This window comes from Ovis canadensis, chromosome X, assembly GCF_042477335.2.
Source record: "Ovis canadensis isolate MfBH-ARS-UI-01 breed Bighorn chromosome X, ARS-UI_OviCan_v2, whole genome shotgun sequence".
Lineage (NCBI taxonomy): Eukaryota > Metazoa > Chordata > Mammalia > Artiodactyla > Bovidae > Ovis > Ovis canadensis.
In genome coordinates this window covers 75962724-76034812 of record NC_091727.1, presented here as the reverse complement: position 1 = coordinate 76034812, position 72089 = coordinate 75962724, and positions in this window count along the sequence as shown.

Sequence of the window (72089 nt, the reverse complement as noted above, 5' to 3'; positions counted from 1 at the left end):
GTAATAGTTGAATTATGTTAAGCATTTCCTATATTCTAAGCACATGTGAAACATTTTTCATGCTTATACTTAATCTCCCAGAAACTTGCTTGGTGTAGTACATGAATTATGATGTCTTTAACTGCTAGAGCAGAATACCTATGTAAACATAGCTTAAAATATTACGGTTTATTTTTCACACATAGCAAAAAATGTAGAACTAAGGAATTTTCACATTTTAGAAATTTACCAGTTCAATAAAGTCAGGGTTCTGGGTTGATTTCTGTGACTTTTTTGGCTCTCTCCTTATGGATGCAAGAGAGCTGCAAATGTTCCAAAGGTCATGTCCTCACAAAACAGCATTCAAAGATAAGAAAAGAGGAACATGTTGCATTTTTACATTTCTCACTTTTTTATTTATAATGAAAACATTTCCCAGAAGGCCCCAGTAAGCTTCTACTTAAATATAAGACAGATATGGCACGTGTCATTGATCCAGGCTTTTAAAATGTGGATGTGGCATTTTCAATCTTTATAATGGGTAGTACAAAGACTTATTCTGAAAAGAGTAAGATAAGTGGCTGTTGCAAGGATGAGAGACAGAGCATTTCACAGATAGATATTGAACTTGGCCACATAAAAGATATGTCCATTTCCTAATGTTCAGAACATTATTGAATGTGTGTTATTTGGAAAAATTGTCTTTGTATATGCAATTAAGTGTCAAGTTTTAAGGTTAGATCATCATTACTTATCTGAGTGGGCCCTAAATGCAATGACAGGTATCCCTTTAAGAAATAGAAGAGAAGGTACAGGCTCAGAGAGAGGAAAAAACAAAACATGAAAATAGAGGCAGAGATTGTAGTTAAGTAAGTAAGTCAGTGACTCCCTGGATCCACTAGAAGCTGAAAGAACCAGGATTCACCTCTATTTCTTTCCAAGGGAGCATAACTCTGCCAGTTCTTTTGGGATTTCTGAATTGCAGAACTGCTACTTCTAAGTCACTTTAGTTGTGTCCAACTCTGTTTGACCCCATAGACGGCAGCCCACCAGGCTCCCCCGTCCCTGGGATTCTCCAGGCAAGAACACTGGAGTGGATTGCCATTTCCTTCTCCAATGCATGAAAGTGAAAAGTGAAAGAGAATTTGCTCAGTCGTGTCCGACTCTTAGCGACCCCATGGACTGCAGCCTACCAGGCTCCTCCGTACATGAGATTTTCCAGGCAAGAGTGCTGGAGTAGGGTGCCATTGCCTTCTCCGATCTTAGATTAAGGACTATCTTAAGAATTTAAAACATAGTTAAAGTTCAGGCTAGAATTTCTGCAAAAGTTTGAAACTGCATGTGCTAAGTCGCTTCAATCATGTTCAACTTTTTGCAATCCTATGGATTGTAGCCCTCAAGGCTTTTCTGTCCATGGGATTTTCCAGGGAAGAATACTGGAATGGGTTGCCATTTCCCTCTCCAGAATTGCAGAACTAGGAGAGAATAAATTTCTGTTGTTTTAAACTTCCAAGTTGCTGGTATTTATTATGACCATCCTAGGAAACTTACACAGATTTAATTATTCCCCTTTGATAGGTGGAGTAAATGAAGTCTTGAGAGGTTAAATAACTTGTGTGAGATCTCATAGCTGGTAAATAGAGGAAGTAAGACTAGAGTCCAAGATTTCCTTACTCTAAAGTAAGAAAATATTACTTACTCCAAATATGTTTAACCACTATACTAGTTCTATACTTTCTTAAATAATAATAACAAAAGTAGTAACAATAGTAATAATAATACTTATTAAGTTCTTACCATATTTTGGATGCTATACTTCATGTATGATATATACATGCACAATGCCTAATATGTGTATTTCAATATGATTTTATTGTTCTCTCTTAAAATTATTCTTTATTGCATTCAGTAATGTAAACAACATATGAAGGTCACCAGGACAGTCATCTTCCCAGAAAAATTTCTAATAACATGATTTCTTGTCCCAGAATCAAAGAGTTAGTGGGGTTTTTGTGGGGGAGCAGAATAGGTAATGCAGGACAAAACCTTGTATCTGTTAAGTGGTATCTTGCCAAAGTATTGGTTTTAGCTACATAAGCTATAGTCAAAGTGAAACTTACATTCAACTAATTACGCACTTTGTTTTATAAATAATAAGAACAGAACTAGATGAAAGTAGAAAATTCTCCAAAGATTTAGAATTTGAAAATATTTTAGGCAATATCTTGAAAGTGAAAAAATTAATCTATGAATCAACACAAATAATCACCAAGCGGCTTCTATGTGTCTATTCCTATGTGGAACATAACGGAGAATTGTAATAAATTCCTTGGGCCTGTCCTTGTAGAATTTTTTGGTGAGTTTATAGGTATCAACAGTTTAAATTTATGATATGTTTATTTTTCAATTAATACACTACTCTTTACAGAAAAAAATTAACACTAACAAGATTTTGGGAAACAGAGCAATAGTTTCAAGTTGATATACTGAATAACGATAGCTTATGGTGAATGGTGTTGGATTTGTGATCTCCAAAGGAGAAAATTTCACTTCAGGACCAAAGATGTGGCTTCAGTCACTCAGAACTTTGTGTGGCAAGAGTTTTATTAAAGTGAAAAGGGATAGAGAAAGATTCTGACAGAGACATCGGAAGGGGTCAAAAAGAGTGCCCCTCACTCTTCTTAGCAAGGCATTTATGTACTTTTTCAATTGGAATGTCTCAAGGTTGTAAAGGTCTTATCAGACCCATACCCACAACAAACATCTTAAGATAACGAAATTAGCCAGAAGGGAGAAGCATGTCCTTGAGCAAGATACATCCTTGTTATATAATCATTACACAGAGCTTAAGAAAAAAATTAACCCTTGAGCAAGATATATTGTTTTGTTGAATAATCACTAGCACTGGGCTTAAAGAAAGTGAATTCTGACTCTTTGCGATCCCGTGGACTGTAACCCACCAGGTTCCTCCATCCATGGGATTCTCCAGGCAAGAATACTGTAATGGGCTGCCATTTCCTTCTCCAGGGGAATCTTCCCGACCCAGGGATCAAACCCAGGTCTCCGGCATTACAGGCAGACGCTTTAACCTCTGAGCCACAAGGGAAGCTGTGAAGAAGGGCAGAGCACCATACAAATAGTTTCATTTGCATAGATTAGAGGAACAATATCAGAGTATAACATACTGGTTTATCAAGTAGGTTCTGAGCCCAAAAGGCAGAACAGACTTGAAGACAGAGTTTGGGGTAAATGCATAGTATATTAGCATAGCTTAAGATAAACGTTTCCATAAGAAAAAGGCATTGGTTATCTCTAGGTTTGAGAATAGTTAATTTCAGGTGAAACCAGGTGTCATGGCAACAGAGAATTTTAAGAGAAACCTCCTTTTAAATTTGTATAGAGAAGGAAAAAAAATATCGCTAGTTTGTTTCCTCCTGCCGCTTAAGAGAGATAAAAATGTCTGACACTTGCAGGCTATTTCCTCCATTTGGAGACCCCTGGCCTTCCTGCCTGTTACCCTCTCATTCCCCTCTTTTCTTTTAGGAGAATTATATTGCCTAGGAGAAACTGCTTCCGAGCTGAGAATGGGTGTTGTCCCTAATTTGGCGAGGCAAAATATTCTCTTAATCCTCATATTGAGGATATCTGATCCAGGGGCCCCAAATAGTAATTGGAGGCAGCTGCAGCAGTAGCAGGAGTTTGAGCAACCATTTGTAACTTGAAAGCTTTAACACGGCTAGAAACAAATCCAGTTATACAGTTACAGATGTAGGGAGCAAACAGTAAAAACAAAACAATCTGAATTATTGTAATTAAGGTAGTTGTCCACCATGGGGAACTAGTTAACGTCTCCCAAAGTGAGGCAATTGAGGCTTCAGGAGTATCCATGGCCTCAATCATCTTGTTCATGTGTTTAGTAAAATGAGTAACATTCGTGTTCATATCAGGTATATATGTACAGCACTGGGTATGAATACTAGCACATGTTCCTCCTTGCACAGCTGTCAGAATATCTAAAGCCAATCTGTTTTGTAAAACCACCTTTCTAATTTGGGCTTGTTCAGCATTAAGAGCTGAAATAGCCTTTTGAGAATCTTGTAATGCCTGTTGAGTAAAATTAGTCAAAGTATCCACTCATAGCATAACATCTGTAGTTCCCAAAGAGGGAACAAAGACTGCACCCAATAATCATACCAATGAAATACAAACCTTGCCCACCAAGTTTTAAGGTGGGATAAATTAGCAAGCTTTTCTGGGAGCTCTGAAAATATAAAGCCGTGAGTAAGGGCTAAACCCAGGGTGCAGTTAGTATTAAGTGAAATAGATTGTTGCAACTCAATGGCATCCCACTCCAGCACTCTTGCCTGGAAAATCCCATGGACGGAGGGGCCTGGTGGGCTGCAGTCCATGGGGTCACGAAGAGTCGGGCACGACTGAGTGACTTCACTTTCACTTTTCACTTTCATGCATTGGAGAAGGAAATGGCAACCCACTCCAGTGTTATTGCCTGGAGAATCCCAGGGACGGGGGAGCCTCATGGGCTGCCGTCTATGGGGTCTCAAAAAGTTGGACAAGACAAGTGACTTGGCAGTATAGCAACTCAGAGCTTAACAAAAAAGTCTTATGTGACTAAAGGAATGTGGAAAAAAAATTATCCCTTGCTCCTCCTTGAGTGTCCTGGACACCTTATCAGCCTACCTAAGAATTAACTCTTAATATATGATGTAGCTTCCACTCTTAAAATTAACCTTTAAAAATTCAAGAAAGTATATTCAGAAAATTAAGAAAGATATGAGTATATTCAAATATAGGGAAAATAAATCATGGAAAAACCTATGAAGAATCCCTGAGAAAACAAAATCAAATAGAATTTCATCAAAGAAAGAGCCCAGAATTTCACAGAATAGGATGCATCTGAGCTAATGGGAGACTGCTAATGTAAAAAACAAACAAACAAACAAACAAACAAAAAATAGTAAAAGCAACAGCAAGGAAGTTCCATGAAACTAGGATGGAAAGACATTGAGAGAAAAGTAACTGGGGACTCATAGAAACAGAAGAGAAGAGTGCAGCAAGGCTAGCTTATACATGAGAATTCTCTCACTAATTCCTTTATGATTGAGAAAGCTGTGACAAGGGGTTCTATCTCCAGGAGAGAGAAGTGCTTTAGAATGAGAAGGCACAAGGGTTCAGGAAGCTATCTATGCTAAGGAATAATAACATATATATATATATATATATATATATATATATATATATATATATATATATATATATATATATATATAAAATTACTCGGAGAAGGCAATGGCACCCAACTCCAGTACTCTTGCCTGGAAAATCCCATGGACGGATGAGCCTGGTGGGCTGCAGTCCATGGGGTCGCGAAGAGTCGGACACAACTGAGCTACTTCACTTTCATTTTCACTTTCATGCATTGGAGAAGGACATGGCAACCCACTCCAATCTTCTCGCCTGGAGAATCCCAGGGATGGCAGAGCCTGGTGGGCTGCCATCTATGGGGTCGCATGAAGTCAGACACGACTGAAGCGACTTAGCAGCAGCAGCAGAAGCGTGTATAATTACTATATAACATTATATATAATTATATATATATAGTTATTTCAATTATTTTATTATAATTATTAATATTTTATTATTATTATTGGGTTTCCCAGGTGGCACTAGTGGTAAACAACCTGCCTGCCAATGCAGGAGACATAAGAGACACATGTTTGATTCCTGGGTCAGGAAGATACCCTGGAAGAGGAAATCGTAACCCACTCCAATATTCTTGCCTGGAGAATCCCGTGGACAGAGGAGCCTGGCAGGCTACAGTCCATAGGGTCACACAGAGTTGGACACAACTGAAGCGACTTAGCACACATGCAGACAAGATCAATTGTAGTGGAAAAATCTAGTCTATTTATCCCTCTCTTGAAAACTGTCTTCCTTGTGCCTCAGAGCAGACTATATAATCAGAGTCAGTTGATTGTCTTGGAGTGAATCTCACCTACAAGAATTAGTTCACAATAAAATATAGGACAATTGAGACATGTGAACACCACAAAAGGGGGACAATACACGCCAAAGGAAACAGAATTAAAATGGAGCAGGCAGAATAGAACTTAAAAATAAGTATTAAATATACTTAAATATAATTATATTTAGCTATATATACTTATAATTATACTTAAATGTAAAAGAAATAAGAGAGGGTATGGGCTCTGAAGCAAAAACGAATAACCATAAAGTAAGATTAATATACATAATAAAAAAAATTTTTGTGGTTAAAAACCCAATAGATGGTTTGAATACTGGAATAATCACACAAGGCTAGATAATTAATAATCTAAACAATTTGGCTAGACAGTTTTAAAATAGTGTAGCACAAATTAATGAAGAGATGGAAAATATTTATAAAAGTTAAGTTAATGAACACAGAGAATGAAGATATGCCAATTTTTATCTAAAAGTAATTCTAAAAAATAGAGGAATAATTTAATGCAGAGAAAATTTCAATCAACAAAGAATAACTCTTCTTCCAAAGAATATGGAATGTTCTTAAAAATAGTTCACAAGGAAGTTCCAAAAATTTCAAGGAACCAATTTATAAAGATCATTTACTCTCACTAAAATGCATTAAATCAAGCAGGATCCTCTATTACCCACCTCCCAGAGTAATGGAAATAAAAGCAAAAATAAAAAAAATGGGACCTAGTTAAACTTAAAAGCTTTTACACAAAGAAGGAAACTATAAGCAAGGTGAAAGGACAGCCTTCAGAATGGGAGAAAATAATAGCAAATGAAGCAACTGACAAACAACTAATCTCAAAAATATACAAGCAACTCCTGCAGCTCAATTCCAGAAAAATAAACGACCCAATCAAAAAGTGAGACAAAGAACTAAACAGACATTTCTCCAAAGAAGACATACAGATAGCTAACAAACACATGAAAAGATGCTCAACATCACTCATTATCAGAGAAATGCAAATCAAAACCACAATGAGGTACCATTTCATGCCAGTAAGAATGGCTGCAATCCAAAAGTCTACAAGCAACGAATGCTGGAGAGGGTGTGGAGAAAAGGGAACCCTCTTACACTGTTGGTGGGAATGCAGACTGGTACAGCCACTATGGAGAACAGTGTGGAGATTCCTTAAAAAGCTGGCAATATAACTGCCATATGACCCAGCATCCCACTTCTGGGCATACACACCAAGGAAACCAGAATTGAAAGAGACACGTGTACCTCAATGTTCATTGCAGCACTGTTTATAATAGCCAGGACATGGAAGCAACCTAGATATCCATCAGCAGACAAATAGATAAGAAAGCTGTGGTACATATACACAATGGGATATTACTCGGCCATTAAAAAGAATACATTTGAATCAGTTCTAATGAGGTGGATGAAACTGGAGCCTATTATACAGAGTGAAGTAAGCCAGAAGGAAAAACACCAATAGAGTATACTAACGCATATATATGGAATTCAGAAAGATGGTAATGATAACCCTATACGCGAGACAACAAAAGAAACGCCAATGTATAGAACAGACTGTTGGACTCTGTGGGAGACTGCGAGGGTGGAATGATTTGGGAGAATGGCACTGAAACATGTGTATTATCATATGTGAATTGGATCGCCAGTCCAGGTTCGATGCATGGGACAAGATGCTCGGGGCTGGTGCACTGGGATGACCCAGAAGGATGGGATGGGGAGGGAGGTGGGAGGGGGGTTCGGGATAGGAAACACATGTACACCTGTGCCAGATTCATGTCAATGTATGACAAAACCACTACAGTATTCTAAAGTAATTAGCCTTCAATTAAAATGAATATATTTATTAAAAAAAGAAAAAATGCATTAAAACTATAAATCAATAACTTCCCAAACTTTAGAATCTTATGTTTGGGAAATATATGTATGCACTTCTAAAAATTAGTGTGGTTTTTTAAAAGATGCCATAAGAAAAGTTCAGTTCAGTTCAGTTCAGTTGCTCAGTCGTTTCCAACTCTTTGTGACCCCATGAATCACAGCACATCAGAACTCTCTGTCCATCACCAACTCCAGAGTTTACCCAAACTCAGGTCCATCGAGTTGGTGATGCCATCCAGCCATCTCATCCTCTGTTGTCCTTTTCTCCTCCTGCCCTTAATCCCTCCCAGCATCAGGGTCTTTTCCAATGAGTCTAATGAAAGTTATGAGATCTTTAAAATGGAATAGAAAAATACCTTAGAGAGATATTTGTGGGAATTCAGCAAAAAGAGATTGCATCCAAGTATTGCATTTTGGACTCTTTTGTTAACTATGATGGCTACTCCATTTCTTCAAAGGGATTCCTGCCCACAGTAGTAGATAAAATGGACATCTGAGTTAAATTCACCAATTTCAGTCCATTTTAGTTTGCTGATTCCTAGAATGTCAATGTTCACTCTTGCCATCTCCTGTTTAACCACTTCCAGTTTGCCTTCATTCATGGACCTAACATTCCAGATCCCTATGCAATATTGCTCTTTACAGCAACGGATCTTGCTTCTATCACCACTCACATTCACAACCAGGTGTTGGTTTTGCTTTGGCATCATCCCTTCATTCTTTTTGAAATTATTTCTCCACTGAATTCCAGTATCATATTGAGCACCTATCGACCTGGGGAGTTAATCTTTCAATGTCCTATCATTTTGCCTTTTCATACTGTTCATGGGGTTCTCAAGGCCAGAATACTGAAGTGGTTTGCCATTCTCTTCTCCAGTGGACCACATTCTGTCAGGCCTCTCCACCATGACCCATCCATCTTGGGTGGCCCGATACAGCATGGCCTAGTTTCATTAAGTTAGACAAGGCTGTGGTGCATGTGATCAGATTGGCTAGTTTTCTGTGATTGTGGTTTCAGCCTATCTGTCCTCTGATGCCCTCTCTCAGGGCCTACTGTCTTTACTTGGGTTTCTCTTGCCTTAGATGTGGGGGTATATCCTCACAGCTACTCCAGCAAAGCAAAGCCTCTGCTCCTTACCTTCAACGTGGGTTATCTCCTCTCTGAAGCTTCATTCCTGAGCTGTCCAACCACCACTAGCTGCTTCTGCTCCCCAGCTGCCACTGGCTGCTCAGCTGCCATGCCCTCTCTCAGCACCTACCGTCTTACTTGGGTTTCTTTCACATTGGATGTTGGGTTCCACCTCTCTAACATTTGCCACTCTTGCACTGCGCAGCTGCTGCTGGACCAGTAACTCTGAAGAAGCTGAAGTTGAATGGTTCGATGAAGACCTACAAGTCCTTTCAGAACTAACAGCCAAAAAAAGATGTCCTTTTCATTATAAGGGACTGGAATGCAAAAGTAGGAAGTCAAGAAACACCTGGAGTAACAAGCCAATTTGGCCTTGGCGTACAGAATGAAGCAGGGCAAAAGCTAATAGAGTTTTGCCAAGAGAATGCACTGGTCATAGAAAACACCCTTTTCCAGCAACACAACAAAAGACTCTATACATGCACATCACCAGATGGTCAAAACCGAAATCAGATTGATTGTATTCTTTGTAGCCAAAGATGGAGAAGCTCTATACAGTCAGCAAAAACAAGACCAGGAGCCGACTGTGGCTCAGATCATAAATTCCTTATTGCCAAATTCAGACTTAAATTGAAGAAAGTCGAGAAAACCACTAAACCATTCAGGCATGACCTAGATCAAATCACGTATACAGTTCAGTTCAGTTCAGTCACTCAGTCGTCTCTAACTCTTTGTGACCCCATGAATTGCAGCACGCCAGGCCTCCCTGTTCATCACCATCTCCTGGAGTTCAGTCAAACTCACGTCCATGGAATCAGTGATGATATCCAGCCATCTCATCCTCTGTCGTCCTCTTCTCCTGCTGCCCCCAATCCCTCCAAGCATCAGAGTCTTTTCCGATGAGTCAACTCTTCACATGAGGTGGCCAAAGTACTGGAATTTCAGCTTTAGCATCATTCCTTCCAAAGAACACACAGTGCTGATCTCCTTTAAAATGGACTGGTTGGATCTCCTTGCAGTCCAATAGACTCTCAAGAGTCTTCTCCAACACCATAGCTCAAAAGCATCAAGTAAGAAACAGAGTTAATAGCCTAGATCTGAGAGACAGAGTGCCTAATGAACTATGGACAGAGGTTCGTGACATTGTAAAGGAGAGAGGGATCAAGACCATTCCTAGGAAAAAGAAATGCAAAGAAGCAAAATGGCTGTTGGAGGAGGCCTTAGAAATAGCTGTGAAAAGAAGAGAAGTGAAAAACAAAGGAGAAAAGGAAAGATATACCTATTTGAATGTAGAGTTCCAAAGAATAGCAAGGAGAGATAAGAAAGCTTTTTTCAGCAATCAGTGCAAAGAAATAGAAGAAAACATTAGAATGGGAAAGACTAGAGCTCTCTTCAAAAAAAATTAGAGATACCCAGGGAACATTTCATGCAAAGCTGGGCTCTATAATGGACAGAAATGGTATGGACCTAACAGAAGCAGACAATATTAAGAAGAGGTGGCAAGAATACACAGAAGAGCAGTACAAAAAAGACTTCATGACCCAGTTAATTATGATGATGTGATCACTCACTTAGAGCTGGACATCCTAGAATGTGAAGCCAAGTGGGCCTTAGGAAGCATCACTAGAAACAAAACTAGTGGAGGTGATGGAGTCCCAGTTGAGCTATTTCGAATCCTACAAGATGATTCTGTGAAAGCACTGCACTCAATATGCCAACAAATTTGGAAAACTCAGCAGTGGTCACAGGACTGGAAAAGGTCAGTTTTCATTCCAGTTCCAAAGAAAGGCAATGCCAAAGAATGCTCAAACTACTGCACAATTGCACTCATCTCACGTGCTGGTAATGCTCAAAATTCTCCAGGCCAGGTTTCAGCAATACATGAATTGTGAACTTTCAGATATTCAAGTTGGTTTTAGAAAAGGCAGAGGAACCAGAGATCAAATCGTCAACATCTTCTGGATCATCGAAAAAGCAAGAGAGTTCCCAAGAAACATCTATTTCTGCTTTATTGACTATGCCAAAGCCTTCGACTGTGTGGATCACAATAAACTGTGGAAAATTTTGAAAGAGATGGGAATACAAGACCACCTGACCTGCCTCTTGAGAAACCTATATGCAGGTCATGAAGCAACAGTTAGAGCTGAACATGTAACAACAGACTGACTCCAAATAGAAGAAGGCATATATCAAGGCTGTATATTGTCACCCTGCTTATTTAACTTACTTGCAGAGTACATCATGAAAAATGCTGGGCTAGATGAAGCACCTTTATGGCAGAAAGCGGAGAAGAGCTAAAGAGCCTCTTGATGAAAGTGAAAGAGGAGAGTGAAAAAGTTGGCGTAAAGCTCAACATTCAGAAAACTAAGATCATAGCATCTTGTCCCATCACTTCATGACAAATAGATGGGGAAAAAGTTTAAACAGTGGCTGACTTTAATTTTTGGGAAGACTTCAAAATCACTGCAGATGGTGATTGCAGCCATCAAATTAAAAGATGCTTACTCTTTGGAAGGAAAGTTATGACCAACCTAGACAGCATATTAAAAAGCAGAGACTTTAATTAGCCAAAAAAGATCCGTCTAGTCAAAGCTATGGTTTTTCCAGTGGTCATGTATGGTTGTGAGAATTGGAGTGTGAAGAAAGCTGAGTACCGAAGAATTGATGTTTTTGAACTTTGGTTTTGGAGAAGACTCTTGAGAGTCCCTTGGACTGCAAGGAGATTCAATCAGCCCATCCTAAAGGAGATCAGTCCTGGGTGTTCATTGGAATGACTGATGCTGAAGATGAAACTCCAGTAATTTAGCCACCTGATGAAAACAACTGATTCATTTGAAAAGACCCTGATGCTGGGAAAGGTTGATGGCAGGAAGAGAAGGGAATGACAGAGGATGAGATGGTTGGATGGCATCACTGACTCAATTGACATGAGTTTGGGTAGGCTCTGGTAGTTGGTGTTGGACAGGGAGGCCTAGCATGCTGTGGTTCATGGGGTCGCAAAGAGTCAGACCCGATTGAGCAACTGAACTGAACTGAACTGAGAAAAAGAATGAAAAACACACATTTTAAGGCAAGGATCAACAGTACTACTGAATAACTTAAATATTAATTATGAGTGCAATTAGTCAAATGTGACTATGGTCTGAAAGCTACATGTTTTGAAAAAGTGGTGAGCGTTCAGTTTAATAAAGCTGGAAGGAGGAGGTTTGCATGAAGGAAACTAGATTTTGGCAAAAAAAAAATGCAAGATCTAAAGCATAGACTTATGATACTTTGAAAAAGGTGATAGATTTTGTCTTCAGTCTCCAAGTCGTGTTTGACTCTTTGCAACCTCATAGGCTGCAACATGCTGGGCTTCCTTGTCCCTCACCATCTTTCTGAGTTTATCCAAGTTCATGTCCATTGAATCCGTGATGGCATTCAACCATCTTATCCTTTGTCACCCTCTTCTTTTTCTGCCTTCAATCTTTCCCAGCCTCAGGGTCTTTTCCAATGAGCTGGCTGTTTGCATCAGATGGCCAAAGTACTGGAGCTTCAGCATCAGTTCTTCCAATGAGCAACTCAGGGTAGATCTCCTTTAAGATTGACTGGTTTTATCTCCTTTCTGTCCAAGAGACTCTCAAGAGTCTTCTCCAGTACCATAGTTCAAAAGCATCTATTCTTCAGTGCTTTGCCTTCTTTATGGTCCAGCTCTCACAACTGTACATGACTACTGGTAAAGACCATAGCCTTGCCTATTTGTACCTTTGTTGGCAAAAGTGATGCCTTTGTTTTTTAATACACTCTCTCAGTTTGTCATATCTTTCCTGTCAAGAAGCAATCTTCTAATTTCACGGCTACAGTCACAATCTGCAGTGATTCTAGAGCCCAAGAAGAGGAAATCTGTCATTGCTTCCATCCTTTCCTCTTCTATTTGCCATTAAGTGATGGGATTGATTGTCATGATCTTAGCATTTTTTGTTGAATTTCACCACAGCTTTGTCACTCTCATCTCTCCCCCTCATCAAGAGTTTCCTTAGTAGTTGTACTCTGCTCTTCTGCAGTAGCATATTGGACAACTTCTGACCTGGGTGACTCATCTTTCAGTGTCACATCTTTTTGCCTTTTTATGCAGTTCATGCGTTCTCATGGCAAGCAAACTGGAGTGAATTAATGACAGCTCTGAGAGGAAGGTGGCTTCCCAGGTGGCTCAGTGGTAAAGAATTTGGCTGACAATGCAGGAAACACTGGAGATGTGGGTTCAATATCTCAATTAGGAAGAACCCCTGAAGGAGGAAATGGTAACCCATTTCAATATTCTTATCTGGACAATCCCATTGACAGAGGAGCCTGGTGGGCTACAGTCCATGGAGTCTCAAAGAGTGGGACATGACTTAGTGACTGAGCATGCACCAACACTGAGAGGAAGAATATGGAGAAGGGAGAACAAAAAGTCAAAGACTGAAACTTTAGGAGTACCCATAGTTTGGTGATAAAGAGGAAGAGCCCTTTAGCTCTCAAACAGAAATGTTTAAAGAAGTAAAACTGAGATAACGTATGCCATTAAAGCCACAAAAAGGCAGTTTCAAGCAGTAAGAAATGAGCAACTATGCCAAGTATAGTAGAGACACTAATAAAGAAAGATTGGAATAAACCAGAAGCCACTGGATTTAGCAAGATGCTCACTGACAACTTTCAAGAGAGTAATATAATATATATATATAATATAATCATGTCAGATGCCAGATGGAGGTGACTGAGTTAAATAGTTTAAGGAAAAAAAATACAGTAAGTTCTTGAGAGGTTTATTAGTAAAATAGATTTACTAGAATCAATATTCTTTTACTTTTTTTAAAAAATTATTTAATATGAGAGTAGAGATGATTCAAAATGTTGTGTTAGTTTGAAGTGTACAGTAGTGATTCAATGATACCATGTGTCTATTCTTTTCCAAATTATTTTCATATTTAAGTCATCACAGAGTATTGAGCAGCTCCTTGTGCTACACAGTAGGTCCTTCTTTGTTATCTATTTTAAGTATATTAGTGTGTATATATCAATCACAAACTCCCAAACTATCTCTCACACTTACCCTTCTTTCTGGTAACCATAAGTTTTTTCTTTAAGTCTGTTTCTGTTTTGTAAATAAATGTGTTTGCAATATTTTTTAAAGATTCTGCATATAAGCAATATCCTATATTTATTTTTCTCATTTTAACTTACTTCACTTAGTATGATACTCTCCAGGCACATCCAAGTTGCTGCAAATGACATTATATAATTCTTTTTAATGGCTGAGATATTCCATTGTATATCGGTAACACATCTTCTTTATCAATTCAACTGTGACTGTGTATTTAGGCTACTTGGATGTTTTGGTTATTGTCAACAGTGCTACAATGAACATTGGAGTGCATTTATCATTTTAAATCATGTTTTATTATGGACATATGCCCAGTATGGTAGCCCTTTGGAGTGGTTTTGGTCACTGTCTCCTGTACAATGTTACAAATTCCTGTAGATAGTTCTTTAGGTACTCAGTCTACCAGACCTAATCTCTTGAATTTATTCATCACCCTCAATGTATGAATTTGATATAGGTCATAACTGAATGGCCCAGTGGTTTTCCTTACTTTCTTCAATTTAAGCCTAGATTTTGCAATAAGGGGCTCATGATCTGAGTCACAGTCAGCTCTAAGTCTTGTTTTTACTGACTGTATAGAGCTTTTCCATTTTTGGCTACAAAAAATATAATCAATGTGATTTTGGCATTGACCATCTGGTGATGCCCATGTGTAGAGTCATCTTTTGTGTTGTTGGGAAAAGGGTGTTTTCTATTACCAATGCGTTCTTTTGACAAAACTCTGTTAGCCTTTGCCCTGCTTCATTTTGTACTATAAGGTCGAACTTGTTATCCTGGGTACTCTTGAGTTCCTACTTTTAGACTCCTATTCCCTATGGCAAAAAAGGTCATTTTTTGGTGTTAGTTCTAGAAAGTCCTCATAGAACCCATGAACTTCAGCTTCTTCAGCATCAGTCGTTGGTGCATAGATTTCGATTACAATGAAGTTGAATGGTTTGCCTTGGAAATGAACCGAGATGATTCTATAGTGTTTGAGATTGCACACAAGTATTGCATTTCATAATCCTTTGTTCCCTAAGAGGGTTACTCCATTTCTTCTTATGGATTCTTACCCATAGTAGGAGATATAATGATCATCTGAATTAATTTGCCCATTCTCCTCCATTTTACTTCACTGATTCCTAAGATGTTGATGTTTAATCTTGCCATCTCCTACCTTAGCACATGCAATTTACCTAAATTTCGGGAACTAACATTCCAAGTTCCTATGCAATATTGTTCTTTTCAGCATCAGACTTTTTGTTCAACACCAGATGTATTCACAGCTGAGCATCATTCTCGTTTTGGCACAGCCAATTGATTATTACTAGAGCTATTAGTAATTGCTCTCTGCTCTTACTGAGGAGCATATTGGACACGTTCAAATATGCAAGGATCATCTTATGATGAAGAGATCAAATTATCAACATTTGGTTGATCATGGAGAAAGCAATGGAGTTCCAGGAAAGCATCTACTTCTGCTTCATGGCCTTCACTAAAGACTTTGTGTGTACCAAAACAAACTGTGGAAGAATCCAAAAACATGGGAGCATCAGGTCACCTTATCTGTCTCCTGAGAAACCTGTATGTAGGTCAAGAAGCAACAGTTAGAACTGGACATGTAACACCTGACTGGTTCAAAATTGGGAAAGGAATATGACAAAGCTGAATATTGTCACCCTGTTTATTTAACTTATATGCAGAGTACATCATGTGGAATACCAGGTTGTATGAATCACAAGCTGGAATCAACACTTTTGGAAAAAATATCAACAAACTCAGATATACAGATGACACCATTCTAATGCCAGAAACTGAAGAGGAACTAGAGTCTCTTTATTTTTTAATTTATTTATTTTAATTAAAAGGGAAATTACAACATTGTGATTTTTTTTGCCATATATCAACATGAATTGGCCATAGGTATACATGTGTTTCTCCCGTCTTTAATCCCCTCTGACCTCCCCCTTACCCACCCTATCCCTCTAGGTTGTCCCAGAGCACTGGCTTTGGGTGCTCTGCTTCATGCATCAAACTCACACTGGTCATCTATGTTACATATGGTAAAAGTATATATTTTAATGCTGTTCTCTCAAATCATCCCACCCTTGCCTTCTCTGACTGAGTCCAAAAGTCTGTTGTTTATGTCTTTGTCTCCTTTGCTGCCCTCCATATAGGATTATCCATACTATCTTTCCAAATTCCGTATATATATGTCTTAGTATACAGTATTTATCTTTCTCTTTTTGACTTACTTCATTCTGTATAACAGGCTTCAGGTTCATCCACCTTATTAGAACTGACTCAAATGCATTCTTTTTTATAGCTCAGTAATACTCTATTGTGTTTATGTACCACAACTTCCTTAAGCATTCATCTGCTGATGGACAACTGGGTTGCTTCCATGTCCTCAGTTTAGTTCAGTTGTACAGTCGTGTCTGACTCTTTGTAGCCCCACAGACTGCAGCATGCCAGGCTTCCCTGCACATCACCAACTCCTTCAGATTGCTCAAATTCATGTCCATTGAATTGATGATGTCATCCAACCATCTCTTCCTCTGTAATCCCCTTCTCCTCCTGATTTTAATCTTTCCTGGCATCAGGGTCTTTTCTAAAGAGTCAGTTATTCTCATCAGGTTCCATGTCCTAGCTATTTTAAATAGTGATACAATGAACATTGGGGTAATGTGCCTTAAAGATTCTCTTGACGAGGGTGAAAGATGAAAATGATAAAGCTGGCTTGAAACTCAACCTTAAAAAACCTAAGCTCATTGCATCGAGTCCCATCACTTCAAGGCAAATAGAAGGAGAAAAGGTAGAAGCAGTGACAGATTTTATTTTCTTGGGCTCTAAAACCACTGCATACAGTAAATGAACCCATGAAATTAAAAGATGCTTGCTCCTTGCTAGGAAAGCTTTGAACAACATTGACAGTGTATTAAAAAGGAGAGACATTGCAACAAATATCTGTATAGTCAAAGCTTTGGTTTTTCCTGTAGCCATGTTTGGATGTAAATCTGAACCATGAAGAAGGCTGAGCACTTAAGAATTCTTGCTTTCAAATTGTGATACTGGAGAAGACTCTTATTAGTCCTTTGGACTATGAAGAGATCAAACCAGTTAACCCTAAAGGAAATCCACTTTGGATATTCACTTGAAGGGCTGATGCTGAAGTTGAAGCTCCAGTACTTTGGCCACCAGATGTGAAGAGCTGACTCATTGGAAAAGGCCCTGATGCTGGAAAAGATTGAAGGCAAAAGGAGAAGGGGGCGGCAGAGGATGGTTAGATAACCAGAAATGGTTAGATAACAGTACCAGCTCAATGAACATGAATTTGAGCAAACTCTGGGAGATAGTCGGGGACTGAGGAACCTGGCCTACTACAGTCCGTGGGATCACAAATGGTGTGATACGACTTAGTGATTGAACAACAACAAATGGTAGTTCTATTTTTGCTTTGTTAAGGAACCTCCATACAGTTCTCCATAATAGTTGCACAAATTTACATTCCCACCAACAATGTAGGAGGTTTCACTTTTCTCCACACCCTCTTTGCTGCTGCTGCTAAGTCACTTCAGTCATGTCAGACTCTGTGTGATCCCATAGGCGGCAGCCCACCAGGCTCCACTGTCCCTGGGATTCTCCAGGCAAGAACACTGGAATGGGTTGCCATTTCCTTCTCCAATGCATGAAAGTGAAAAGTAAAAGTGAAGTTGCTCAGTCGTGTATGACTCTTCGCGACCCCATGGACTACAGCCTACCAGGCTCCCCTGCCCATGGGATTTTCCAGGCAACAGTATTGGAGTAGGGTGCCATTGGCTTCTCCATACACCCTCTTTAGAATTTAGTATTTGTAGACTTTTTGAAGATGGCCATTCTGACTGGCATGAGATGATACTATATTTAGTTTTGATTTGCATTTCTTTAATAATTACAAATGTTGAGCATCTTTTCATGTATTTTTTGGCCATCTGTCTGTCTTGCTTGAAGAAATGATTACTTAGATCCTTGGCCATTTTTGGATTGGCTGCTTGTTTTTTCAATATTGTGTTGCATGAATTGTTTGAAAATTTTGGTGATTAATCCCTTGCCAGTCACATTAGTTGCAAATATTTTCTCCCATTTTGTGAGTTGCCTTTTCATTCTGTTTTAGTTTCCTTTGTTGTGCAAAAGTTTTTCAATTTCATTGCTCATATGTTTATTTTTTTTTCATTTTTATTACTTTGAGAGACAGTCATGACAAACAGATGGGGAAACAGTGGAAATAGTGACAGACTTTATTTTTCGGGGCTCCAGAATCACTGCAGATGGTGATTGCAGCCATGAAATTAAAAGATACTTACTGCTTGGAAGAAAATTTATGACCAAACTAGACAGCATATTCAAAAGCAGAGACATTACCTTGCCAATAAAGGTCCATCTAGTCAAGGCTATGATTTTGCTAGTAGCCATGTATGGATGTAAGAGTTGGACTATAAGAAAAGCTGAGCACTGAGGAATTGATGCTTTTGAACTGTGGTGTTGGAGAAGACTCTTGAGAGTCCCTTGGACTGCAAGGAGATCCAACCAGTCCATCCTGAAGGAGATTAGCCCTGAATACTCATTGGAAGGGCTGATGTTGAAGCTGAAACTCAAATACTTTGGCCACCTGATGCAAAGAGGTGACTCATTTGAAAAGACCCTGATGCTGGGAAAGATTGAAGACTGAAGGAGAAGGGGATGACAGAGGATGAGATTGCTGGATGGTATCAGCGACTCAATGGACATGAGTTTGAGTAAACTCTGGGAGTTCATGATGGACAAGGAGGCCTGATGTGCTGCAGTCCATGGGGTCCCAAAGAGTCAGATACGACTGAGTGACTGAACCGAACTGAACTGATTGTGGATTCAGCTTGATAGTGTTTTATTGAGTGTTATTGCCTCTATATCATCAGTGATGTTGGCCTGTAATTATCTTTTTTTGTGCTATCTTTGTCTGATTTTAGTATCAGAGTGATGGTGGCTTCATAGAATAAACTGGGGAAGATTCATTCCTATGTAATTTTTTGAAGGGTTTCAGAAGAATAGTATTTGACACTTTACGTGTCTGATAGAATTCACCAGTGAAGCCATCTGGTCCTGGATTTTTGTTTGTTGATATTTTAAAGTTACAATAATCAGAAAAGTGTAGTGCAGGCCAAAAAATCTCAGAAATATAAATCAATGGAATAGTATAGAAAGCTTAGAAATATACTCTAATCAGTTCAGTTCAGTGGCTCAGTCATGTCTGACTCTTTGCGACCCCATGAATCGCAGCACGCTAGGCCTCCCTGTCCATCACCATCTCCCGGAGTACACTCAGGCTCACGTCCATCCAGTCAGTGATGCCATCCAGCCATCTCATCCTCTGTCATCCCCTTCTCCTCCTGCCCCAAATCCCTCCCAGCATCAGAGTCTTTTCTGATGAGTCAACTCTTCGCATGAGGTGGCCAAAGTGCTGGAATTTCAGCTTTAGTATCATTCCTTCCAAAGAAATCCCAGGGCTGATCTCCTTCAGAATGGACTGGTTGGATCTCCTTGCAGTCCAAGGGACTCTCAAGAGTCTTCTCCAACACCACAGTTCAAAAGAATCAATTCTTCAGTGCTCAGCCTTCTTCACAGTCCAAATCTCACATCCATACATGACCACAGGAAAAACCATAGCCTTGACTAGACGCACCCTAGTTGGCAAAGTAATGTTTCTGCTTTTGAATATACTATCTAGGTTGGTCATAAATTTTCTTCCAAGGAGTAAGCGTCTTTTAATTTCATGGCTGCAGTCACCATCTGCAGTGATTTTGGAGCCCCCCCCCAAAATAAAGCCTGAAGCAGTTTCCACTGTTTCCCCATCTATTTCCCATGAAGTGATGGGAACAGATGCCATGGTCTTCGTTTTCTGAATGTTGAGCTTTAAGCCAACTTTTTCACTCTCCACTTTCACTTTCATCAAGAGGCTTTTTAGTTCCTCTTCACTTTCTGCCATAAGGGTGGTGTCATCTGCATATCTGAGTTTATTGATATTTCTCCTGGTAATCTTGATTCCAGCTTGTGTTTCTTCCAGTCCAGCGTTTCTCATGATGTACTCTGCATATCTGTTAAATAAGCAGGGTGACATTATACAGCCTTGACGTACTCCTTTTCCTATTTGGAACCAGTCTGTTGTTCCATGACATGTGTTCAATTAATCTATGACAAGGATTGACAAGAATATACAGAGGAGAAAAGACAGTCTCCTCAACAAAGTCATACTGGAAAACTGGACAGCTGTAAGCAAAGGAATGGAATTAGAACATTATCTTACACCATTCACAAAAAGAAACTCTAAATGGTCAAAGACAAAATTTTAAGGCTAAATAGTATAAATTTGTTAGAGGAGAACATAGGCAGAACACTCTTTGAGATAAATTGTAGTAACATATTTTATGGTCCAGCTCTTAGTACAATAAATATAAAAGCAAAAATAAATAAATGGGACCTAATTAAACTTAAAATTTTTTGAACAGCAAAGGAAACAAACAAACAAACAAACAAACAAAAAACAGAAAGAAAGAAAAAATGAAGCAACCAACAAGGGATTAATCTCCAAAATATACAAGCAGCTCATGTAGCTCAAAACAAACAAACAGAAATCCAATAAAAATGGATAAATAATCTAAAAAGACATTTCCCAAAAGAACACATACAGATGACCAATAGGCACATGAAAAAACAGAACCCTCCAACACTATTGGTGGGAATGTAAAGTAATACAATCATTCTGCAGAACAGTATGGAGGTTGCTTAAAAACTTAATATATAATCCATTAATATTATTAGTATAATATTATATTATATTAATATATTATCCAGAAATCTCACTTTTTGGCATATATACAGAGAAAAAACATAATTTAAAAGGATAGATACATCCCAATATTTATTGTAGCATTATTTTGTAATGCAATATCTAAGACATGGAAGCAACCTAAATGTCTATCAACCAAGGAATGGATATAGAAAATGTGGTAAGTCTATTAAAGTGGAATATTAATGAGCCACAAAATATAATGAAATAATGCCATTTGCAGCAATATCAATGGACCTGAGATTATTTTACTAAATGAAGTTGGTCAGAGGAAGACAAATATCACATAATATCACTCACATGTAGGATATAATTTTTTAAAAACGATAGAAGCAAACTTATTTACAATATAGAAACAGACCTACAGATATCTAAAACAATCTTATGGTTACCAAAGGGCAAATGTTAGTGGGGGGAGGGATAAGTCAGGAACTAAGGATGAATATATCCACATTACCATTTATAAGATAGAGAACCAACAAAGACATGTGCTGGATAGCACAGAGAACTCTACTCAATATTCTGTGATAACCTATATGAGAAAGAAATCTAAAAAGAAAATAATATACATGTGTGTGTATATATATATATATATATACACTGAATTACTGTATATATTATATATATATACAAACTGAATTACTTTGCTGTACACCAGAAACAAACACAGTATTGTAACTCAATTATACTCCAATAAAATTAAAATATTAAAAGTGTTATCTGCAATCCTATGTTAAGTGAAGTATTTTTTATTTCATTTCTACAATAGTCAAGTATATGTGAGATGAGTGAAATTGTACGGCAGTTTGACCATTCTTTGGTATTGCCTTTCTTTGGGATTAGAATGAAAATTGACCTTTTCCAGTCCTGTGGCCACTGCTGAGTTTTCCAGATTTGCTGGCATATTGAGTGCAACTCTTTCACAGCATCATCTTCCAGGATTTGAAATAGCTCAACTGGAATTCCACCACCTCCACTACGTTTGTTTGTAGTGAAGCTTTCTAAGGCCCACTTGATTTCACATTCCAGGATGTCTGGCTCTAGGTGAGTGATCACACGTGAACTTCCAGATGTTCAAGCTGGTTTTAGAAAAGGCAGAGGAACCAGAGATCAAATTGCCAACATGTGCTGGATCATCGATAAAGCAAGAGAGTTCCCAAAAAAACACATCTATTTCTGCTTTATTGACTATGCCAAAGCCTTTGACTGTGTGGATCACAATAAACTGTGAAAAATTCTGAAAGAGATGGGAATACCAGACCACCTGACCTGCTTCTTGAGAAACCTATATGCAGCTCAAGAAGCAACAGTCAGAACTGGACATGGAACAACAGATTGGTTCCAAATAGGAAAAGGAGTACGTCAAGGCTGTATATTGTCACCCTGCTTATTTACCTTATATGCAGAGTACATCATGAGAAACGTTGGACTGGAGGAAGCACAATGCAGAATCAAGATTGCTGGGAGAAATATCAATAACCTCAGATATGCAGATGACACCACTCTTATGGCAGAAAATGAAGAAGAACTAAAGAGCCTCTTGATGAAAGTGAAAGAGGAGAGTGGAAAAGTTGGCTTAAAACTCAACATTCAGAAAACTAAGATCATGGCATCTGGCCCCATAACTTCATGGGAAATAGATGTGGACACAGTGGAAACAGTGGCTGACTTTATTTTGGGAAAGAAAGTGAAATTGAAGTCACTCAGTCATGTCCAACTCTTTGTGACCCCGTGGACTGTAGCCCACCAGGCTCCTCTGTCCATGGGATTCTCCAGGCAAGAATCCTGGAGTGGGTTGCCATTTCCTTCTCCAAGGGAACTTCCCAACCCAGGGATCGAACTCGGGTCTCCTGCATTGCAGGCAGACGCTTTAACCTCTAAGCTACCAGGGAAGCCAGGCTCCAAAATCACTGCAGATGATGATTGCAGCCATGAAATTAAGATGCTTACTCTTGGAAGGAAAATTATGACTAATCTAGATAGCATATTCAAAAGCAGAGAGATTACTTTGCCAACAAAGGTCTGTCTAGTTAAGGCTATGGTTTTTCCAGTGGTCATGTATGGATGTGAAAGCTGGAATGTGAAGAAAGCTGAGTGCCGATGGATTGATGCTTTTGAACTGTGGTGTTGGAGAAGACTCTTGAGAGTCCCTTGGACTGCAGGGAGATCCAACCAGTCCATCCTAAAGAGATCAGTCCTGGGTGTTCTTTGGAAGGACTGATGCTAAAGCTGAAACTCTAATATTTTGACCACCTCATGGGAAGAGTTGACTCATTGGAAAAGACTCTGATGCTGGGAGGGATTGGGGGCAGGAGGAGAAGGGAACGACAGAGGATGAGATGGCTGGATGGTTATCACTGACTGGATGGACGTGAGTCTGAGTGTACTCCGGGAGATGGTGTTGGACAGGGAGACCTGGTGTGCTGCAGTTCATGGGGTCACAAAGAGTCAGACATGACTGAGTGACTGAACTGAAGTATATGTGAAAGTTAAGTGAAAGTGAAGTTGCTCAGACATGTCTGACTCTTTGAGACCCCATAGACTGTAGCCTACCAGGCTCCTGCTTCCATGGGATTTTCCAGGCAAGAATACTGGAGTGGGTTACCATTTCCTTCTCCTGGAGATCTTCCCAACCCAGGGATTGAACCCAGGTCTCCTGCATTGTAGGCAGACACTTTATCTTCTGAGCCACCAGGGAAGTCTCAAGTATATGGAAGCAACCTAAATGTCTATCTACAAATAAATGGACAGAGAAAATGTGATATAAAATTGTATATAAATCAGCCATGATTAAAAAAAATACTTTCATTTGTGATCAGATGGATGAAACTTGAGGGCATTAAAATAAGTGAAATAATTCAGACAGAGAAACATTATGTGGTCTAATTTATTTGCGATAAATAAAAGAAATAATAGAGTCACATAGTAAAATGGTGGTTGTGAAAAGAGCTGCAGAGTGTAGGAAACGTGGTGATGTTAGACAGTACAAACTTCCAATTATAAGATGAATAAGTTCTGGGAATCTAATAGTGCACTAACTGTAGTTAGCAGTACCATCTTATACACTTAAAAGCTGCTAACATAGTAGACCTATAATGTTCTCAGCACAAAAAAGAAAAAGCGATTATATGATGTGATGGAGTTAACTAACATGTCATGATCATTTTGTAATATATATATGTACAACAAACCATCACATTTTACACCTTAAACTTACACAATGTTATATGTAAACTCTTTCAGTGAGACTGGGTACTAAAAAGAAATAAAAATGAGGATACAAAAGAAGAGATAATTATAGGAGGTATACTTTAAGCAGAGAAGACAACCCAGCATCCATTGTTGTGAGTTGACTTGTGTTTCCTATAAAGAAAGCCCTACCATTTGGTACTTCTGTACTTGATCTTATTTGGAAATTATGTCTTTACAGATATAATAAAGATGAGGTTTTTCTAGTTTAGGGTGGGCCCTAATACAATAATTTGAATCCTTATGAGTAAAGCGAAATTTGGACATTTAAGCACCCAGAGAGGAAGAGTTTCCCATGTGTTGATGGGGGCTGAGTTGGTGCCAAGAGCCAGGTCAGTTGGTGAGGAAGAAACCACAAGCAGAAGTACAACGAACAGAAGTGCTGGGAACATTCAGGGTACCAAGAATGTATGCGGAGAATTTTGGTGATAAATAAAGCTGAAAATGGGCAGTAAAATGGAATTTCTCAGTATCCAGTTTACATTTGATTTCTCAAATAAATAATGTTTCCACTTGTTTCAAAATAAGAAAATGTGATCTGGCTGTGAGAACTGCAGAGGGCAGTATAAGACTTGCTACTGGAGATCAGAACCTAAAATGCAAATTCTTTTATTCTAAGTAGGAACACTTCATATATATTACTGGGGCCGTGGTACATATCACAAAAGCAACTAATGCTTTTATGAAATCGTTAACAAAACCTCACCCTCAATGCATACTGAAGCCAGTCACATTCACTGCAAAATACAATTAAAATATTTCTTAATATTTTTGGTCAGTAATCTGAGTATTTTCTGAAATTACAGAGAAAATTGTACATAAGGATATGGCTATAGATATTTTAGTTATTAATAATACGGCCAATGAGGTAAATAAATATAGAGTTTTAGTTGTAGTTCTGAGTTATTTTGTTCACTAATTGCAATATGAAACACTTAGCATTCCCTGTAAATTAAGAGAAGAATGTGTGTCACTAGGAAAAAAAGATTGTTAAGAAGAATGATATTCTTATTGTTGTAAGTTACAATGTTTGCTTTAGTAATTCAGGTTTAGTGCTGAAAATATTGCCCTTGCTAGCACTTTTTAAAAATATTAATGATAGGAATGACAGTTTAGGATGGAGTGGATATAGTTCAATTCAAATTCTTCTCCCTCCAACGATCTCCTTCATTCTGGGAAAGAGTCCAATTCTGAAAATCTCGTGTGTTCTAAGGTGCAAAACCTTTCATTTGAGAAACATCAAAGCAGATCTTAAAACAGGACAGGAGCCTGGAAGGGATATTTTGAAATTTTGGCAAGGAAACAAATAAAATATACTTCAATTTTAAACAAATGCAAAACATTGTGAAACAGTCTTAGAGATTATTCCCAATGTGTAATTTGAAAAACATTACCTTGTGTTCACACAGAAGGGGTCATACTTAGGCATAACCTTCAAATAATAAGTATTCAAAATGTCCTTTTCATGAAGATTCCCATTCATAAATTTAGACAAACAACATTTGAATATCTTGGGGAAAGTGAAAAGCAAAACAGGATTCACATTTCTAAAGAAGCCTATTTGAAACATGAATGTGTAGCTAATAGTTGAGAGTTTACTTTATTCAGAGTAAAAACTAAAGAGAAACATAAAAGCTTTTCCTACTAGCCTAGTTTTCCACTTGTTTTGTTCATCTCATCATGTCTGTAGGATTGTTTTACAAACTAAATAATATGCATTGGTCAAAACTCTTCCTAGTTTATTAGTGATAATATCTCATTGGTCCAGAACGAATATAGCTAGTTATGAAGTGTCTTGTTTCTCTTATCAGTGACTGTGTTACTAGATTTTTCCCTTTAGGGAGTTAGAGCATGATTTAGCAATGTTGATTTTAGCCAGATTCTCATAATTGCAGCGTTCTACAATAAATCTATTCTTCTGAAAGTTTCTGTGGCTATAATCTCATTTATATAAGTGAACTACTGAAATAATGAAATATAATCCTTAAAAAACAAAGCAGAACATGTAATACAAAAAGAACAATGAGTAAATAACAATAAATTTTAAAATAAATCCTAATTTAGAAATGCTGGACATAATAGTGTGGCTGGCTTATTGTTGTTATTGCTGCTTTAATAATACACATTTTTATAAAAAATTCACTCCCTTCCTCTGACATAATTTATTCATTTCATAACTGAATTTGACAGTATGTCAGTCTTCAAGAATCAACAGAAAAAGGAAACAATACATTTCATCAGTTTTAAATACATGGCCAAATAAATGACACATATATAGGATTTAGATAGCACAATGAAAAATTCTTTCAACTAGATTTTCAAAAGAAAACAAAATATTATCCAAAGGGATGATTCTTGCAAGAGTATTTCATAAGAAGTGAGAAAGTTTCCATGAGCAGACTGAAATGAGCTAATTTCAAAATATGCCTCCATGTAGTTAAATGATTTGACATATTGAATGGAATTAAGATTGATCACACAAATATTGGCTGAACACACACCAGGTATAAAACAGTCATTTAAAAGAGGTTATACTTTAATATATTGAAACTGATCAACAGTTTCAAAAATTCTTATGATTGTTCATAGTACAGAAAATACAGCCTGCTGTCTGTATAAAGTTATTAAGGTAAATATTAAAAAGAAATAATGCTAGGATGCGATTGTGGTTAACACTGTGGAAGACTGAATTATCTTTTGACCTAATTTTATAATATTCATGATATTGTGAAAAAGATTCCAAAGAAAAATCTATTCTGCATTATGTGCAATCTGATTTGACCCATACATTTTCTTTGTCTGAAAAGAAAATGATAATAGATGGATCATTGAAAGTATTAATGATTATTTATTAATTTATTGTGTATCAGGATATGTACAAAGTGTTATATACATATTATCTAAATTAATTCCTCCATCAACCCTATGAAGTGAAATTTTCAGTATTGCAATAATATCAATTTGTTGTTAATAACAAGGAAATTAAAGCATATAGAGACAGAGAATAAGAAGCAAATATCTGTTTAGTAAGAAACAGCAAGGAAGAAAAAAACCCAGGTCTGTCTGGTACAAAAATTCTATTTCTTTGAAATAAGCTATATCACATTTTCACCAGTTCTTTATAGAAGACATTAATTTCAAAAATTTAGTTTTGGTTTTTAATAAAAATTGACATGTTTTTAAGGAATCCCTAAAGGAGCTTATTGGTGCCAAACATAAGAGTGAGTGAGTGAGTGAAGTCACTCAGTCACGTACGACTCTTTGTGACCCCATGGACTGTAGTCTATCAGGCTCCTCTGTCCATGGGATTTTCCAGGCAATAATACTGGAGTGAGTTGACATTTCCTTCTCCATGGTATCTTCTCGACCCAGGGATCGAACCTGGATCTCCCTCATTGTAGACAGACGCTTTACCGTCTAAGCCACCAGGGAAGTCCTTAAGAGTAGAAGGAAAATATTTTTTAGGTGTGACATCAGAAAAATGGCAGACTAGGAAACCCCAGGCTTTTTATTACCACATAGAAACATTTTTTTAAGCTAGAAACTAGCTAAAATAATTTAATAGGAGATCTCGAAAATAGTCAAAGTCTAGAATACTCAAGTGAATGTCTAATTAAGAGATACCACATTCAAAACTGTAGGGAATTTTGGGGAAATTTACTTTACCTTTGCATAATGCCTCACTATAAATAAATTCATTTACTATAAAGAAAGCTGAGCACTGAAGAACTGATGCTTTTGAACTGTGGTGTTGGAGAAGACTCTTCAGAGTCCCTTGGACTCCAAGGAGATCCAACCAGTCCATCCTAAAGGAAATTAGTCCTGAAAATTCATTGGAAGGAGTGATGCTGAAGCTGAAACTCCAATACTTTGGCCACCTGATAAGAAGAACTGACTCATTTGAAAATACATTAATGCTGGGAAAGACTGAAGGCAGGAAGAGGAGGGGACAACAGGATGAGATGGTTGGATGGTTGGACATGAGTGAGTGAACTCTGGGAGATGCTGATGGACAGGAGTGTGAGTAAACACCTGGAGTTGGTGTTGGACAGGGAGGCCTGGATTGCTGCAGTACTTGTGGCTGCAAAGAGTCAGACACAACTGAGCAACTGAACTGAACTGAACTGAACACTTCACTGATGCAGTGTGGCCTTGATCTGGAGAAGGCAGCAAGCCAGTTCCAAATTCACTCCCTAAAACACAAGGTATCAGAGAATACCCTAATTTTCAAAGTTCTACTTGATTTGGGTTACTGCTTGGAAACAGCCATTGTATTGACTGAAGAAGGGATCAGGAGATGAAAGTAGGATAACTTAGATTTAAGGTTGTAACAAGTGGGAGAAAGCAGTGGGCACTGCTAATAAAATCTTCAGGGTTGTAAAGACATATATGACTGTGCCAAGATAATATTAACAGAAATGAACAATTTAACATCGAAGATAGCAAGGAAAAATTAGAATGAAACTCTTTGGGAAATTACAAAAAACAAAAACAGTCATGTAATTAATTAGTTAATTTTTATTGAAGTATAATTGCTTTACAGAATTTTGTTGTTTTCTGTTAAACCTCAACATGAATAAGCCACGGGTATACATATATCTCCTCCCTTTTGAAACTCTCTCCCATTTCCCTTCCCATCCCACACCTCTAGGTTGATGCAGAGCCCCTTGTTTGAGTTTCTTGAGCGATACAGCAAATTCCAATTGGCTATCTATTTTACATATGGTAACACACACACAAAAAGATGTCTTTCTCATTATAGGGGACTGGAATGCAAAAGAAGGAAGTCAAGAAACACCTGGAGTAACAGGCAAACTTGGCCTTGGAGTACAGAATGAAACAGGGCAAAGGCTAATAAAGTTTTACCAAGAGAACACACTGGTCATAGCAAACACCCTCTTCCAACAACACAAGAGAAGACTCTACATATGGACATCACCAGATGGTAAACTCTAAAATCAGATTGATTATATCCTTTGCAGCCAAAAATGGAGAAGCTCTATCTGTTCAGTTCAGTTCAGTCGCTCAGCCGTGTCCAACTCTTTGTGACCCCATGAATCGCAGCATGCCAAGCCTCCCTGTCCATCAGCATCTCCCAGAGTTCACTCACTCATGTCCATCAAACTGGTGAAGCTATCTCATCCTCTGTCTTCCCCTTTTCCTCCTGCCCCCAATCCCTCCCAGCATCAGAGTCTTTTCCAATGTGTCAACTCTTCACATGAGGTGGCCAAAGTACTGGAGTTTCAGCTTGAGCATCATTCCTTCCAAAGAACACCCAGGGAGAAGCTCTATATAGTTAGCAAAAATAAGACTGGGAGATGACTGTGGCTCAGATAATGAACTCCTTATTGCCAAATTCAGACTTAAATTGAAGACAATGGGAAAACCACTACACCATTCAGGTATGACCTAAATCAAATCCCTTATTACTATACAGTGGAAGTGAGAAATAGATTTAAGGAACTAGATCTGATAGACAGAGTGCCTGATGAATGGTGGATGGAGGTTCATGACATTGTAAAGGAGACAGGAATAAAGACCATCCCCAAGAAAAAAGAATGCAAAAATGCAAAGTAGCTGTCTGAGGAAGCCTTATAAATAGCTGTGAAAAGAAGAGAAACGAAAAGCAGAGGAGAAAAAGAAAGATATACCCTTTTGAATGCAGAGTTCTAAAGAATAGCAAGGAGAGATAAAAAAAAAAGCCTTCCTCAGCATTCAATGCAAAGAAATAGAGGAAAACAATAGCATGGGAAAGACTAGATATCTCTTCAAGAAAATTAGAGATAGCAATGGAACAATTCATGCAAATAAGGGGTCAAAAAAGAACATAAATGGTAGGGACCTAACAGAAATAGAAGAAGAGGTGGTGAGATAATACAGAAGAAGTGTACAAAAGAGATCTTCATGATCCAGATTATCATGGTGGTGTGATCATTCACACTCACCTAGAGTCAGACATCCTGGAATGTGAAGTCAAGTGGACTTTAGGAAGCATCACTACAAACAAAGCTAGTGGAGGTGATGGAATTCCTGTTGAGCTATTTCAAATCCTAAAATATGATGCTGTGAAAGTGCTGCACTCAATATGCCAGCAAATTTGGAAAACTCAGCAGTGGTCACAGGACTGGAAAATATCAGTTTTCATTCCAATCCCAAAGAAAGGCAATGCCAAAGAATGCTCAAACTACCACACAGTTGCAGTCATTTCACTCACCACTAATGTAACGCTCAAAATTCTCCAAACCAGGCTTCAACATTATGTGAACCGTGAACTTCTAGGTGTTCAAGCTGGTTTTGTGAAAGGCAAAGGAATCAGAGATCAAATTGCCAACATCTGCTGGATCATCGAAAAGGCAAGAGAGTTCCAGAAAAAAAAAAAAAAAAAAAATATATATATATATATATATATATATATATATATATATCTGCGTTATTGACTATGCCAAAGCCTTTGACTGTGTGGATCACAATAAACTGTGAAAAATTCTGAAAGAGAAGGGAATACCAGACCACCTGACCTGCCTCTTGAGAAACCTGTATGCATATCAGGAAGCAACAGTTAGACTGGACATGGAACAACAGACTGGTTCCAAATAGGAAAAGGGGGTACATCAAGGCTGTATATTGCCACCCTGCTTATTTAACATATGCAGAATACATCATGAAAAATGCTGGGCTGGAGGAACCACAAGCTGGAATCAAGACTGCCAGAAGAAATATCAATAACGTCAGATATCCTGATGACAGCATCCTTATGGCAGAAAGTGGAGAAGAATTAAAGAGCCTATTGATGAAAGTGAAAGAGGAAAGCCAAAAAGTTGGCTTAAAGCTCAACATTCAGAAAACTAAGATCATGGCAGCTGGTCCCATCACTTCATGGCAAATAGATGGGGAAACAGTGGAAACAGTGGTTGACTATATTTTGGGGGGCTCCAAAATCACTGCAGATGGTGATTGCACCCATGAAATTAAAAGACACTTACTCCTTGGAAGGAAAGTTATGACCAACCTAGACAGCATATTAAAAAGGAGATATATTACATTGTCAACAAAATTTCGTCTAGTTAAGGCTATTTTTTTTTCTACTAGTCATGCATGGATGTGAGAGTTGGACTATAAAAGAAAGTTGAGCACCAAAGAATTGATGCTTTTGAACTGTGGTGTTGGAGAAGACTTTTGAGTGTCCCTTGGACTGCAAGGAGACCCAACTAGTTCATCCTAAAGGAGATTAGTCCTGGGTGTTCATTGGAAGGACTGATGTTAAAGCTGAAACTCCAGTACTTTGGTCACCTGATACAAAGAGCAGACTCATTTGAAAAGACCCTGATGCTGGGAAAGATTGAGGGCAGGAAAAGAAGGGTATGCTAGAGAACGAGATGGTTGGATGGCATCACAGACTCAATGGACATGTGTTTGGGTAGACTTTGGTAGTTGGTGATGGACAGGCAGGTCTTGTGTGCTGCAGTTCATGGGGTCACAAAGAGTCAGACAAGACTGAGCAACTAAACTGAATGTACTATTCCATATTACTCTTTCCACATATCTCACCCTCTCCTCCTCTCTCCAAATATCCATAAGTTTATATCTGTTTCTCCACTGCTGCCCTGTAAATAAATTCTTTAGTACCATTTTTCTAAATTCCGTTTATATGTTAGAATACAATATTTGTCTTTCTCTGTCTGACTTACTCTATAGTAGGTTATAGATTCATCCACCTCATTAGAACTGACTCAAATGTGTTCCTTTCTATGGCTGAGTAAGATTCCATTTTGTATATGTGCCACAGCTTCTTTATCCATTCATATGTTGATGAACATCTAGGTTGCTTCCATGTTCTAGTGATTGTAAGTAGTGTTGCAGTGAACAATAGGATATATGTGTCTTTTTCAATTTTGGTTTCCTCAGGGTGTATGCCTAGGAGTAGGATTGCTGGGTCATATGGTGCTTTTATTCCTTGTATTTTAAGGAATCTCCATTGCATTTTTCATATTGGATGTATCAACTTACAGTTCCACCAACAGTGCAAGAGCATTCCCTTTTCTCCAAATCCTCTCCGTCACATTCTCTTTTTGATAGACTTTTTGATGATGGCCATTCTGACCGCTGTAAGGTGATATCTCATTGTAGTTTTGATTTGAATTTCTGTATTAAAGAGTAACGTTGAGCATCTTTTCATGTGTTTGTTAGCCATCTGTATCTCTTCTTTGGAGAAACATCTGTTTAGGTATTTTTCCCACTGTTTGTTTGGGTTGTTTGTTTTTCTGATATTGAATTGTATGAGCTGCTTGTATATTTTGGAAATTAATCCTTTGTCAGTTGTTTCATTTGCTATTATTTTCTTCCATCCTGAGGGTTGTCTTTTCATCTTGCTTATACTTTCTTTTGCTGTTCAAAAGCTTTCAAGTTTAATCAGGTCCCACTTGTATACTTTTGTTTTTATTTGCATAACTCTAGGAGGTGAGTCAAAGAGGATCTTGGTTTGATTTGAGTCATTGAGTGTTCTGCCTATGTTTTCCTCTTAGAGTTTTATAGTTTCTAGTCTTACATTTAGGTCTTTAATACATTTTAAATTTATCTTTGTGTATGCAGTTAGAAAGTGTTCTAATTTCATTCTGTTATATGAATCTGTCCAATTTTCCCAGCACCATTTATTGAAGAAGCTGTCTTTGCTGCATTGCATATTCTTGCCTATTCTGTCAAAAATATGATACCCATAGTTGCATGGGTTAATTTCTATCTTGCTCCATTGGTCATATTTCTGTTTTTGTGCCAGTACCATACAGTCTTGATGACTGAAGCTTTGTAGTATAATCTGAAGTCAGGAAGGTGAATTCCTCCAGCTCCATTGTTCTTTCTCAAGACTGTTTTGGCTATTCAGAGTCTTTTGTGTTTCCATATGAATTGTGGAATTTTTTGTTCAATTCTGTGAAAAATGCCATTGGTAAATTTGATAGGTATGACACTGATTCTGTAGATTGCATTTGGTAGTGTAGTCATTTTCACAATATTGTTTCTTCCTACCAAGGAACATGGAATATCTTTTCATCTGTTTATGTCATCTTTGATTTCTTTCATTTGTGTCTTATAATTTTATGTGTACAGTTCTTTGGTCTCCGTAGGTAAGTTTTTTCCTAGATATTTAATTATCTTTGCTGCAATGTGGAATGGGATAGATTCCTTAATTGCTCTTTCTGATTTTTCATTGTTAGTATATAGAAATGCGAGTGAATTCTGTATATTGATTTTGTTATATTTCGCTATATTCAATGATTAGCTCTAATAATTTTCTGATTTTTTTCTTTAGGGTTTTCTATGTACAGTATCATGTTTTCTGCAAACAGGGAGAGCTTTATTTATTCTTGTCTCATCTGAATTCCTTTTATATATTTTTCTTCTCTGATTACTGTATGTAGAACTTCCAGAACTATGTTGAATAATAGTGGTGAAGGTGGACACCCTTGTCTTATTCCTGATCTTAGGGCAAATGCTTTCGGTTTTTCGCCATTGAGAATAATGTTTGCTGTAGGCTTATCATATATGGGCTTTGATATATGGAGGTTCCAAATAGGTTCCGAATAGGAACAGGAGTACGTCAAGGCTGTATATTGTTACCCTGCTTATTTAACTTATATGAAGACTACATCATGAGAAATGCAGGGCTAGATGAAGCACAATGTGGAATCAAGATTGCCTGGAGAAATATCAATAACCTCAGATATGCAGATGACACCACCCTTATGGCAAAAAGTGAAGAGGAACTAAAGAGTCTCTTGATGAAAGTGAAAGAGGAGAGAGAAAAAGTTGGCTTAAAGCTCAGCATTCAGAAAACTAAGATCATGGCATCCGGCCCCATCACTTCATGGCAAATAGATATGCAAACAGTGGAAACACTGGCTGACTTTATTTTTCTCGGCTCCAAAATCACTGCAGATGGTGACTGCAGTCATGAAACTAAAAGACGCTTACTCTTTGGAAGGAAAGTTATGACCAGCATAGACAGCATATTAAAAAGCAGAGACATTACTTTGCACACAAAGGTCTATCTAGTCAAGTCTATTGTTTTCCCAGTAGTCATGTATGGATGTGAGAGTTGGACTATAAGGAAAGCTGAGCGCTGAAGAATTGATGTTTTTGAACTGTGGAGTTGGAGAAGACTCCTGAGAGTCCCTTGGACTGCAAGGAGATCCAACGAGTCCGTCCTAAAGGAGATCAGTCCTGGGTATTCTTTCGAAGGACTGATGCTGAAGCTGAAACTCCAATATTCTGGCCACCTGATGTGAAGAGCTGACTCATTGGAAAAGACCCTGTTGCTGGGAAAGATAGAGGGCAGGAGGAGAAGGGGATGACAGAGGATGGGATGGTTGGATGGCATCACTGACTCGATGGACATGGGTTTGGGTGGACTCCAGGAGTTGGTGATGGACAGGGAGGAATGGTGTGCTGCAGTTCATGGGTTCACAAATAGTCAGACATGACTGTGCGACTGAACTGAACTGAAATGAACTGAAGGTAGTGTCTTTCTTTGCACATTTTTTGAAGAGTTTTAATCATAAATGGGTGCTCAATTTTGTCAAAGGCTTTTTCTGCATATACTGAGATTATCATATGGCTTTTATCTTTTAATTTGTTAGCATCGTGTATCACATTAATTGATTTGTGTATATTGAAGAATCCTTGCATCCCTGGAATAAACTAAACTTGATCATGATTTATGAGCTTTTTGATATGTTGCTGAATACTGTTTGCTAAAATTTTCTTGAGGATTTTTCCATCTATGTTCATCAGTGATATTGGCCTGTAGTTTTCTTCTTTTGTGTTGTCTTTGTCTGGTTTTGGTATAAGGGTGATGGTTACCCCGTAGAATGAGTTTGAAAGTGTTCCTTCCTCTGCAATTTTTTGAAAGTTTTAGAAGGAGAGGCATTAGCTCATTAGCTGTTCTCCAAATGTTTGATAGAATTCATTTTTGAAGCCATCTGGTCCTGGGCTTTTGTTTTTTGGGGGATTTTTCATCACAGCTTTAATTTCAGTGCTTGTAATTGGAATCAAACCTCAGTAAATTTAAGAAAATTGAAATTATATCTAGCATCTTCTCCAGACACAATGCTATGAGTCTAGGTATCAATTAAAAGAAAAAGAAAACTGTAAGAAACACAAACATATGGAGATAAAGCAATTAATTTCTAAATAATCAACAGGTTACTGAAGAAATCAAAAGGGAATAAAAAAATTTCTAGAAATAAGTGACAATGAAAACATGACAACTCAAAATCAATGGGATGCAGCAAAAGTGGCTCTAAGAGGGAATTTTATAGCAATAAAATCCTACCTCAAGAAACAACTAAAACATTGAAAAGACAACCTAAGTTTACACCTAAAACAACTGGAAAAGAATAACAAAATTAGTAGAAGGAAATAAATCATAAAGATCAGACCAGAAATAAATGAAAGATAAATGAAAGAAACAATAGTAAAAATTGATAACACTAAAACTGGTTCTTCGAGAAGATAAACAAAATTGGCAAACATTTAGTCAGATTCATCAAGAATAAAAGAGAGACGAATCAAATCAACAAAATTAGAAATGAAAAAAAAGAGGCTACCACAGACAATGCAGACATACAAAGGACAATAAGAGACTGTGATGAACAATTATATGGAAATGAAATGGATAACCTGGAATAAATGGATCGATTTTTAGAAAAGTTCAATCTTCCAAGACTCAACCAGGAAGAAATAGAAATTATGAACAACCCAACTGCAAGCACTGAAATTAAAGCTCTGATAAAAAATTCTCCCAAAGAACAAAAGCCCAGGATCAGACGGTTTTACAGGAGAATTCTATCAAACATTTAGAGAAGCGCTAATGCCTATCCTTCTATTTATCTTTAATTTTTACAGTTTTAACTATAATCTGTCTTGGAGTGTGTTTCTTTGGGTTCACCTCCTTTGGGAATCTCTGTGCTTCCTGTTCCTGGAAATCTGTTTCTTTCCTCAGCTTTGGGAAGTTTTCAGCCATAATTTAATCAAATACATTTTTTTACCACTTTCTGTTTTCTCCTTCTGGGGCCCTTATAATGAAAATGTTGATATGCTTGATGTTGCCTGGGAGGTCCTTTAAACTATTCTAATTTAGTAAATATCTGTTTTTCTTTTGTCTCTTCTGATTGAGTGATATCCACAATTCTATCTTCCATATGACTTTTTCATTTCTCTGCATCACCTAATTTGCTATTAACTCCTTTTCTATGTTTTTCTTTCATTTATTTGAGCTTTTATCACTGACTGGTCCTTTTTTAAGTTTATAATTAATTGATTTTTGGCTGGATTGGATCTAGTTGCAGCATGCAGGATCTTTTGTTATATCATGCAGGTGCCCTAGTTGAGACATGCTGGCTCAGGATTAGCAGCATGTGAGTTTAGTTGTCCCATGGCATGTGGGATCTTGTTTCCCCAACCAAGGATTGAGCTTACATCCCCTGCATTTGAAAGCAGAATCTTAACCACTGGGTGACCATGGTAGTCTCCCCTGATTGGCTCCTTTTATCTTATTTGTTTTTTTTTATTTCCTTGTTAAAATTTTTACCACATTCATGTATTCTTTCTCTTAGTTTAAGTAGTACTCTTATTCCTTTGAACCCTTTTGCCAGGATCCAGCCCCGGTGGATCCAGGGAATTCGAAGTGGGGATGGCGTTGGCAAGGAAAACGTATTTATTTATTAATATAAAAGATTAGATCAGGACGAAATAGTGTAGTAGGAAAATTAAGTGGAGAAAGAAGGCTGAATAACTTGGTTTACGTGGGAAGCCAATAAAGTTCCAGAGAAGGAGCTTGCACCATCTACGTTAGGCCACCGGAGTCCTCTTCAATATTGGGGGGTGCCCTGCCTTGGGCTCCCCCTTGCGTGGATCTTAAAAGCCGGGACAAGTAAATAGACACGGTGTGCCTCCACTCCCCAGATGGGAGTTCAGCCAGAAATCAGAGAGGAGATACGGGGGAAACCAGTCCAGCGACTGGTCCCATCCTCTATTGTTCAGAAGGCCTTTTATACTTTTTGATTATACATAGAGATCAATGGGTAACACAAAGTTATGCAGCGTTAGCAGCCCAGACTCTTATCAAAACCAGGTTTTTCTCTCTGCATACCTAGTTGTATACACAAGTCTTAGGTAATTTACATCATCTTCCAGCCAAAAGGGCCAATTAACATTTTACAGCCTTTTTTATGATAAGGGTTTGTCAACTAGAAGACTTATTTGTGTTGATCTTCCCAAAGTCTGGTGCCCCTCTCATAAAGCACTAAATAAAGTTACATTCTTACATAGCAAGGACACAAGAGGAGTGCAGTGATATATAACAAAGAGAAAAGTAATTAACTCAAAAATCTAGTGTTGCTAACATCAAAACTACTATATATCTTTTTCCATATCCTGTTTACATTGATTAGCATCCTCCCAGGTGCCTAAAAGATAAAGAATATGGAGGCCTGGCAGCAGTCATTGAGTCAACAGTGAAAACCCTCTACCAATATGATTTTTAACTGTTTATTTTATTTTTTTAATTTTTATTTTTACTTTATTTTACTTTACAATACTGTATTGGTTTTGCCATACATTGACATGAATCCACCATGGGTGTACATGCGTTCCCAAACATGAATCCCCCTCCCACCTCCCTCCCCATAACTTCTCTCTGGGTCATCACTGTGCACCAGCCCCAAACATGCTGTACCCTGCGTCGGACATAGACTGGCGATTCGATTCTTACATGATAGTATACATGTTACAATGTCATTCTCCCAAATCATCCCACCCTCTCCCTCTCCCTCTGAGTCCAAAAGTCCGTTATACACATCTGTGTCTTTTTACTGTCTTGCATACAGGGTCATCATTGCCATCTTTCTAAATTCCATATATATGTGTTAGTATACTGTATTGGTGTTTTTTCTTTCTGGCTTACTTCACTGTGTATAATCAGCTGGATGAAACTGGAGCCAATTTTTAACTCTTTAGAAAAGGCTCTGTATCTTTAAGATGCTTTAAGCTTTGTGCCTCTCATGGTTGGGGGGCTGTAAGCAATTCACAAGCTGTAAGAGGTCCGGGGGAACCTTTTAGGCAAGCCTAGAGAGCTATCAGAGGGGTTTTAACTGAAACATCCCTTTCAAATGCAGAAGACTAAAGCCCTGATTTGACTTTTCCCAGAGAATATTAGAAGAGTGGAAAAGCATGCAGATTCTTAGTTTTTGGGGAGTGGATGCTCAGGAAATTCCAGCTGGCTCCCGGCACCCTTTATCTAGTAAATTAGTAAATTATTTATCTCCATTGTATTAGGTTTTTTTTAAAGGATTTTTTTTAAAAATGAACCCCATTTTGTTCAACCTTATGTCTATGCAATTATATGTTACTGTCACCTATTATGGTCTTGAATAGATGTCTTTCTGTTGGAGCATCCCTATGCTGCATACATTTGTACAGTGCCTTTGGTGGGATAAATGGATCAGAAGTGAGCATGAGTCATGTCTTCCCCAGGGTGTGCTGGCAGTTATTTCCTTGGTGGGAGATGTGGTTAGAGGTGGAAAGGCCAAAGTCAGAGCCAGATGATAGTTGTGCTTTCTCCTATGCTAGGTGGCTTTCACTGTTCTATCAGGGTTGATTAATATTATGAGATGCTGAGGCAAAAGACCTGGTGCCAGGGTCCAGCCCTAGTTGGATCCAGGGTATCTTCAGAGTGACGGCGTTGGCAACTGAGATTTAGAGATATAGAGATAAGGAAAGAATGACACGGGGTGACCAAGCTTCTTCAGTGAGCGAGGCCTTTTACTTTATTTTCAGAGAGGGCTTTTATACCCTGAGTTGTACATAAAGCAAGGTGAAAAATGCAGAGTCAACTCAACATTTCATCAGTATTAACTTTTATCAATACCATGTTCCTTCCTGCAAGAGTCTTATTTTTTGTACATTATCTTCTGGCCCAGAGGCCTGTTGATATTTTATGACCCCTTTTTGATAAAGGTTGGTCAGCCAGAACAATAGTTTTCCCTTAAAGTGTTTCTTCTTAAGTTCCTAGCCTGCATAACCCTTAAAGTACAGAGTTACATTTTTACGGAGCAAAGATTCAGCAGGTTACAGCAAAGAAAGAACTTAACTTAAAGTCTAATGTTGCTAATGCTAAAGCTGCTGCTTATTTTTTCTACATCCTGACTAAATGCACTCCCAGGAACGCAATGGATAAGGGATGAGGGAACTGGGCAGCAAGCATTGGCTCAACAATGTTGCAAAAGTCTGGATAAACCTGCTAAGTAAGCTAAAATGCTAACAGGGGGTTTGAATTGAAACACTCTTATCTTGTCCAGGAGACTTATTAGCTATAACTCTAAGTTGATTTTCTCCAGAGAAAGGGGGGTCAGGGATAGCCCCCTGTTAATGTCAGAGGAGTTGGTGAAAGTCATGAAAAAACAGATTCTTGTTTTGGGGCAGATGCTCAAGAAGGTCCGGGGGGGGGGGTGTCCCTTGAGTCCTGATCTCGCCTTTGCCCATCAGGCCTCTTCCTCATAACCTTTGCCATGGGTGGGATTCTCCACACTGGCTCCTGGCATCTCCCCCTTTTTTTATTTTTTAAGACAGCCATATATAATTCAGTCGCGAGTTTCTGAGTGCTCTGCCAAAGAGTTCTAACAATACAAGGAATAATAATCATGAGAAGCAGAATTAGAGTGGCCACAGCAGCATAGCTAAAAATAGACAGAATGGTTTTTTTTTTTTTTTTTTTTCCTGAAATAAAGTTAGAAAGTGTATGGAAAAAGTTACTTGCTGCTCCTGTGGCAGCAAAATCTAATCAGGAGTGTTTTATGGTCTTTATCTTATTATGAAGTTTCCCTAAATCTAAACTAATGTTGGAACTATTCCATACCCCCAAAACGTGATTCTCAATTCTCTCCTAGCCACAGTCCATCTCGTTTAACCTCAGGGGTGCCACACAAATCCACCGGCAGTCAGCACGACAGGACAGTGCCAACTCCACTTTCAAAGCCTACAATTCAGTCCCAACATGCATCACTGCCTCCTCCAGGGCATCCACCCTCATCTCCAGCTTCCCATTTACAACCTCCTGTGTTGCCAATGCCAAATATTCTCGGACATAGTATCAACATACTGGGCAGTATGCACTTGTTGAGCCAACGACATTGCTGCCACAGCAACAGTAACAGTAACAGTAGTAATTGAAGTAACAGAAGTAATTGCTGTTATTAAAGCTGAATTCTCTAAGATTAGAGAGGATCACAGTCTTTTATGTAAAGCTGTGACATCTGTTTAGTGGGTGGTTCTTTTGAGATCCCCGCTGCCAGTTGTCTTAGAGTCTGCTGGACTCTCCCAGTGGGTGGTGGAGGCAGGGGCAGAGGAGTGTTCTTCCTCTTTTGTGGTCGAGGCGACGGGGGAACCAGGTGCCTGGGGGACTGTGACATGATGAATCAGTCTGTCCAGTATCTAAATAAGAGAATCTGTGTCTTGTGGAAAAATACAAGCATACCTTCTCCCACAAGTTAGCAACACATTTGGCCCTTTTCACTCTCCAGTAAGGAGGTCTTTTCAGGGGCCAAGTCATAGCCCCTTTAGGAATCCATTGTCTCATCATTGTAGTCTGTCCCTGTGTGTCTATGTTTAAATGATTAATTACAGACAAAGCATGTGAGGGTAAATGATGTAGAATTTGACCAAAATAGTTTCCTATAGCAATCTGCCAATTTTTATCAAACATTAGAAGAGCATCAAGCTGTTTCTTGTTATATGGAATCACAATTTCTGATGGCTCTTTACCAAATAATTTGATGTTCTGCTTTCTTCCCTTTAATATCAACATAGCTATCAACCCTGGATTAGAAGCCACTACCTTTTTAGCTTGAGCGGGAAGATAGACCCACTCTAGGGGACCGTTTTGCCATAAAATTCCCGTAGGTATAGTTGGGGTAGCCAGGCAAAGGTATTGCCAGGCAGTTGTCTATTCAATTATTTTTACATAACTATCAGATAAAGCATTTTCCACTTTGTGTAGGGCCTCCTCAGCCTCAACAGTTAACTGCCTTTTTGAAGTTGGATCAAGATCCCCACGCAGAATATTAAAAAGAGGCTTCAGCTCAGCAGTGGTTAGTTTTAAATAAGACCTTATCCAATTAATATCACCTAAAAGTTTTTGATAACCATTTAGAGTAACAAGATGGTTTTTCTTAATTGTAGTGGGGCATGAGTCACTGTTTCTGAATTTATAACCCTTCCTAAATAATTGATAGGTGGATAGGTTTGAATTTTTGGGGAGGCAATTTTTAAGCCTCTAGCTGACAGTGTCTGAGTCAAATCTTGGAGAGTGGTTTGCAAATGAACTCTATTCAGATGAGCCATTAAAATATAATCCATGTAGTGGATCATGTACACTTGTTCATATTTAGCCTTAATATCATTTAAAGTGGCATTGACAAATTTTTGACATAAGGTAGGGCTATTTTTTATTCCCTGAGGTAACAGTTTTTATTGAAACCTCAAATAAGGCTGTTTAAAATTTTCTGATGGCAAACTAAAGGCAAATTGCTTTTTATCTTCAGCAATTAAGGGAATTGTAAAGAAACAGTCTTGTAAATCAATTACAATTATATTATGTCTCTCTGGAATGGCTACTGGAGAAGGGAGCCCAGGCTGTAAAGCCCCTATGTCCTCCATAGTGGCATTAATTGCTCTCAAATCTTGTGAAAGTTGTCACTTGCCAGATTTTTTCTTAATGACAAACATTGGAGTGTTACAGGGGCTATTGGAGGGCTCTATATGTTGTTCCATAACTAAATCCTCAGCTGCCTACAGCATTTTAACTGTTAAAGGCCATTGTTCCACCCATACCAGATCATCAGATTTGCAGGTAATAGGGTCAGCAGCAAGAGCAACAGCCACTAGGATGAATCTGAATATCCCAGACATACTTTATTCTTGCTAGGAACCACCTTTAAAGGAGAAACAATTCCCTGTTGATCTTTACCAAGCCCCTTATCAGGATTATACCTCATTAGCAGCATATGATTTGTAACCTTTTCATCTGGGCTATATAAAAGTATTCCTATCTGAGATAATATATCTCTCCTCCATAAAGAAAAACTCAGTGAAGGAACCACACATGGACAAAAGGTGTCTTGTGTCTCCTTCTCATCTGACTATGCCAAAATTTGTGAGCTTTTAGCAACCCAAGGGCGTTGACCCTATTCCTACCAGGCTGGAACTGGTCAAGTGTGTCAGCCAGAATGAGGACCAATCTTTTCCAGCAATGTAAGAGACGTCTGTTCTAGTATCTAACAGCCCTGACATTTTATTTCCTTAAATTAAAAGATCCTGTAAAGGCCTAGAAGCTGTAATTTCCTGTACCCAAAAAGCTAGATCACTAGATCCAAATCCTCTGGGGCCTCTAGCTTGAGAAGTCAAGGGTTTTCCTGTCTGATAATAAGGTAAAGGCAAAAGCTGTGTTATTTTTTGACCTCTATTAATTTGCACAGTTTTAGTAGGTGGCGAGATCAAAAATTTTAACTTCCTCATTATAATCAGAATCTACTACACCAGGCACCACCGAAATTCCTTGAAAAGAAAGCGAGCTATGCCCTAGCACAAGTCCTACAGTGCCCTCAGGCAGGGGCCCAGACACTCCTGTTGGAATTGGAGTAACCAGTGCATCAGGGGTTAATGTTGTTGCGGTGGTGGAACTGAGGTCGGGGGTTTTCTCCAAGGAGCAGGCTCTGTATATTGTGCATGTGTCTTCTTTAAAAGCTCCTTTGTTTAAAAAAAAAATCTTTTTTTATCTTTTTCAGCCTTAGGCAATGTTTTGGGAAGCTTTGGAGGCAAAGTGGGGAACTCTTGGGCCCTGGGGAGGGCAAGCGGAGGCAGCGATAGTTGCCTCAAATCAGAAAGAGGTGGATAAATTTTTTAAGGTTTGTATAGAGGGGGAGGGGGTCGCCAGGGCACCCGGCTGCAGCTTCCGGTAAGCCCTCTCCTTCCTCAGGAGGTAGAGCACAGTCTCCCTCATTTTCTTTGTCAATGGCAGAAAATATGATCTGTGTAGAAGGTGGAGACTCACCATCATCTACTGCTATAGCCTCCCCATAGGCTATCTAACAGCCTCATGGCGGGGGCCCAGGACATTTCTAATCATATTCCACAGAGCAAAAGCTTTTCTGGCCCATGTAAAGTATAATAAATTTTAAACCGTTTCCCTACCTTTCCCAAGTATCTAAATCAACAGTGTCCTCTTTTGGAAACCAAGGACATTGTTCTTGTACAAATGTAAAAAGGGATTGAACATTGGCTTTCTTAACTTTAATTCCTCTTTTGTTTAACAGTTGCAAAATTACTACTGTAAAGAGTTGTCATTCTTTTGACTCACTGTTACCCATGTCAAAGATTTCTGTAGAGAAAGATTTTTGTCTTGTAAAGAAGGTTTGTTTCAACCTTTGTAAAAGAGGTTTCTTTCAACCTTTCAACTGGGTTTCTTTCAACCCTTAAACTGGGTTTCTTTCAACCCTTCACTACCCACTCCTACTCACCCTACCTATCTTATGCAGGGGGTTCCACGGCACCCTGAGTGGAGTCCTAGTCTTCCCGAAAACTGAACAATGGGGGAGCTTATCTTTGGGTCCCTGTTCCATCGCCACTTGATGGGGTTCAGCCCCGGTTGGATTCAGGGTGATGGCGTCAGCAACTGAGATTTAGAGATATAGAGATAAGGAAAGAATGACACGGGGTGACCAAGCTTCTTCAGTGAGCGAGGCCCTTTACTTTATTTTCAGAGAGGGCTTTTATACCCTGAGTTGTACATACAGCAAGGTGAAAAATGCAGAGTCAACTCAACATTCCATCAGTATTAACTTTTATCGATACCAGGTTCCTTCCTGCAAGAGTCTTATTTTTTGTAAATTATCTTCTGGCCCAGAGGCCTGTTGATATTTTATGACCCCTTTCTGATAAAGGTTGGTCAGCCAGAACAATAGTTTTCCCTTAAAGTGTTTCTTCTTAAGTTCCTAGCCTGTGTCACCCTTAAAGTACAGAGTTACATTTTTACGGAGCAAAGATTCAGCGGGTTACAGCAAAGAAAGAACTTATTAACCCAAAGTCTAATGTTGCTAATGCTAAAGCTGCTGCTTGCTTTTTTTTTTTTTCCCTACATCCTGACTATATACACTCCCAGGAACACAATGGATAAGGGATGTGGGAACTGGGCAGCAAGCATTGGCTCAACAATGTTGCAGGAGTCTGGATAAACCTGCTAAGTAAGCTAAAATGCTAACAGGGGGTTTGAATTGAAACACTCTTATCTTGTCCATGAAACTTATTAGCTATAGCCCTAAGTTGATTTTCTCCAGAGAAAGGGGGTCGGGGATAGCCCCCTGTTAATGTCAGAGGAGTTGGTGAAAGTCATGAAAAAACAGACAGATTCTGGTTTTGGGGTAGATGCTCGAGAAGGTCCAGGGGGTCCCTCGAGTCCTGATCTCACCTTTGCCTATCAGGCCTCTTTCTCATGACATTTGCCATGGGCAGGATTCTCCACACTGGCTCCCGGCAACCTGGATTCAGTCTGAGTTTGTTCCTTTCCTTCTAAGTGCATGCTTGCTCCCCTCTTGGTTTCAGTACATTTATCTCCATGGGGAAAAACACTGAAGCAGTAGGTGCTGGAGTGGGCACCCAGTGCAAAATGTGGTACATGCCAGGACAATCCCAGCATGCTATACAGAGCTCTAGATCCCTCCCAATCTACCTCCCTAGGAAGCACCAGGAGTGATCACACATGTCCCATTAAAATGCAGGGTTAGGTCCAAGCCATCTCTGTCTCCGTCAAGTGTACAATATCCACAGCAATGGCAGCCTCTTCTCAAGGGACAAGTTGTGCCCAAGTAAGAGGGGCTGGAGCAGTTACAGTGCTGGCCAGATTTCATACAAGGGTGGTCATGGAAAACTGGCCAGAGTCCCGGGAATTTTATATCTTCTTCCTGTGCCTTTTCCCCAGTAATGAGCAAACAGATGCACACATTCTTCATGAGTGGAGTTTTGGTTTCTTACATCCCACCTGAAAATCCCACTGGCCTTCAAACTAGCTAATGGTACTCTTCTCCTTGGGATTGGACCTCAGGCCTGGGCTAAAGCAATATGTGTCTGAAACCTCATACTATCAGTGAGGGTCTCTGAGCCACAATAGCTTCCTCATCTTCTGTGTTCCTGCATCAGGTACAGGTTCTAATCTGATCATTTCTCCTCCCTTCCTACTAGACTCATTGTAGATTTTTTTTTCTTATAGTCTTGATTGTAGAAGAGTATTACTGTCACCTGTTTTGTTTTCAGTAAGAGTTGCTCCACATACAGATGTATTTTTGATATTTTCATGGAGAGAAGTATGATAAATGTCCTTCTGCTCCTACATTGTGATCTCCTCAGATTTGCAACTATTTTGTCCCCAAGCCTCTCTCCAGTCTGGCAACCAACTTATTGTTCCCTGTAAAAATGTGCTGATTTTGTTTCTTTAGACTTTTAGATTTCGCATATAAGTGAGATAATAACATGGTATTTATTTTTCTCTGACTTATTTCATTTAACATTATACCTGCTAGATCCATCTGTGTTGTGGAAAACAGCAAGGATTTTTAATGGTAGAGTAATAAACAATACTTCATTTTATTTGCACTTCATTTTTTAATCCATTTATCTGTCAATGGACATTATATTTCCCATAACTTAGCTAAGGTAAACAGTGTTGCAAAAAAAAAAAAAGACTTTATCGTGCTATATTTTCAAAATACTATTTTGGGGACTTCCTTGGTGATTCAGTGGGTAAAACTCTGTGTCCCAAATGCAGGGGGCCTGGGTTTGATCCCTGGTCAGGAAACTAGATTCCACATACCACAATCAAGTGTTTGCATGCTGCAACTAAGATCCAGTGCAGGTAAATAAATGAATACATAAATAAATATAAAGTTCATATTTTTATTTTCTTCAGGTAAATACCAAGAAGTTAAATTGCTGGTTCCATATGGCAGTTTAATTTTTACTCTTACTTTCTTGCTTTCTGTAATTGTTGCACCCATTTACAACACAACCAACAATACACAATGATTCTTTTTTCCCTCATACTTGCCAGCACTTGTAATTTTTTATCTATTTGATGAAAACCATTCTGACAGATGTGAGGTAGTATCTCATTGTGGTTTTGATTTGCATTTTGCTAATGATTAATAACATTGAGCATATTTTTCATTTGTCTGTTGGTGATATGAATATCTTCTTTATAAAAAAAGTCTATTCAGGTCCTCTGTCCATTTTTAAATTGGAATTTTTTGTTTATTTTGGTGTTTAGTTATATGAGTACATTCTATATATTTTAGATACTAAACATGTAGTGGATGCATTATTAAAAATATCGTCACATTTAGCAGACTGCCTTTTCATTTTGTTGACAGTTTTGAGCATTCTTCCTTTGTTGTACAAAACTTTTAAGTTTAAGATGGTCTTATTTTTTAAGTTTCACTTTGGTTTCCTTAGTGTAAGGAGACATATTTAAAAAAAAATTTCTTGGGGAGAACTGTAAAGATGGTGGAGGAATAGGATGGGAAGACCACTTTCTCCCTCACAAATTCCTCAAAAGAACATTTCAACGCAGAGCAAACTCCACAAAACAACTTCTGTAGGCTGGCAGAGGACATCAGGCAACCAGAAAAGCAGACCATTGTCTTCAAAAACAGGTAGGAAAAAATATAAAAGACAAAAAAGGAGACAAAGGAGGTGGGGAGGGAGCTCCGTCCTGGGAAGGGAAGCCCATCCCAGGAAGAGAATTTTAAGAAGAGAGGTTTCCAAACACCAGGAAACACTCTCCCTGCCGAGTCTGTGGCGAGCCTTGGAAACACAGAGGGCAACATAACAGGAAGGAAAAATAAAGAAATAATTAAAACCAAGAGTTTACAAGCCCAACAGTAACTTCCCCAGTGGAAAAGCAGCACAGATGCCTGCATCCGCCATTGGGAAGTGGGGGCAGGGCAGGGACGCGCGGGAGGTGCGGGCTGCAGTGCTTTGTAAGAATCGGGCAGGAACGCCCCACGTGCAACCAGAACGATCTAACTTGGGCTAGCAAACCAGACTGTGGGATAGCTACCACGCGAAAAGCTCGAACATAAGACACCGCCAGGACCGAGCACAGAACAAAGGACGGAACAGAAAAAGCCGGCTGCAGACCATCCCCCGCCAGGGACAGGCAGCCAGAGCCGTAAGGACTGCAAAGGGGCAATTGCAGACCCGGAGAGACTTTATTTACCTAACTGCAAGCAGGCTTCTTTGCTAAGACTTCTGGGGGTGCTGGACAGTCACAATCTGCCTCACGGGGGGCGCCAGCGGTCCACCCAGAAAGCTGAGCAGCAGTGGCAGAAAAGGTGACAAGCCGCGGCAATCGCGCTCGCCAAACTCCTGAGCTACTCGGACCTGGGAAGGGCACAAAGCGCAGTCCCAGCCGAATCTGTGCCTCTGAGGGCTGCCTGAGTGCCGAACCTGAGCGGCTTGGTCCAGGGAAGTGCACACAGCCTAGGGCCGGCCCCAGACGGTTCCCGGCTGAGCATCGTAGAGCCGGAGCGGTTTGTGCACAGCGAGAAGGGACAGGTCAAGCGGGGCTGAGACACTGTGTGCACACGACAGTGCTATTTGTTTGCAGCATCCCTCTCCCCACAGCGCGACTGAACTAGTGAGCCTAAAAAACCAGCAAACAGAAGAAGTTAAACAGAGGGAACCAGCTTGGAAGTGATCCCACATGGCCCATAACATCAGAGAAGGGCCAGAAATATTTTCACTGTTTTTAAAATCGTTCCTTTTTTTTTCTTTTTTTTCTAACTTTTTTTTTAATTGTTAAGTCTTCTATTTCTCCTCTAATTTTTATTTCTATAATCTACTATTACTATTTTAAAAAAAGACTTTTTTTTTTTTTTAAGGCAAACACCATATATAGTCTTTGGATGGCTGTTGGTGGTTTTTCAATTTTATTTATTTATTCTTTCTTTTTTTTTAATAATTCTTTTTTTTTTCTTTCATCCTTTTTCCTTCTGTTTCTTTTCTTTAATAGTGTATTTTTGAAAATCCAACCTCTACTCTAGATTTTTAATCTTTGCTCTTATGTTTTTGTTGTCAATTTTGTACATTTAAAAACCCAAACTTCACTACCCAAGTTTACCTGAGAGCGAGATTACTGGCTTGACCACTCTCTCCTCCTTTTGACTCTCCTTTTTCTCCACCAGGTGGCCTCTGTCTCTTTTCTCCCCCATCTCTTCTCTATCCAACTCTGTGAATCTCTGTGTGTTCCAGACGGTGGAGAACACCTAAGGAACTGGTTACTGGCATGATTTGTCTCTCTCCTTCTCATTCCTCTCTTATCCTGGTCACCTCTGTCTACTTCCTCCCTCTCCTCTTCCCCGTATAACTCCGTAAATACCTCTGAGCGGTCCAGACTATAGAGCGCGCATAAGGAAGTGACTACTGGCTAGCTTGCTCTCTCCTCTTTTGATCTCACCGCATCTCATTCCAGTTACCTCTAACTACCCCTTCCATCTTCTCTTCTCCTTGTAACTCAGTGAACCTCTCTGAGTGTCCCTCAATGTGGAGAAACTTTGCATCTTTAACCTAGATGTTTTATCATCAGTGCTGTATAGATGGAGAAGTCTAGAGGCTTCTGTAAAAATAAAACTGAAAACCAGAAGCAGGAGGCTTAAATCCAAAGCCTGAAAACATTAGAGAACTCTTGAATTCAGGGAACATTAAGCAATAGGAGCTCATCAAATGCCTGCATACCTACACCGAAACCAAGCTCCACCCAAGGGCCAACAAGTTCCAAAACAAGACATACCACTCAAATTCTCCAGCAACACAGGAACACTCCCCTGAGCTTCAATATACAGGCAGCTCAAAATTATTCCAAAACTTTTGATATCTCATAACCCATTACTGGTCACTCCACTGCACTCCAGAGAGAAGAAACCCAGCTCCACCCACCAGAACTCCAACACAAGCCTCCCCAGCCAGGAAACCTTGACAAGCCACTGATACAACCCCACCCACAGTGAGGAAGCTCCATAATAAAGAGAACTCCACAAATTACCAGAATATAAAAAGGCCACCCCAAACGCAGCAATATAACCAAGATGAAGAGACAGAGGAATACTCAGCAGGTAAAGGAACAGGAGAGTTGCCCACCAAACCAAACAAAAGAGGAAGAAGTAGGGAATCTACCTGAGAAGGAATTCCGAATATTGATAGTGAAAATGATCCAAAATCTTGAAATCAAAATGGAATCACAGATAAATAGCCTAGAGACGAGGATTGAGACGATGCAAGAAAGGTATAACAAGGACCTAGAAGAAATAAAAAAGAGTCAAAATATAATGAATAACGCAATAAATGAGATCAGAAACACTCTGGAGGCAACAAATAGTAGAATAACGGAGGCAGAAGATAGGATTAGTGAAATAGAAGATAGAATGGTAGAAATAAATGAATCAGAGAGGAAACAAGAAAAACGAATTAAAAGAAATGAGGGCAATCTCAGAGACCTACAGGACAATATGAAACGCTCCAACATTCGAATTATAGGAGTCCCAGAAGAAGAAGAGAGAAAGAAAGATCATGAGAAAATCCTTGAGGAGATAATAGTTGAAAACTTCCCTAAAATGGGGAAGGAAATAATCACCGAAGCCCAAGAAACACAGAGAGTTCCAAATAGGATAAACCCAAGGCGAAACACCCCAAGACACATATTAATCAAATTAACAAAGATCAAACACAAAGAACAAATATTAAAAGCAGCAAGGGAGAAACAACAAATAACACACAAGGGGATTCCCATAAGGATAACAGCTGATCTTTCAATAGAAACTCTTCAGGCCAGGAGGGAATGGCAAGACATACTTAAAGTGATGAAAGACAATAACCTACAGCCCAGATTACTGTACCCAGCAAGGATCTCATTCAAATACGAAGGAGAAATCAAAAGCTTTACAGACAAGCAAAAGCTGAGAGAATTCAGCACCACCAAACCAGCTCTCCAACAAATTCTAAAGGATATCCTCTAGACAGGAAACACGAAAAGGGTGTATAAACCCAAACCCAAAACAATAAAGTAAATGGTAATGGGATCATACTTATCAATGATTACCTTAAACGTAAACGGTTTGAATGCCCCAACCAAAAGGCAAAGACTGGCCAAATGGATAAAAAAAACAAGACCCCTCTATATGCTGCTTACAAGAGACCCACCTCAAAACAAGGGACACATACAGACTGAAAGTGAAGGGCTGGAAAAAGATATACCACGCAAACAGAGACCAAAAGAAAGCAGGAGTGGCAATACTCATATCCGATAAAATAGACTTTAAAACAAAGGCTGTGAAAAGCGACAAAGAAGGCCATTACATAATGATCAAAGGATCAATCCAAGAAGAAGATATAACAATTATAAATATATATGCACCCAATATAGGAGCACCACAATATGTAAGACAAATGCTAACAAGTATGAAAGGGGAAATCAACAATAACACAATAAGAGTGGGAGATTTTAATACCCCACTCACACCTATGGACAGATCAACTAAACAGAAAATTAACAAAGAAATGCAAACTTTAAATGATACATTAGATCAGTTAGACCTAATTGATATCTATAGGACATTTCACCCCAAAACAATGAATTTCACCTTTTTTTCAAGTGCTCATGGAATCTTCTCCAGGATAGATCACATCCTGAGCCATAAATCTAAACTTGATAGTTTCAAAAAAATCGAAATCATTCCAAGCATCTTTTCTGACCATAATGCATTAGGATTAGATCTCAACGACAGGAGAAAAACTATTAAAAATCCCAACACACTTCTGAGTAACCACCAAATCACAGAAGAAATCAAAAAAGAAATCAAAATATGCATAGAAACTAATGAAAATGAAAACACAACAACCCAAAACCTGTGGGACACTATAAAAGCAGTGCTAAGAGGAAAGTTCATAGCAATACAGGCATACCTCAAGAAACAAGAAAAAAGGCAAATAAATAACCTAACACTACAACTAAAGCAACTAGAAAAGGAAGAGTTGGAGAACCCCAGAGTTAGTAGAAGGAAAGAAATCTTAAAAATTAGGGCAGAAATAAATGCAAAAGAAACAAAAGAGACCATAGCAAAAATCAACAAAGCCAAAAGCTGGTTCTTTGAAAGGATAAATAAAATTGACAAACCATTAGCAAGACACTTCAAGAAACAAAGGGAGAAAAATCAAATCAATAAAATTAGAAATGAAAATGAAGAAGTCACAACAGACAACACAGAAATACAAAGGATCATAAGAGACTACTATCAGCAATTATAAACCAATAAAATGGAAACTTGGAAGAAATGGACAAATTCTTAGAAAAGTACAACTTTCCAAAACTGAACCAGGAAGAAATAGAAAATTTTAACAGACCCATGACAAGCATGGAAATTGAAATTGTAATCAGAAATCTTCCAGCAAACAAAAGCCCAGGTCCAAATGGCTTCACAGCTGATTTCTACCAAAAATTTAGAGAAGAGCTAACACCTATCCTACTCAAGCTCTTCCAGAAAATTGCAGAGGAAGGTAAACTTCCAAACTCATTGTATGAGGCCACCATCACCCTAACACCAAAACCTGACAAAGATGCCACGAATAAAGAAAACTACAGGCCAATATCACTGATGAACATAGATGCAAAAATTCTTAACAAAATTCTAGCAATCAGAATCCAACAACACATTAAAAAGATCATACACCATGACCATGTGGGCTTTATCCCAGTGATGCAAGAATTCATCAATATCCACAAATCAACAATGTAATTCACCACCTTAACAAATTGAAAAATAAAAGCCATATGATTATCTCAATAGATGCAGAGAAGGCCTTTGACAAAATTTAACATCCATTTATGATAAAAACTCTCTAGAAAACAGGAATAGAAGGAACATATCTCAACATAATAAAAGCTATATATGACAAGCCCACAGCAAACATTATCCTCAATGGTGAAAAACTGAAAGCATTTCCCCTAAAGTCAGGAACAAGACAAGGGTCCCACTTTCACTGCTACTATTCAACATAGTTCTGGAAGATTTGGCCACAGCAATCAGAGCAGAAAAAGAAATAAAAGGAATCCAAAATGGAAAAGAAGACGTAAAACTCTCACTGTTTGCAGATGACATGATCCTCTACACAGAAAACCCTAAAGACTCCACCAGAAAATTACTAGAGCTAATCAATGAATATATTAAAGTGGCAGGATATAAAATCAACACACAGAAATCCCTTGCATTCCTATACACTAATAATGAGAAAGTAGAAAAAGAAATTAAGGAAACAATTCCATTCACCATTGCAACAAAAAGAATAGAATACTTAGAAATATATCTATCTAAAGAAACTAAAGACCTATATATAGAAAAATATAAAACACTGGTGAAAGAAATCAAAGAGGACACTAAGAGATGGAGAAATATACCATGGTCATGGATCAGAAGAATCAATATAGTGAAAATGAGTATACTACCCAAAGCAATCTACAGATTCCATGCCATCCTTATCAAGCTACCAGCGGTATTTTTCACAGAGCTAGAACAAATAATCTCACAATTTCTATGGAAATACAAAAAAAAAAAAAAAACCTCAAATAGCAAAAGCAATCTTGAGAAAGAAGAATGGAACTGGAGGAATCAACCTGCCTGACTTCAGGCTCTACTACAAAGCCACAGTCATCAAAACAGTACGGTACTGGCACAAAGACAGAAATATAGATCAATGGAACAAAATAGAAAGCCCAGAAATAAATCCACACATCTATTGACACCTTATCTTCGACAAAGGAGGCAAGAATTAAAGACAATCTCTTTAACAAGTGGTGCTGGGAAAACTGGTCAACAACTTGTAAAAGAATGAAACTAGATCACTTTCTAACACCATACCCCAAAACAAACTCAAAATGGATTAAATATCTAAACGTAAGACCAGAAACTATAAAACTCCTAGAGGAGAACATAGGCAAAACACTCTCCGACATAAATCACAGCAGGATCCTCTATGATCCACCTCCCAGATTTCTGGAAATAAAAGCAAATGTAAACAAATTTGACCTAATTACAATTAAAAGCTTCTGCACAACAAAGGAAAATATAAGCAAGGAGAAAAGACAGCCTTCTGAATGGGAGAAAATAATAGCAAATGAAGCAACTGACAAACAACTAATCTCAAAAATATACGAGCAACTCCTGCAGCTCAATTCCAGAAAAATAAACGACCCAATCAAAAAATGGGCCAAAGAACTAAATAGACATTTCTCCAAAGAAGACATATGGATGGCTAACAATCACATGAAAAGATGCTCAACATCACTCATTATCAGAGAAATGCAAATCAAAACCACAGTGAGGTACCATTTCACACCATTCAGAAAGGCTGTGATCCAAAAGTCTACAAGCAACTGGAGAGGGTGTGGAGAAAAGGGAACACTCCTACACTGTTGGTGGGAATGCAAACTAGTACAGCCACTATTGAGAACAGTGTGGAGATTCCTTAAAAAATTGCAAATAAACTGCCTTATGACCCAGCAATCCCACTTCTGGGCATACACACCAAGGAAACCAGAATTGAAAGAGACAGGTGTACCTCAATGTTCATCACAGCACTGTTTATAATAGCCAGGACATGGAAGCAACCTAGATGTCCATCAGCAGATGAATGGATAAGAAAGCTGTGGTACATATACACAATGGAGTATTACTCAGCCATTAAAAAAATACATTTGAATCAGTTCTAATGAGATGAATGAAACTGGAGCCTATTATACAGAGTGAAGTAAGCCAGAAAGAAAAACACCAATACAGTATACTAACACATATATATGGAATTTAGAAAGATGGTAATGATAACCCTGTATGTGAGACAGCAAAAGAGACACAGATGTATAGAATGGACTTTTGGACTCTGTGGGAGAGGGGGAGGGAGAGGGTGGGATGATTTGGGAGAATGACATTAAAACATGTATAGTAACATGTAAGAAACAAATTGCAAGTCTATGTTCGATGCAGGATACAGGATGCGTGGGGCTTGTGCATGGGGATGATCCAGAGAGATGATATGGGGTGTTAGGTGGGGGGGGGGTTTAGGATTGGGAACTCACGGACATCCATGACAGATTCATGTCAATGTATGGCAAAACTGATACAGTATTGTAAAGCAAAATAAAGTACAAATAAAAATTTAAAATAGAAAAAAAATGTCTACAAACAATAAATGCTAGAGAGGGTTTGGAGAAAAAGAAACCCTCTTACACTGTTGGTGAGAATGCAAAATAGTACAGTCACTATGGATAACAGTGTGGAGATTCCTTAAAAAACTGGAAATGGAACTGCCATATGACCCAGCAATCCCACTGCTGAGAATACATACTGAGGAAACTAGAATTGAAATAGACACGTATACTCCAATGTTCGCTGAAGCACTATTTAAAATAGCCAGGACATGGAAGCAACCTAGATGTCCATTTGCAAGTGAATAGATAAGAAAGTATTGGTACATATATACAATGGAATATTACTCAGCTATTAAAAAGAACACCTTTGAATCAATTCTATTGAGGTGGATGAAACTGGAGCCTTTTATACAGAGTGAAGTAAGTCAGAAACACCAATACTGTATATTAACACGTATATACAGAATTTAGAAAGATGGTAACAATGACCCTATATGTGAGACAGCAAAAAATACACAGATGTAAGTAACAGACTTTTGGACTCTGTGGGAGAAGGTGATGGTGGGATGATTTGAGAGAACAGCATTGAAACATATATATTATCATCTGTGAAACAGAACACCAGTCTGGGTTCGATGCATGAAACAGGGTGTTCAGGGCTGGTGTGCTGGGATGACCCTGAGGGATGGAATGGGGAGGGAGGTGGGAGGGGGTTCAGAATGGGGAACACATGCATACCAATGGCTAATTCATGTGAATGTATAGCAAAAACAACTACAATATTGTAAAGAAATTAGTCTCCAATTAAAAAAAAAAAAGAATAACCAAGAGAGAGCTTCTGGGAAGATTTTCCTTGCAACTTCAGCTATGAGAAGACAGTTTTACTCATTAAGACCTTAATGTGCTCCTACAGCATAATCATGAGACCTGATATCATTAAATCTTAGTTTAGTGTCTTTCTTGTTTCATTGCAAAAAACAAGTAAATTTTTTACTGACCAATTGCATATGAAGGGTTAATGCGGCCACAATAGGGAAAGTGAAGATGTGCTGCTTACAAACAAGATGTTCTGCCAAGGAAACGGACACAGCCTTGAGACTAATGGTCCCTTGAAAACGAGGGAACACTTCCTTCTTGTGATAAGGGCTCTGGACAGACTCTGCAGTAAGCCGGAATTTCACTCCCTCTTGCTGTATGATAACATGTATGCACCTGCACTGTACTGAAAAGGCTTATTCATGCAGTCTGGAATTCTGCCTAGGGGGGCTTTATAATAATAAAGTGCAAATAGTTTGCGCAGTTCTGTTCCTCCAGCCGGAGTGTGTGTATCGTCTGTCTCTTGTGTGTCTGTGTCTTCTTTTGTGTCATTTCACTCGTAATCTCCAACAGCATATATTGATTTTGCACGTGGATTGCTATAAAAATAATTAAATGAAGGGAAAATGAGGATACATCAGTGATATTTGGTCTTACTGCACACACTTTAGTGACACATGAATACTGATTTGCTTAAGACACACAATCCAATGAACTTGATTAGTCTCAGACATCATTGAATTTGCATTTGGCATTTTAGATGTTGTTTTCCATTAAGGCACACAGAGATGGGAAATATCCAAAGAGCAAAAGTGAAGCTTAATGGTATCAATTGTGCAATACTCTTCCAATTATATATACCTGCTTTTACCTGCTCAGTCCATAGCCATTCTGGATGATGATGCTAAAGAATCTTTAGCTAATAGTTTCATGAACTTTAATTCTGCCATTATGAATCTTAACATAAGTTTGTTATTTTTATATCATAAATGATTTAACAATATGTTTCTTTATTTAATGCTTTAAAAAAAGTTCTGAGACATTATAGTAGATATTGATGATTTCATATACAAATTCAGCTTTCCCATTTTCCCTCTCTACTAGAACCCTAATTTTTCTTTAGGTATCACTTTCTTCTTGATGTTTTACACTTAATGGAAGTAAAAGCCTTACCAATCCAGGGGATGAACACGTATGCAAAATTAATGACATCAGTTTTCTCTCCAGTAACTGGTTTAGTTATAAGCATAGGTCAGAATTCTGACCAATGAGATCTGAGAGGAAGTCTATTTGGAAGCACCTAGGACAAACATTCCTTGAAGATATGCAAGGAATAGCGACTATTGTTCTTGTTCTTCTGAATACTTTCAGGCCTTAACCTGATTGCTGAATGCAGAGTTCCAGAGAATAGCAAAGAGAGATAAGAAAGTCTTTTTAAGTAAACAATGCAAAGAAATAGAGGAAAACAATAGAATGGGAAAGACTAGAGATTTCTTCATGAAGATCAGAGATACCAAGAGAACATTTCATGCAAAGATAGGTACAATAAAGGACAGAAAGAGTATGGACCTAAAAGAAGCATAAGATACTAAGAGGTGGCAAGAATACATAGAAGAACTATACAAAAATAAATAAATAAATAAAAAGAGAGATCTTCATGACCCAGATAACCATGATAGTGTGATCACTAACCTAGAGCAAGACATCTTGGAATGCGAAGTCAAGTGGGCTTTAGAAAGCATCACTATGAACAAAGCTAGTGGAAGTGATTGAATTCCAGCTGAGCTATTTCAAATCCTAAAAGATGATGCTGTGAAAGTATTGCACACAATATGCCAGCAAATTTAGAAAACACAACAGTGGCCACAGGACTGGAAAAGGTCAGTTTTCATTCCGTTCGTAAAGATGAGCAATGCCAAAAGATGTTCAAACTACTACACAATTGCATTCATTTCACACACTAGCAAAATAATGTTTAAAATCCTTCAAGCTAGGCTTCAACAGTATGTGAACCTAGAACTTCCAGATGTACTAGCTGGATTTAGAAAAGGCAGGGGAATCAGAGATCAAATTGTCAACTTCCTTTGGATCATAGAAAAAGCTAGAGAATTCCAGAAAAACATACTTCTGCTTCATTGACTCCACTAAAGCCTTCAACTGTGTAGATCACAACAAGCTGTGGAACATTCTTAACATGATGAGAATACCAGACCACCTTACCTTCCTCAAGAGAAACCTGTATGCAGGTGAAGAAGCAACAGTTATAATCAGACATGGAACAACAGACTTGTTCCAAATTGGGAAAGGATTACATCAAGGCTGTATATTGTCACCCTGATTATTTAACTTACTTACAAAGTATGTCATGTGAAATGCCACTCTGTATAAAGCCCAAGCTGGAATCAAGATTGTGGGGAGAAATATCAATAACCTCAGATATGCAGATGAGACGACTCTTATGGCAGGAAGTGAAGAGAAATTAAAGAGCCTCTTGATGAAAGTGAAGCTTCCCTGGTGACTCAGATGATAAAGCATCTGCCTGCAATGTGGGAGACCCGGGTTCAATCCCTGGGTCGGGAAGATCTACTGGAGAAGGAAATGGCAACCCATTCCAGTATTCTTGCCTGGAAAATCCCATGGATGGAGGAACCTGGTAGACTACACTCCATGGGGTCGCAAAGAGTCAGACACGACTGAGCGAATTCACTTGATGAAGGTGAAAGAGAGGAGTCAAAAAGATACGTTAAGACTCGACCTTCAAAAAACTAACATGGCATCCAATCCCATCATTTCCTGGCAAATAGATGGGGAAACAATGGAAACAGTGACAAGCTTTATTTTCTTGGGCTCCAAAATCACTGTGGATGGTGACTGCAGTCATGAAATTAAAAGGCGCTTGCTCTTTGACAGAAAAGCAAAGACACACCTAGACAGCATATTCCTGAAAGTGTCGCAGCTATCTTGCTCCCATTAAGAGACATAAATATTAACAATTGAAATGACAGGCTGAAATTTTACAACAACCTTGGTGTTAAATGGTGTCACTGTGACACTGAATGAACAGGCTAAAACCAGACAGCTGCTGCTGCTGCTAAGTCACTTAAGTCATGTCCAACTCTGTGTGAACCTATGGACAGCATCACACCAGGCTCATCTGACCACGGGATTCTCTAGGCAAGAATCATGGATTGGGTTGCCATTTCCTTCTGCATAAAACTGGACTCAGTTCAGTTCAGTTCAGTCGCTCACTCGTGTCCAACTCTTTGCAACCCCATGAATCACAGCACGCCAGGCCTCCCTGTCCATCACCACCTGGAGTTCATTCAGACTCACCTCCATTGAGTCCGTGATGTCATCCAGCCGTCTCATCCTCGGTCGTCCCCTTCTCCTCCCTCCCAGCATCAGAGTCTTCTCCAATGAGTCTACTCTTCACATGAGGTGGCCAAAGTACTGGAGCTTCAGCTTTAGCACCATTCCTTCCAAAGAAATGCCAGGGCTGATCTCCTTCAGAATGGACTGATTGGATCTCCTTACAGTCCAAGGGACTCTCAAGAGTCTTCTCCACATCACAGTGCAAAAGCATCAATTCTTCGGCTCTCAGCATTCTTCATAGTCCAACTCTCACATCCATACATGACCACCTGAAAAACCATAGCCTTGACTAGACGGACCTCAGTCTGCAATGTAATGTCTCTGCCTTTGAATATACTATCTAGGTTGGTCATAACTTTTCTTCCAAGAAGTAAGCGTCTTTTAATTTCATGGCTGCAGTCACCATCTGCAGTGATTTTGGAGCCCCAAAAAATAAAGTCTGACACTGTTTCCACTGTTTCCCCATCTACTTCCCATGAAGTGATGGGACCGGATGCCATGATCGTCATTTTCTGAATGTTGAGCTTTCAGCCAACTTTTTCGCTCTCCTCTTTCACTTTCATCAAGAGGCTTTTTAGCTCCTCTTCACTTTCTGCCATAAGGGTGGTGTCATCTGCATATCTGAGGTTATTGATATTTCTCCCGGCAATCTTGATTCCAGCTTGTGCTTCTTCTAGTCCTGCGTTTCTCATGATGTACTCTGCATATCTGTTAAATAAGCAGGGTGACATTATACAGCCTTGACGTACTCCTTTTCCTATTTGGAACCAGTCTGTTGTTCCATGTCCAGTTCTAACTGTTGCTTCCTGACCTGCATACAGATTTCTCAAGAGGCAGGTTAGGTGGTCTTGTATTCCCATCTCTTTCATAATTTTCCACAGTTTATTGTGATCCACAAAGTCAAAGGCTTTGGCATAGTCCATAAAGCAGAAATATATGTTTTTCTGGAACTCTCTTGCTTTTTCCATGATCCAGCGGATGTTGGCAATTTGATCTCTTTTTCCTCTGCATTTTCTAAAACCACCTTGAACATCAGGGAGTTCACAGTTCACGTATTGCTGAAGCCTGGCTTGGAGAATTTTGAGCATTAGTTTACTAGCATGTGAGATGAGTGTAATTGTGTGGTAGTTTGAGCATTCTTTGGCATTGCCTTTCTTTGGGATTGGAATGAAAACTGAACTTTTCCAGTCCTGTGGCCACTGCTGCATTTTCCAAATTTGCTGGCATATTGAGTGCAGCATTTTCACAGCATCATCTTTAAGGATTTGAAACAGCTCAACTGGAATTCAATCACCTCCACTAGCTTTCTTCATAGTGATGCTTTCTAAGGCCTACTTGAATTCACATTCCAGGATGTCTGGCTCTTGATTAGTGATCACATCATCATGATTATGTGGGTCGTGAAGATTTTATTTTGTACATTTCTTCCATGTATTCTTGCCACCTCGTCTTAATATCTTCTGTTTCTTTTATGTCCATACCATTTCTCTCCTTTATCCAGCGCATCTTTGCATGAAATATTCCCTTGGTATCTCTAATTTTCTTGAAGAGATCTCTAGTCTTTCCCATTCTGTTGTTTTCCTCTATTTCTTTGCATTGAATTTTGAGAAGGACTTTGTTATCTCTTCTGGCTATTCTTTGGAACTCTGCATTCAGATGCTTATATCTTTCCTTTTCTCCTTTGGTTTTTGCATCTCCTCTTTTCACAGCTATATGTGTGGCCTCCCCAAGCAGCCATTTTTCTTTTTTGCATTTCTTTTCCATGGGGATAGTCTTGATTCCTGTCTCCTGTACAATGTCATGAACCTCATTCCATAGTTCATCAGGCACTCTATCTATCAGATCTAGTCCCTTAAATCTATTTCTCATTTCTACAGTATAATGATAAGGGATTTGATTTAGGTCATACCTGAATGGTATAGCGGTTTTCCCTACTTTCTTCAATTTGATTCTGAATTTGGCAATAAGGAGTTCATGATCTGAGCCACAGTCAGCTCCTGGTTTGTTTCTATTGACTATATAGAGCTTCTCCATCTTTGGCTGTAAAGAATATAATCAATCTGATTTCGGTGTTGACCATCTGTTGATGTGCATGTGTAGAGTCTTCTCTTGTGTTGTTGGAAGAGAGTGTTTGCTATGACCAGTGCATTTTCTTGACTAAACTCTATTAGCCTTTGCCCTGCTTCATTCTGCATTCCAAGGCCAAATTTGCCTGTTACTCCAGGTGTTTCTTGATTTCCTACTTTTGGATTCCTGTCCCGTATAATGAAAAGAACATCTTTTTTGGGTGTTAGTTCTAAAAGGTCTTGTAGGTCTTCATAAAACCGTTCAACCTAAGTTTCTTCAGCATACTGGTTGGGGCATAGACTTGGATAACTGTGATACTGAGTGGTTTGCCTTGGTAACAAACAGAGATCATTCTGTCGTTTTTGAGATTGCATCCAAGTACTGCATTTCGGACTCTTTTTTTGAGCATGATGGCTACTCCATTTCTTCTGAGGGCTTCCTGACAGAATGTGGTCCACTGGAGAAGGGAATGGCAAGCCACTTCGTTATTCTTGCCTTGAGAACCCCATGAACATTATGAAAAGGCAAAATGATAGGATACCGCAAGCGGAACTCCCCAGGTCAGTAGGTGCCTAATATACTACTGGAGATCACTGGAGAAATAACTCCAGAAAGAATGAAAGGATGGAGCCAGAGCAAAAACAATACCCAGTTGTGGATGTGACTGGTGATAGAAGCAAGATCCAATGCTGTAAAGAGCATTATTGCATAGGACGCTGGAATGTCAGGTCCATGAGTCAAGGCAAATTGGAAGTGGTCAAACAAGAGATGGCAAGGGTGAACGTCGAAATTCTAGGAATCAGTGAACTAAAACCAGACTATCCCTGGATATTTTCTTATGCTAAATAATTCATCTCTTATTGTTTAACCTGTTTGAATTAGTGTTTTATGTTACTTTCAAGTAAAATGAGTCTAAATTGATATAAATACATATTAACTATATCTTTCAGATGAAGAATCTGAGGTTCACAGATGCTAATTGAAATGTCCAGTATCTTGAGCTAAAAATTGGAAGGGTATAGATTCATATATAGTTAGGTGGTTAAAAATTTTATGCTATTTTCACTGCAGCATACAGATTCCTGTTGTTTATTGCCACAATTATATATTTTTAAAATTGCCGGGGTCTAGCCCCAGTGGATCCAGGGTGATTCGAAGGGGAGATGGAGTAGGTGAGGAAAAAACTTATTTATTTATAAATATAAGATTAGATTAGGATGAAATAGTGTTGTAGGACAATTTAGTGGAGAAAAGTGGCTGAATAACTTGGTTTACGTGGAAAGCCAATAAAGTTCCAGACAGGGAACTTGCACCATCTGCGTTAGGCCACTGGCGTCCTCTTGAATAGTGGGGGGTGCCCCACCTTGGGGTCCCTCTCTCGTGGATCTTAGAAGCCGGGGTAAGTAAGTAGACATGGCGAACCTCCACGACCCAGATGGGAATTCAGCCAGAAAATAGGAGACATGGGGGAAACCAGTCCAATGACTGGTCCAGCCCCTATTGTCTAGAAAGGCCTTTTATACCTTTTTGATTGTACATAGAGATCAATGCATAATACAAAATTATGCAGCATCAGCAGCCCTGGCTCTTATCAAATCCAGGCTTTCTCTCTGCATACCTAATTGTATACACAAGTCTTAGGTGATTTACATCATCTTCTAGTCAGAGGGCCATTTAACATTTTACAGCCCTTTTTCTGACATGGGTTTGTCAACCAGAAGACTTTTTGTGTTGTTCTTCCCAAAGTCTGGTGCCACTCTCAGAAAGCACTAAATAAAGTTACATTCTTACATAGCAAGGACACAACAGTTTATAACAAATAAAAGGAGTACAGTGATTTATAACAAAAGAAAAGTATTAACTCAAAAGTCTAGTGTTGCTAACATCAAAACTACTATATACCTTTTTCCATATCCTGATTACATTGATTAATATCCTTCAGGTGTCTAAAAGATAAAGAATATGGAGGCCTGGCAGCAGTCATTGAGTCAACAGTGAAAACCCATCACCAATATGATTTTTAGCTCTTAGAAAAGGCTCTGTATCTAAGATGCTTTAAGCTTTGTGCCTCTTGTGGTTAGGTGGCTGTAAACAATCCACAAATTGTAAAAGTCTCTAACTGTCAGGCAAGTTAGAGAGCCATCAGAGGGGTTTGAGCTGAGACACTCCTTTTGCAGGAGACTGTTAACTGAAGTCCTGAGTTAACTCTTTCTAGAGAGTGTCAGAAGAGTGGAAAGCACAGAACAATAAAATCAGGCTGACTCTGGATTTTGGAGTACATGCTCAGGAAAATTTGGGGGAACCCCTGAAGCTAGATCACGCCTTTACATTTTGTTTGACTTCCTTCCTCATGACCATTGCCATGCGTGGGATTCCTCACGCTGGCTCCTGGCATAAAATGTTGCAGTTATTCTTCGAATTTAATATTGAAAACAATGAATGTAGCATAGTTTGAGAAAACACTACCCACATTTATTGGCTAATGTGGTATTTCTTGTAGTTTCTGACCCTGAGTCTCTTCAGTCGTGTCTGACTCTGTGTGACCCCATCCTTGGGATTCTCCAGGCAAGAACATTGGAGTGGGTTGCCATTTCCTTCTCCAATGCATGAAAGTGAAAAGTGAAATTGAAGTTGCTCAGTCGTGTCCGACTAGTAATTCTGGATCTCATGAACATCATATGTACTTCCAACTGCATATTGGCTATTTCCACCTTGATACCAGGTTAACATGTTCAGTACTGAAATCACCATGTTTACTCAAAACCTGTTCCACCTCCTATATTCCACATTTTTATTTATGATGCCAAATTTATCCAGAGACCTAAACTAAATATCTGAAAATCATTCTCAACATGTCTGTCACTTTTCATGTCTGGTTCAAAATGGTATCTTGTAATTTTTATTTTCTAATTTTTATCTTTTCCCAACTTATTAATCTATACTATAGATAGACATTGAGATCTATGGTTTGTAGTATCGTCCATATTCAAAACACACACACAAAAAAATTGTTTAGGACTACATGGACCTACCATTTAAGGTCAGTGCTCAGCCCTGGCATATTATGACCAATAACTGCAAACATCTGTATTTACAGGTAGTACTATTTGCTCCCCGGGGATACTTTTTTTCCCATATGCTTTACCTTATGTCCGTGAACTAAATTATTATTGCATTTAAATATCACGGAGGTTTTATTTGCCTGTTTCAGGCATGAAACAGAAGTATAGATCAATGGTACAGAACAAAAAGCACGGAAAGAAACCCACACAACTATGTCACCTAATCTAAGGAAAAGAAGACAAGAATATACAATGAAGAAAAGACAGCCCCTTCAATAAGTGGTACTGGGAAAACGGTAAGTTCGGTTTAGTTCAGTCTCTCAGTCATGTCTGACTTTGCGACCCCATGAATTGCAGCATGCCAGGCCTCCCTGTCCATCACCAAATCCCGGAGTTTACCCACACTTATGTCCATCGAGTTGTTGATGCCATCCAGCCATCTCATTCTCTGTCGTCCCCTTCTCCTCATGCCCCCAATCCCTCTCAGCATCAGAGTCTTTTCCAATGAGTCAACACTTCGCATGAGGTGGCCAAAGTATTGGAGTTTCAGCTTTAGCATCAATCCTTCCAATGAATACCCAGGACTGATCTCCTTTAGAATGGATTGGTTGGATCTCCCTGCAGTCCAAGGGACTCTCAAGAGTCTGCTCCAACACCACAGTTCAAAAGCATCAATCTATTGCTGCTCAACTTTCTTCACAGTCCAACTCTCACATCCATACATGACCACAGGAAAAACCATAGACTTGACTAGATGGACCTTTGTTGGCAAAGTATATCCCTGCTTTAGAATATGCAATCTAGGTTGGTCATAACTTTCGTTCCAAAGAGTAAGCGTCTTTTAATTTCATGGTTGCAATCACCATCTGCAGTAATATTGGAGCTCCCAAAAATAAAAGTCTGACACTGTTTCCCCTATTTGCCCATTTATATCCCATGAAGTGATGGGACCAGATGCCATGATCTTAGTTTTCTGAATGTTGAGCTTTAAGACAAATTTTTCACTCCCCTCTTCTCAGTTCCTCTTCACTTTCTGTCACAAGGGTGGTGTCATCTGCATATCTGAGGTGATTGATATTTCTCCCAGCAAACTTGATTCCAGCTTGTGCTTCTTCCAGACCAGCGTTTCTCATGATGTACTCTGCATATAAGTTAAACAAGCAGGGTAACAATATACAGCCTTGACATACTCCTTTTCCTATTTGGAACCAGTCTGTTGTTCCATGTCCAATTCTAACTGTTGCTTCCTGACTTGCATACAGGTTTCTCAGCAGACAAGTCAGGTGGTCTGGTATTCCCATCTCTTTCAGAATTGTCCACAGTTTATTGTGATCCACACAGTCAAATGTTTTGGCATAGTCAATAAAGAAAAAAAAATATATGTTTTTCTGGAACTCTCTTGCTTTTTCCATGATCCAAAAGATGTTGGCAATTTGACCTCTGGTTCCTCTGCCTTTTCTAAAACCAGCTTGAACATCTGGAAGTTCACGGTTCACATATTGCTGAAGCCTCGCTTGGAGAATTTTGAGCATTAGTTTACTAGCATGTGAGATGAGTGCAATGGTGCAGTAGTTTGGGCATTCTTTGGCATTGCCTTTCTTTGGAATTGGAATGAAAACTGACCTTTTCCAGTCCTGTGGCCACTGCTGTGTTTTCCAAATTTGCTGGCATATTGAGTGCAGCACTTTCACAGCATCATCTTCCAGAATTTGAAATAGCTCAACTGGACTTCTATCACCTCCACTAGCTTTGTTCATAATGTTGCTTTCTAAGGCCCACTTGACTTCACATTCCAGGATGTCTGGCTCTAGGTGAGTGATCACACCATCGTGATTATCTTGGTCAAGAAGATCTTTTTGTACAGTTCTTCTATGTATTCTTGCCACCTCTTCTTAATATCTTCTGCTTCTGTTAGGTCCATACCATTTATCTCCTTTATCCAGCCCATCTGAGCATGAAATGTTCCCTGGGTATCTCTAATTTTCTTGAAGAGAACTATAGTCTTTCCCATTCTGTTGTTTTCCTCTATTTCTTTGCATTGATCTTGGAGGAAGACTTTCTTATCTCTTCTTGCTATTCTTTGGAACTCTGCATTCAGGTGCTTATATCTTTCCTTTTCTCCTTTGGTTTTTACCTCTCTTCTTTTCACAGCTATTTGTATTGCCTCCCCAAGCAGCCATTTTTCTTTTTTGCATTTCTTTTCCATGGGGATCATCTTGATTCCTGTCTCCTGTACAATGTCATGAACCCCATTCCATAGTTCATCAGGCACTCTATCTATCAGATCTAGTCCCTTAAATCTATTTCTCATTTCTACAGTATAATCATAAGGGATTTGATTTAGGTCCTACCTGAATGGTCTAGTGGTTTTCCCTACTTTCTTCAATTTAAATCTGAATTTGGCAATAAGGAGTTTATTATCTGAGCCATAGTCAACTCCCAGTTTCGTTTTTGCTGACTGTAGAGAGGTTCTCCATCTTTGGCTGCAAACAGTAGAGCTACATGTAAAAAGAATGAAATGAGACCATACACAAAAATAAACTGAAAGTGCATTAAAAACCTGAATGTAAGGCCAGGAATCATAAAACCCTTAAATGAAAACATAGGTAGAACACTCTTTAGTATAAATCACAGCAAATTCTTTTCTGACAAACCACCTAAGGTAATGAAAATAAAAAACAAGAATAAACAAGTAGAACCTAATTAGGCTGAAAATTTTGCACAGCAAAAGAAACAATCAACAAGTCAAAAAGAACTGAACAAAATAATTTCAAATGAAGCAACTGACACAGGGTTAATTTACAAAATATACAAGCAGCTCTTGCAATTCATTTAAGGAAAAAAAAAAAAAAGGAAACACCCAATCAAAAAATGGACAGGTCTAAATAGACATTTCTCCAAAGAGACATTAAGATAACCAACAAACATTTGAAAACATATTCAGTACCACAAATTATTAGAAAAATGCAATTCAAATGTAAAATGAGGTATTATTTCACACTGGTCAGAATGGCCATTGTCAAAAATATCTACAAATACTAAATTCTCAAAAGGGTGTGGAGAAAAGGAAAGCATTTTGCACTATTGGTGGCAGTGTAAATTAATATAGTCACTATAGAGAACAGTATGTAGATTTCTTTTAAAAAGTAGGAATAAATCTACAATATAGCCCAACAATCCAACTACTGGGTATATGCCCTAAGTATAATTATGGTTTCAATTATTCAAACTGTAATTGTAAAGATACATGCACCCCAATATTCATAGCAGCAAAGTTTATAATAGCCAGGGCATGGAAGCAACTTAAATGTCTATCAACAGATAAATGGAAAAAGAAGTTGTGGTACTTATATACAATGGAATATTACTTGGACATAAAAAGGAATCAAATTTGGTCATTTGCAGAGACATGAATGGATTTAAGACTATAGAGTAAAGTCAGAAAATGAAATATCATATATTAATGCATACATGCATAATCTAAAATAAAAGGTATAGATGATATTTGTAAAGCAGAAGTAGAGCCATAGATATAGAAAACAAAAATATGGATACCAAGGGAGAAGCAGGGTGGGAGGAATTGGGAGATTGGTATTGACATATATACACTATACATGAAGTAGGTAACTATTGAGAACATATTATATAGTACAGGGAAATCTGCTTAACGCACTGTGGTGAACTGAATGGGAAGATGTTCTAAGAGGTAAGGGATCCAAATATATAAATATGACTGATTCATTTTGCTGTACAGTAAAGCGTCTGCCTGCCATGCAGGAGACATGGGTTCAATCCCTAGGTCAGGAAGATCCCCTGGAGAAGGAAAAGGCAACTCACTCCAGTATTCTTGCCTGGAAAATACCATGGTCGGAGGAGCCTGATAGGTTGCAGTCCATGGGATAGCAAAGAGTTGGACATGACTAAGTGAGTTCACTAAAAACTAGTACAACTTGTAAAACTACATTTCAATAAAAATTAATTAAAAATAAATGTCATGAAGTTTTATGGATTGTATCAATGTTGGAGATGAACACAATTTTAGTGTGAGGAAGATTTAGGTAACAGAGGTACATATTTAAGAAAAAGGCAAATAATTGTCATAACTTTTTTTTCAGATGTTATAAATGCTATAAATTCTTGCATAACAAAACATCATTTTTGAGTGCTGTTAAACATACATTTTTCTTGTTTCTCTTCATGTTCTAATTCATGATTCTAGATGAACCTCCACAGCATGATGTGTATCAGCTGAGGAACATTTAAAAATTGTTGAACAAATCATATTACTCATATACATATATATGTAGTTCCAGATGTTATATGGATTAAACTTGATACTGATTCGTTATTTTGGCAACTAGATTAATGTTAAAGTGCCAGAGATACTAATAGCTCCACTTTGTAAAATCATTTTATAAGATTGAATTATGGGTACATAAATTAAAAGTATTTCAGGTTTATTTGGATGTGTGAAATATAACTCTGATTTCATTAGCTGTAATATGTATTTTCTCTTTTCACTCCTCTTTCTTTTTTTTTTTAATTATGAAAGTAAGACAGAACATTTACAAGATACTTGGAAAATATAGAACAAAGTTACATATAGTTCCACTATATATCACAATTATTTTTTAAGTAGCTACATTAAGATTTTTAGTTGGATTTTTAATGCCAAACTCTCAAAAATCAATAACATGAATAGATAGAAAAATAGGTTATAGTATACATGAAAAGCACTATAAACCAATTTAACATAATTAAGATTTAAACAATTTTCACACAAAAGTAGAATGCAAATTCTATTCAAGTTCCCATAGACTATAAACTAAGAGACACCAGAACATATCTAGGGTCATAAAGTGAAAAAATTTCATGGTTTAAAGGTAGTTAAATCATGTAGAATCTGTTCTCTTATTAATATTGAATTACCTTAGAAACCAGTACTGAAAGATACTTGAAAATTACCCATGTATTTTCAAGTGGATTGTGGGACATTAACCAAGAGAGATATTTGACTTAGCTCAATAAAGTTAGAAGTCTGAAAAAACACAGAGGGTGATTTAAGAGAATAAAGCATTTAAATGAGAAAGTAATATCAAAATGAGAAACTAATATCAAAGAAACTTTAAAAACTCTATGTATTTGGAATTTAATGTCCACTTTTGAATGATGGGTATATCTAAGAAACCATAAAAAGGAAAATTCGAAAATATTTGCAACAGAATAAAGACAAACAGAGAATTTACCAGTGTTTTTTGCATGCAGCTGAAGCTGCTCATGTACTTTCTCTTTTAAGGTCAATAAATTATTTTTGAATGTTTTAGAAACAAATAACATATTTTAAAATTTTTAAGTATTTTCCTAAATTTACATTTCTTGAAAATATATTCAAATTCTGTACCTTTCAAATACAACTATTTTTTAAATTTTTTAGATTATTAAGATGAGGAAATATTCAGATAATAAAAATAAATAATATGAAAAGAGAATACAGAAAAGAAACAAAGGTAAAAAGAAATATAGACATATTGCAAGTTTATATTTTTTATAAAAAGATCAATGAAAGTGAGTAGATTTCTGTTGAGCATGATCTCCACAGAATTCATTAATAGGGCAAGATATTATACATTCATTAGTGTCAAGTTAATTTCTAAATGTAATAAGGGAATTGTTCTCACCAGGTCCAAAATTTGAAAAGATCAAATGAAATCCTTGAATTTTTTTTCTTTTCTATATGAAGATTAATTAGTGCTCAAAACAATGAAAAAGAAAAGAAAATTAATATCAAATTCACAACCTAGAAACAACAAATGTAGCAACTCTCACTAATCCATTAGATGATGCAGGAAGTTACATTCGTGAAGCCCTGAAACTTCTGAGTCTTTATTATGTTTATTGGATCACAATTACAGAAAATGACTTACATCCTTATAACAATGTGACAATGTTTCTAGCATAGCATAACAAAATTTTGATTAATCTGTATTTTTTCCAATTAGATGAGCATAGTATTTAATTGTTCACCAGAATTCTTTCAAATGAGGAAATAAAATGCGGAAAAAGAATTTTGTATACTACAATCAAAAACAATGCATCTTATCATCCTCACTGGATATTTTACAATTAATCTTCAAGATAAGCTTCGGTCAATGAAGGTATCTATAACACTGAAAAAGATTCACAACTAAAAGAAAACACAATGTCACTTGCATATAGGCAACTACTGGAACTGAGGGAAAAACTTAAGCAATAATAATTAAGAATAAGATTTTTAATTGAATAGATTAAAAATAAATCATATGAAATTTAAAAATGAATTTTATTTAGTACAATTTGATTATAGGAGGGGAAATTCATGTTGAATAAATGGCATTTAATATAAAATATAGGTTTTGATTTTATAAGGGACTGAAAGTAAATTATTTTCAATTTTAAGCATAGGTTGAAAATATTGTTGAGAATGAACCTGTTCTTACTACTGAAAAGCTTGGTTTTAAGAAAAGCTGTACAAGACAAAATTATGTGCCATGTACAGAGCAGAATACTTGTTGAATATATTGAATTTGATACTCATAGGAAAGGCCTCAACTGTGCTGATAGTAATTACACTTTCTTTTAATGATTCAGAGGTTAGACCTGCATAAGAACAATTAAATATGACATTTCTGGTATTTTGTCCCAAACACTGTGAGTTTTAGTGAATAGCTTTTTGTCCATTTGCACTCCTATTGTCTTATTTTAACTTTCAACTATCTCTCAACTTCAATATTTTTAGTATTCTTCTAACAGCTTCCACCTCATCCCATCCTCTGATTCTCTCTATATACAATCGTTAGAAAATTATTTGAACAATATTAAATTTTATGCCACTGTCTTGTTTAAAATTCTTTGCTGCTGCTGCTGCTAAGTCGCTTCAGTTGTGTCCAACTCTGTGCGACCCCATAGACTGCAGCCCACCAGGCTCTGCTGTCCCTGGGATTCTCCAGGCAAGAACACTGGAGTGGGTTGCCATTTCTTTCTTCAATGCATGAAAGTGAAAAGTGAAAGTGAAGTCACTCAGTCGTGTCCAACTCTTCGCGATGCCATGGACTGCAGCCTACCAGGCTCCTCCATCCATGGGGTTTTCCAGGCAAGAGTACTGGAGTGGGGTGCCATTAGTGATTCTTTATTATATGTAGGATAAAGTTCAAACATTCTTGCAGAACATCCAGTAATCTTTATGAATGGACACTTGCCTACCATGTTTTTTGTCTCCTTTCTCAACATTCTCCCCATAGTCACCCTTCACTATAACTAGGTCTAACTAATTTGTGGGACCAGTGTAAAACTTTTTCTCAAATTTTATTAACACTTTCGAAATGGTGATGACAGATTATTAAATAAAATATGGGGCCCTTCTGAGTGGGGAGCCCGGTGCAGCTACACAGAAAACTGGCCCTGATTTCAGCTACTCCAAATGATTTACAATTTCCTGAATATCTCCATTCATTTATCTCTGATGTACCTTTGTATATTCTGTGCTTTTTTAATAATACATTTTCCCTCATATTTTTAAAGATTTTTCTACGAGGTTAAAAAATGTTTCCTCTTCTAGAGTTCTATAACATCTGGGACGTGAACTTGTTATAATATATTTCACATTACTACTACATGTTTACTTTTGTTTACAAATCTGTCTCCTTCAACAGTCTCTCAAAATGTTTAGGGCAGAGATCATATCTTTAGTCATCTGTATGTCTTCAGCTTCACCTCAAGATCTATTACAGAAAAGGTGTTCTTGAAAGTAGATGTAACACTTATGTGGCTTAGTTTCTGCAGTGTGAAATGGAAATAACTAGTAGAAAGTAAACAACTGATTTAGTAGCAGAATTGCTTGAATGATAGTACCAATGTATCATTAAAAAGCTGTGTACTTAATCACTTTGATGTGCTCATGTACAAATATCTATGGGGCTTATTTCAGTCACATTTGCAGACAAAATGAGGAATATGATCCAACATGTTTTTATTGGGCCAATGGGGGAAAACGTTGGATGGTTGATGCCTTTGTCTTCTGGTTAAACTGACAGGGTGACAATATCTGAGAGTAGGCATTTATAATTTTAGTCCGTATCTCACTAATCACATTTTCTTTGCTAAGGGGACAGAGGATGGTTTTGACAAAACTTGTGACTATAAACATTACAGGTCTAGTTATAAAAAGCACTTCAATTTTATACCTTTGAGAAGCAAAATATTCACACAAAAGTAGACAGAATACAGAGGTTTGTGAGAAAGA